General features: G+C 41.4%; 4 protein-coding genes and 1 long non-coding RNA gene across 6 annotated transcripts; 4 read left to right on the forward strand and 1 right to left on the reverse strand.

The window, feature by feature from the left end:
• Positions 1 to 13,476: 13,476 nt before the first annotated feature.
• dmac2 (distal membrane arm assembly component 2) lies at positions 13,477 to 17,409 on the forward strand. Of its 2 annotated transcripts, none has more exons than XM_062385974.1 (7): positions 13,477 to 13,543; positions 14,048 to 14,238; positions 14,941 to 15,021; positions 15,774 to 15,913; positions 16,066 to 16,228; positions 16,321 to 16,482; positions 16,572 to 17,409. In XM_062385974.1, exons 1-7 carry the CDS (start codon positions 13,526 to 13,528, stop codon positions 16,585 to 16,587), a joined length of 771 nt encoding a protein of 256 aa, XP_062241958.1. In that variant the 5' UTR covers positions 13,477 to 13,525; the 3' UTR covers positions 16,588 to 17,409. The 2 variants fall into 2 exon arrangements, with proteins under 2 accessions (XP_062241958.1, XP_062241959.1); XM_062385975.1 differs by lacking the exon at positions 13,477 to 13,543 and adding an exon at positions 13,573 to 13,894.
• Positions 17,410 to 17,904: 495 nt separating this feature from the next.
• sirt2 (sirtuin 2 (silent mating type information regulation 2, homolog) 2 (S. cerevisiae)) lies at positions 17,905 to 23,716 on the forward strand. Its single transcript, XM_062385973.1, has 16 exons — positions 17,905 to 18,066; positions 18,235 to 18,281; positions 18,482 to 18,530; positions 18,812 to 18,922; positions 19,042 to 19,083; positions 19,267 to 19,373; positions 19,670 to 19,726; positions 19,823 to 19,891; positions 19,972 to 20,101; positions 20,197 to 20,256; positions 20,461 to 20,516; positions 20,611 to 20,687; positions 20,849 to 20,900; positions 20,991 to 21,058; positions 21,842 to 21,908; positions 22,447 to 23,716. The coding sequence occupies exons 1-16, from the start codon at positions 18,051 to 18,053 to the stop codon at positions 22,588 to 22,590; spliced, it is 1,152 nt and encodes a 383-aa protein (XP_062241957.1). The 5' UTR covers positions 17,905 to 18,050; the 3' UTR covers positions 22,591 to 23,716.
• A 2,314-nt stretch (positions 23,717 to 26,030) lies between these two features.
• rinl (Ras and Rab interactor-like) lies at positions 26,031 to 35,635 on the forward strand. The gene is made up of 11 exons (XM_062386747.1): positions 26,031 to 26,284; positions 26,481 to 26,646; positions 28,945 to 29,056; positions 29,703 to 29,775; positions 30,039 to 30,127; positions 30,580 to 30,662; positions 30,876 to 31,107; positions 32,102 to 32,797; positions 32,960 to 33,277; positions 33,399 to 33,530; positions 34,487 to 35,635. Coding segments are annotated over exons 1-11 (2,373 nt in total). The 5' UTR covers positions 26,031 to 26,282; the 3' UTR covers positions 34,957 to 35,635.
• A 7,718-nt stretch (positions 35,636 to 43,353) lies between these two features.
• On the reverse strand, positions 43,354 to 54,630 carry meis3 (myeloid ecotropic viral integration site 3). The gene is made up of 12 exons (XM_062385220.1): positions 54,417 to 54,630; positions 50,281 to 50,420; positions 49,812 to 49,986; positions 49,676 to 49,726; positions 49,537 to 49,587; positions 48,983 to 49,132; positions 48,688 to 48,796; positions 48,269 to 48,414; positions 47,542 to 47,618; positions 46,566 to 46,624; positions 46,376 to 46,462; positions 43,354 to 44,716 (listed from the first exon to the last, which is right to left on the reverse strand). The coding sequence occupies exons 1-12, from the start codon at positions 54,576 to 54,578 to the stop codon at positions 44,517 to 44,519; spliced, it is 1,407 nt and encodes a 468-aa protein (XP_062241204.1). The 5' UTR covers positions 54,579 to 54,630; the 3' UTR covers positions 43,354 to 44,516.
• A 10,189-nt stretch (positions 54,631 to 64,819) lies between these two features.
• On the forward strand, positions 64,820 to 65,634 carry LOC133952414 (uncharacterized). Its single transcript, XR_009920547.1, has 3 exons — positions 64,820 to 64,910; positions 64,986 to 65,167; positions 65,248 to 65,634. It is a non-coding gene; the product is annotated as an uncharacterized LOC133952414 (long non-coding RNA).
• Positions 65,635 to 71,467: the final 5,833 nt, after the last annotated feature.

Here is a 71,467-nt window from a genome sequence, read left to right on the forward strand (position 1 = left end):
ATGTGAGGGTTCCACAGATGATAAATGGGAGAGTAATGAAGAAAAATCACCATAAATCACACTTCTGGTTTATGGTGAGATGTTGAGCAGTTTGAAAGTTTAGAGGGAGAAATCATTATTTCTTGGAATTGTTAACTGCTCTTTGTATTGATTGTAAGAATCCACTGATGTAATCTTTGACAATGTGCCGTATTTATAAAGGTGTATTTTATCAATTGCAATAGTAACCAGCTACTAATGATGTCAGATAAATGGATTCAATTCAAATATCTCAAACGTACTTGAGTACTAAATGTTATGTATTGTTTCATTTAAGTATGTAAGTAATGTGCAGCTGAAATAAGTGACTGACTTTCATGTTGCAGTCCGTTCCAGCATATGTCCGCCTTCTAGTCGCCTCTGAATCACTGGGACACACTGTTGGCCATCAGCAAGGACGCTGCAGCACCACAGTCTGACTCTGCTGTCAGTCACTGTGTGCACCTTCAGCCTGCGGACGCTCACACGTTTGTGTGTGTATGTGTGTGTGAACATAATTATTACAAAACTCCATGGTCTTGTTTGCTTTCACATTCATAATCTTGTTTGTTCATGAATATTTTACACATTCACATTACATTTCAACTTCAAGTTTCCCCTTTTCATGCATAATGAACAGAGGCGAGACTTGTAGGACTGAGCCGGGTTCATTTTGAAGTCACTGTATTTTGAGCAGGCTCTTGTTTGACACCAGAAGATACACAAACAGATGAGGGGGAAGTTAATCATCTGTGGGGTGAAAGGGTTGCCCAGATCCTCTTGGCGTCACTTGTTCTAATTGTGCACACTGCAGTGAAAGTTGTCAGGGTCAAGAAGAGGTGAGAGAAGGAGACTTCCACATCATTAAATCTGCAATCTTCTTCTTTTTTAATAGATTTTCATCTTAAAATAGATTACTTGTGATACAGCATTAGCCATTGGCTGTTTGGAATTAGTGAGAAGGGCAGGACTTTTTATTTATTTGTGTTTTCAGCCCTGTCCGTTTGTTTTTTCGGGCTATTTCTATGCAGGTTATGAAAGAACTGCTGTATTAGCATGAAACTTGGTGGAAGGATGTGGTATGTGTCAAGGAAGAACACATTAAATGCAGATCTGGATCAGGGGGTGGATCCGAGATCACTTTTTCTTTTCAATCAGAGAATAATTCACTGAGGTTGTTGAAAAAAATCTGGCATGTTTGAGATGATGATACTTATGTGTCTGCAGTTTGGTGCAGATCCAAATACAAATCTGGATCTAGTGAATTTAAATGGACTGGTTTCATAAAGGGACTATTAACTGCCATTCTTGCTACTATTGTTGATTATTTCTGACACAAATTTGGATTCACAACTGTACTTTGACAGATAGCTATACACACCTGCAAGCTTCACACTTTTTTTACATATTTCTATTGTCTTTGTCTTTATCCCTCTGGAACATTTACATAAGTTGCATGCACAAGGTGTATTATTTGCCATTGGATGTGTTGTATACATCTATTTGCATATAACAAAGTCTTTTTAAAAACTAGGTTATTTTTTAATACGTGTATAATTAAAACGATACACCTGACCAGACTACCAGTCTAAAACACAGGTGGGTGAATTCAACTAATGTTTCATTCAGTTTCATGTAGAACTGTGGAGGATAGGAGAAAGACGGGGAGGACGTCTGGAGTAGACAGAAGATCACGATCCGCAGTAGATGAAGATGAGATAGATGAGTAGAGGAGCTGATGGCTGCAATATGTGCTCCCTCAACTCCGCTGTCCAACTCCCGGCCGGTGCTCGCATGACATGAAAATCATTTCTGAGCTAGTATTGAGTTTGAGCCTCGTTAATTAGCTTTCAACCTCTGCGGTTCAACATGATAAAGGAGGCTCTGATAGCATGCATGGATGGAGCATCCAAGGGGTGGGATGATGAGAGGGGGGGAGAAGGGAGAGAGAGAAAGAAAAGCTGACAAGCTAAGTTGAACGAGAGAGCACAGGCCGTTCTTTGTGTGATTACTTAAATTTAAATTCCCAATGAACCTGACTTCAATGAGAATAGAGCAGGGCAGAATGATGGAGAGTAAGGGCAAGCAGATGAGGGAGGCTGAGCTGCGAGGATGGATGGGTGCATGGCTGGGTGAAGGGTGAAAGAGGAAATTGAAGAGACATTATGGGTGCGTTAGAAGGAACAAATGAGCAGGAGGAAGAGGGAGGAGAGGACACTGATAGAAATTTGAGGCAGGGTGTGAAGGATGAAGAAAGATGGACAGATAACAATACTGGGAAATGTGATGAGGATTGACTTTGTGTATGCTGCTATCTGTTGGCTCGAGCCCAATCATATCCTGCAACCATCATAATTAGTAATGTTGGTAGGAAGAGTTGTGTCTGCATGTCAGTGTCTGAGATACACCGTGCGAGATGAAAACATTAATTTGATGTATTGTGTTTTGTGTGGAATTCAGCTCGAGGAATCAGTGAATCATAAAATGACATATAACGCTTCATGAAGAGTAAGAATAACAAATTGCTCTCCTCTTGATTAGGGTTTTCCGTTTCTCCTCACTTCTCTTTCTCTCTGCATTAAGCAGCTTCTCTGTCCTTCATTTTACGCTCTGATATGTTTAGTGATTAGTGTACATACCCTTCAGCATTGCCTCCTGGATTTAAGCACTGATTGATCCACTTTACTGATTTTATGGCTTTTGAGACTGAAAATCAGAATGGAGATGTTCATCCTGCACACAGGCAATGAATTATTTTGTAACTATACCATTTCATAATGACACCATCATGATGTCACTTGCACCATATGATTGCAAAGGATTGGTTAATCTTTGGTCCGGCTCAGGGTTCGGGAAGAAAATTTCCCGAACCCTGAAAAAATATATTCATATAAATTCATAGGTATGGGCACAGGCATACATAAACTAGTCATAAGGATACATTTTATTGTGAAAGCCTATAATTCCACCAGTGCCCACCTCACTTCTGCTCACATAACTGTCACAACTAACAGTGAACTAAAAAAATCGAATCAATAAAGACACAAACAACCTGTGGTACATACATTCTAAGTGGCTTTGCTGCTTGTACAAAGTGCCACAATGTAATAGCTTTTGATGGCCGCAGGCAGACACTTTTCACAGCTGAACCACCAAAACAGGAGGACAAGGAGGCAGTAACCCATTCAATGTGGGTGACTGTGTGTTTAATCACGGGTAATGGGTCTGGTCACAGATCACATGGTAATGGGTCCAGGTGGGTCCACATTTGACTTGGAGATAATTGCAGGTGACAGATCAGGTCCAAGCAGGTAAAGTTTGCAAAAAGCGACCTGTGCAGGACTCTGGTTTAATCTAAATAAGCTGTAGATTTTCTCCCCAATGTATTTGTTGCAAAGCCCACTCGCTCGCAGTTGAATCCTTGGCTGTGTTCTTACGTGCGGTTTTTACCGGAAGAACCCCAGAAAAAAGTCAGAAGCCTCTGGAGTTCAGTGCATGTCTGAAAGCAGATTTAGTTTGACTGAAAATGAGCTGCCACTTTCCATCAGGTGAAGGGATACCTCAGTTTGGGTAACTCTTGATATCTGCAAGACAGAATCACAACTCCGGAGCGATGTGGAGCAGATATTTGCAGCTAAAGTTTGCAACACGACACAAAGGCGGCGGTGTAAGGTTACTCACGCTGACAACTGCTGAGTTAATGGCCTGTGATAATGACAATAATAATGACTTCGAAACGAACGGATTCATTCTCAAACTAACAATTGTTGCTGTACAAACCGCTTCATTTGTTTTTCAGACCAGTCGCTGCAGCTAATTCACCTCATTACTTACTTACTTTGATTTGTGGAAGTTAATGAGGAGAAGAAATTGATAGTCGAAGTCACTGTCAGTGGTTGCTAATCGGAACATTTACAGTGAATTCCACTTAACCCATCATTAATTTGTATGAGCTGCTGCCGCCTGTGTTCAGCTGTGACACCGTGAAAAGGGTCTGTTAGTGTAGAGAGGCAGTCGTGATTTGACAAATCAAGTCAGTGTTGTATAAAAAGCCTGAAATCACACGTTTCCTCTCAGAGGGCTTTTAGTGACGTCACTTCCAGGCCGTGAGAAAAGCATCTCACTGCTTTTTAGTCTGTTTGGGGAATCGTTTAGGGAGCTGATGTCTCACTCACATTATGAGTGATACAAGGTCGTGATGGGAAATGTTCAGACTCACATGGCTCAAGCCTTCTCCCAATCAGACAGCTCCACATGGTGACTGCCACATTAGATCATTTCTATGAATAGCTATTGAGCTACGGCTCTATGATGGACAGAGTTGAGAGTAAGAAATGTACATTGTTACATTTGCCTCAATGTAAGGTTTATTTAGTTCAAATGGGGAAACAAGGGTCATGAATGTGCCACATCATGTACATGTATCAGTAATTCATATTTGTTAATCAGCCTTAAAAGTCTCATAAGGATTTAATGTTCTTAGTGAAAATCTCTGCTGTATGCCAATGTTGGGTTTACTGACACACTAAAAGAAATGTGCTCCCTTAATAAAAATAATTTATGGAAACTGTTGGCGAGGGACAAGATTTTGGGGTTGGAAGCCTTCTGGTCTCTGATCCTAGTTTTACCAATAACGTTTTAGCATTGCCTGCAGGAAATGCATCAGCTATCTGCGTTTTAATTCATCTGCATTCATATACAAATAGCTGTTTTATGTAGTCTGGACCTAAAGACCTATAGTAAAAGAACCTGTGTGGAGAAACATTCGACCTGCGAAGACTCGTTGGACTGAACAGTGTACGTTGAACAGAAGATGAAGTCTTGGCTGATATATCTACCATCTACACTAGAAGCCCCAGAATAGTGTCTGTTGCCTCAAAGTCTAATTCATCATCAGAAAAAACTACTACTGCTACTCTGGTCATCTCTGTTTGGTTCAGCCCTCCCAATGTGTGTCTGTCTGTGACCGGAGGTTGTCATTTCACTAACCAGTTTATAACCGTAATGAGCAAAGAGTCTCAATTTAAGTGAGAGGAGGGAAGATTGGTAAAATATGTAAGAGTTCACATCCATTAGCTGTACTACTTATCTGTTAATGGTCGCAAGGGAGCTGAAGCCTATCCCAGCCGACATTAAGCGAGAGCCGAGGCACACCCCCAACAGGTTTCTAGTGTATCACAGGGCTGTCATATAGAGACACACAACTGTTCACACCTACAGTCTGCGATGAACCCAACCTGGATGAGCATCCGCAAAACCCTCCTGCTGTGAGGCAACAGTGTCAACCTCTGCACCTAAGTGAAACCCACGTAATAGTTCACAGCCAACCCATGGCACTTTTTTGCAATTATTAGTAACAGTTAAATTGTTTTACACTGACACCAATAGCACGTTTCATTTTGGTGTTATTGTATTTGGGATTTTCACATTATTTAAAAAGTCATTACTATGAGTGTGATACGTAATGCTCATAAGCCTTAACAGATACAAAAAAAGTGTTAATATATATAGATATATATTTATATATATATATAAACAAATTGCGAACCATGATATTAGCGTTATTGGTATTGGGGATATGTCTGAAGTCATGCCTGAGAAAAGCTGCAGAGATGCACAGCCAACCCATTCGTAGCAATGAAAGCAATTCATCAGATACAGTGTAAAGGGAAACCCACCTTGGAGTGCGAGCAGCTGCTTGGAGAGGTTATTTAATCATAGTTTGAAGAGAAGCAGATATTGCTTGGTTGACATGCAGCCCAGAGTCTATTATCAGTTTAATGAAGCTATGGCCCAGTAAAGAGACAGGCCTGTGATTGATGACACCAGGAATGAACAGCCAGAATTTGAAAATGCAAGTGATTATGTATGGTTTGCGGCTCAGCCCATTCTTGGAGTCATTTTGAATCTTCTCCCCTTTTTGTCTGATCTGTATTCATGTGCTTGTGTGTGTGCACGTATGTATTTGAATTCCATGTGTGCTCACATACACTCCAGAGGCAAAAAATCTATATTCTGCTGACAAAGACAGACAGAAGGAGTGATTAGCACTGTACGTGAATGGAAATGATAAAACATGAGCTGAATTTATGCACAAAAAAATCTAACTTGCCTGTGCCCTGATTCTTGATTGGGGGGGGGGGGGGGGGGGTCAGGATGGCTTTGGGTGTGAAGAGAAAAAAGAGAAAGGAATTGGTACAAAAGACCAGAATAGAAATTAATGTAAAAAACATGATATAATTTCAAACTCCACTGAATGAATATTATTATAAAGCACTGCATTAATATGAGGCTTTATAAATGATACAAATTGCCGTCTCAGGCCTACAACTCCTACAACAATGGTGCAAAAATACAGGCTTTTTGTTTACTTCCAATCAAGTCAACTGACTCATCAAAACAACGCACGTCGCGCACAATGAGCAGCCTGCACTGTGCATGAATCCAACATGTCATCGTTGGCTGCACGGAGTCGCTCAGAAGTCATACAGAGAAAAGGCAAGTCAAGCAGACGTTTTGAGGTTAGTTTACAACTCAAAGCCCATGTATCATAGCTCATGTCGCTGCCGTGCAGAAAAAAGCCTTTTATTTCCTCTGCATTATTCATCTGCTGCTACGTATCTGACACTTTGAAAACTCTCTCCAACCTAATGGGAATACAGTATGTACAGTCTCTGTCTGACAGAGAGAGAGAGAGAGACGAGAGATGCAGGGATACAAATGTTTTTTTAATTACATTTATAGCATATATTTGTGTGTGTGTGCCCGCGTGTGTGCATGCACACAGAAAGATATATATATATATATCAGTCATATATACATACAGTATGAAGCCATATATGCCAGAGCGCAGTTTAACATTTAAAGGACGCTTCATGAGTCTGGATGAGAGAAAAAGAGTTTGTGTGAATGCATGTGTGTGTCTGCATGTGATATATATACAGTATTTATGTATATATATATACACACACACACATATAAATCCACTAATTAATTAAAGTAAATAAACAGAGAAAGGTTTAAAGTTTACAGGATGCTTCATGCGTCCTGAGTTTTGATGAGTGTGTGTGCATTAGCATGTTCAAAGGCTTTGGAGCAGTAGGGTGCAGCTTTTATCTCTCAGAGGCAAATCCAGGCTCACTTTCCAATTTTTTAAACAGTCAACATCAATTACAGCTCGGCACTCAGGGTCATCCACATGGGAGAGCACTGATCTCCAAACAGCAGCATTTGGTGGTATTTGTGTTCATGTCATCGATGTGCACGAGGCCGAGTCTTATCTTCTTCAATGCAATGACACATACAGATCTGAGTGAATAGCAGTGATTTTTTTGGTTCTATCAGCATTTTCCAGTCAATGCAGTGCCCAACTGATGACACGCTCCACTCAGCTTATGCTATTTTTGGCTGATGTGCTATTCTGAGTGATACCTTGCATCAAGATAATGGTGCTGTATAATTGCACGACGTGTACAGCGATGGGCTGGTGTTCGGCGTGCTGCTCGTCACCATGGTAATTAATTCTGTCGATGGAAATTAGAACAGATGTGTGGAAAAGAGAGATAACAAGATGATGATTATGTGCTCTTGTGCAGACACACACATGGACATGCGGTGTACAAAAGTGTTTGAATAATGAGCAAAACGTACAAAAGATAAGAGGACACACATCAAGTTAATAGTCCAGCGGTGGTATGCACAACTAATTACAGAAGATGCGTGTTTGTGTGTGTATGTGTGTGTGTCTGTGTGTGTGTGTGTGTGTGTGTGTGTGTGTGTGTGTCTGTGTGTGTGTGTGTGTGTGTGTGTGTGTGTGTGTGTGTGTGTATGTGTGTGCCAATTAAGATATATTAGTGTAACATGAGCTTCCGGAGAGAATTTTATTATCATCCATGACAACACTAATAAATTAGATATTGCATTTACTAATACAATAGCAGGTGTATAGAATGTTTGCAGAAACTTTAAGTCCACAAACTCCTAACTTATATATATATATATATATACAATTTAAATACACACACACATATATATATATATATATATATATATATATATATACACATATATATATATATATATATGTATATATATATATATATGTGTATTTTTAAATTTAAATGTGTATTTAAATTTTAATCACTGAATTTGTGGATTTGCTCATTATACCCTTATTGACCTCCATTCGCCCTCTCAAGGATTGTCCCTCAATTTGAGCATTAAGCAACTGGCCCATGTATGACCGCCCACTATCAGCTTGCCTGCCAAGACTGTAGAGATTTACAGACTTCGCTGGCCTTATGGGAGCTGCTTAAAACAAAACAACCCTCACAGTCTCTAACGGCCTCAAGAATGCTACAGTGTGTATGTGTCTCTTAGCTAAATCTCTGCAGAGACAGAGGGTAGAGGTGGGAGAAGGGCCAAAAAGAAGAGAGACAATCAATGGCTGATGGCTTTTCCCACAGAGCCTTCACTTACTGCAGCTTACAGCAAAAAGTGTGGATCCACAGGGGAGCAGCTACTAGGAGACCTCAAACTTCATCTACTAACAAGGCAGTTAAAGCAGCTCTGGCTCGCTTAAGAGAAACAAAATTGTCGTTTCTCTTCAGTGAACATGTGGTGACAGGCATCTGGCAAAGGCAGGCTAAAATTATCTGTCCATAATTGTTGAAGCTTTCCACTCCCAATGGTCTAATGCTGCCAACATGAATGTGGGAAGAAATTTTTTATTTTTATATAAATGTAGCAATACATTTTCAGGTGGATTCAAGGGGCCAGACCAACATAATGAGAAGTATGATGCATCTATACATATTAGGGAATGTAACTGACGGTTGTTTTCATTGTCAATTCATTTATTAATAATTGTTCAGGTTCTGAGCTTGACCCATTATTATTTGTAATACACATAAACTTCTTGTTTTATTTTTTTAAGATGATACAGGCTACATCCACACTTACAAACATATATTTATATATATATATATGCATCAGCAACATATAAATTCTGCTGCATAGATTGTGCATTTTTTAACACCAGCGTCGGCCCTTATCACCAAAAGCCTTCGAATCATATTTTCTTTCCAAGTTGACGTCTTTTTTTGCATCATGTATGGCTCCTCTTTGTCATCCTGAGATATTTGTAACATTTAGTTTTTTTTGCGTCTATTGCTTATTTGAAATTTTATTAACACACCCAACACACACACTGTGAAAGGGTTTTCCTGCCTCATTCTAACATGGGCTCACTTTTGATGTTTTCCAGACATTCTACTGCAGGAAAGGTTCAAGAAAATGTCTGGAGCAACTTACTCAGAACTTTTCCTTCTCTCACACAGCCCCTCCGAAAAAGTTAAGGAACATTTTCAAAGTTCAGTGCATGTCTGAAAGCAGCTTTAGTTATATTGTAAGTGGTAAAGCAGCAGCATTATAACTTTTTGCTCATACATACTTTCTCTTAAAATCATAGAAGAATAGTAAGCAAATCTGGCAGACTCTATGCTTTGATGGCCTCAAACTTTAATCCACCAAGCGATTCTCTTTTCAAAACTCCATTAAGGCTGAATTAAACATTCTTGACTGTAAACTCACATGTGGGGATATGAATGCAGAGCACTAAACCCCATGTAAACACTATGAATGAATATCCCATCAATAATACACTGAGGTGAATTTCAGAGAGAGACACCAAAAGCTCTAGGTCTGAGAACATAAATCCACAATCCATCAATTCCACCATCCATCTACTAATCAATTCATTCACTCATTCATTCCCTCGCCAGTTACTCATTACTTCATTGGTCCACATGCTCTTTCAACCAAGCCTCCACTAATGTGATTTGCTCCGGCTCCATATCCCTTCACTTCCATCTTTGCATTTCTAACAAATAAAAAGGACCTAATACATAGTAATCAACTTTCTGGACATTGTATTTTCTATGTGGCCAGTCAGCTTTTACATGTGACACAGGTTCATACATTTATGGTTCTCTATATGTGTATGGGACTACTCACTGGAAACACATCCAGAGCTCAAACCACTGAACCTTACGGTCAGTATCCCCACTGTTAGCCTCACCATCCACTGCCGCCTCGTCTCTCCACCAATCCTCTGCAAACTCAGGAGAAGCACAAGACGTTATCTCATTTGTTAATTGTTTATAACAGCAGGTGTGAACTGTCAGTCAAACCACCCTGTGAGTGCGTGAGCTCAGGGACATCTGTGTGTGTGTGTGTGTGTGTGTGTGTGTGTGTGTGTGTGTTATAGTGATAGAGCAGGGTGTGGTGCGGCCATGATTGTTGATGAAAAGCAACGCCGCTGTCAGATGGGTGGTGTTTCAAGCTGTTTTTTCTGCTCAGAAAAAAAAAGTTCTGTAACCTGGTGACGTTAAATACTAATGGATGCTGCAGGGTACACCACCTTGAGACTTTTGATTTTGTCTCAAGGTGGTGATAGTCTTTTGCACAAATCAGCAAAAGATAAATTATTAGTAGTTATAAATTACTCCTGTCTGGGTCAGATGTGTTCACAGGACACTGTGCAGAAGGTGATTAGTGGCATCTTGGTAGAGCATGCCACCAGGACTTATAAAATTCTACTGTAAAAAGCCTTATTTACAGCACAAACACATGTGTAAGGCTCCTCTTTTTAATCCTGAGAGAGGCTATTTGTATTCGTCCAGTTTTGTGTCTATTGCGTCTTAGAGACGTCGTCAACACGCCCATTCACTCACTTTGAATTTTTTTCCAGAAAGGTTCCTTCTGTATTCTCATATGGGCTTATTTGGACATTTTCCAGACAATCTACTGGGGAACTGGCACAAAATGTGCAGGAAAATATCTGCAGAAAAGGAAAATGTTTGCGCTCACATTCATGTCTGAAAGCAACTGTTTTTTCAGCCTGACTAGGACCTGTCCAGTGTGAACCCGGCCTCTCACCCAATGGCCGCTGGGATTGGCACCAGCTCCTCCAGGCTTCGGACAAGAGAAATTTCTTCAGTAGTGATACGTTATTTATTTTTTAGCACATATTCTTTACCCCTGACCCCCCTGTGAATTAGTTAAATTATAATTGTGTATTGATTGATCAAGACACGGCATCCTGCTTGAGAGACATGAACCCCCCCCCCCCCACCCCCCCACCCCACCACCACACACACACACAGATTTGATTTGAAGCGCAGGCAAGAAAAGTAATCAGCAGGCAGCAAAATATTAAACCCAAATAACAGCAGGAGTCCTTCTGTGGTTTTTGGCAGAAGTCTTTCAGGCAGGCACTTCTGACAAAATGACAGGCAGATAAACAGAGTTAGTTATTCTATTTGTGAAAATTCTAATTATTTGAGGGAACTGTTAAGAGCCATTGGTAAGTCTGTCACAATTTAATTCTGAACAGGTCAATAATAAAATTGGTGAGGCTTCATGAGGCATACATCTAAATCACATACTTGAGTTTTTGTGATTCTTTTCTTGTATTTATTTACTGTTACTTTCTTTCTTCCCTTCCAATCTACAGCCCCATCAGCATTTCTGTTCTAATAATTACATTGATGTTGGGTGTTTCTTTGTTAATAGAAGCCAACCTCACTGACAATATATTCTTAAAATGATAAGTTTGAGATTAACGAGTTCCAACCATGGAAACAGCAGCATCATACAAAACACAGGTAGCAACTAGCTGTTGAACATAGTGGACCCAGGTGTATTCCTCAAAACATGGTGGAGACCAAAAATAGAGCTGAAAGAGGCTCCAGCTCCCTACATGCAGTTTTTAACTGGTTATGGGACTGTCTAAATTAAATATGTCTGCCTCTTCATTACCTACAGTAGCAAATTAGGCAATGGAGAAAATCTTCTTTTTCTATAAACTATTCTCTATGTATGTGGTTAGGTCAAATTAACGGCAAAGTCAAATGCAAGGATTTACGACAGTCAGGCTGGAAAAGCTGTTTACATTTCCCCAGGCAGTTCAGTTTCAACACTTCTTTTATCCCCAGCAGATCCCACGTACCCCAGAGACCACTGGCAATACCAAACCGGCAGTGAAAAGATGCAGGCACTGGAGGGAGATGGAACAGAAGCAGTGGGAAGCGAGCCAGTAAAGATCAGCCCTTCCGAGTCTGTTCTTCACCAGCTCAAGGGTCTTACAATAAAGATGGATGCAATCAGAATGAGATTTACGCCACATTAGGTGACTATCATCACAGAGACCTGGTGGACCAATAACATCACACTGCGATCAAAGAAGCCGGCTGCAAAGTTTACCGAGTGGACCGAACAAGGGACTGCGGGAAGAGCAGAGGAGGAGGTGTGTGTCTTTACCATAGACTGTATATATAGAGGTCTTTATGTGAACAACAGCAGGTGCACAGCCCTGGAGACAGTATACAAACACTGCTGCCCAGATCTAGAGCTCCTCACAGAATGGTGCAGGCCGTTTTATCTTCCAAGGAAATTCACAATAATAACAATTATGGCACTATACATTCCCCCAAAAGGTAAAGCTCAGGTAGCGCTTGAAAAGCCTCATTATGTCATCATATAACAGCTGACGGCTCACCCAGCCGGCGTGATCGTTGTAGCAGGGGACTCTAATCAGGCAGATCCAAAACTGGTCCTGCCCAATCATCATAAAAACATGAATTTCCCAAACAGACAAATTAACGATACCAATCATACAGCGACAAACAGACAAATAACTTCATCGCTATGCATCCTACTAATAGCTCTGTGCTTTTTTCGAAACAAATGCACATGCTATTAGGGCCAAGGATTTTACGCCAGGAGGCAGTTACCACTTTTGTCCACAGAGGCACCAAAATCAACATAAATGAAAAGGTCCTTGTAGGGGCTTTAAATTATGGAACAGATAGAGGAATATGATATAGAGACACATAGAGACAAACAACCATGCACGCTTGGAAACCCACACATACACAGGGCAAACATGCTAACTCTATACAGTTATGTGCAAACCCGGAAACTTCTTGCTGTGGGGCCACAGTACTATCCACTGCTCCACCGTAACAGAATTCATAGCATGCCTCTCCCTCTGGCACTGTCTCCATCTTTCTTCCTCCATCCATGACCTTTTTCCACAAACACCCCCCCCCCCCCCCCCCATTCACCTCAACTTTCACAGCCTGTTTCTCTGAACTGTCTATCTCCCCTATTCGTCTTTATATCTATTCACATCTGTACCTTGCCGTCTCCTATAACTCCCCCCTTCTCCAAATAAACAGGATTCATATATTTATATATGAAAGAATCCCTTCAGAGTTGTCCCTTCAGAAAAGCTCAATACTAAAGAATATTTCAGTAATAAGTTAATTTACACTACAATAACTTCAGGTAGCGTGTCAGGGTCGTTCAAAAGGTTCATCTGGATCTGCAACAAGACGGACGTGCATGGGGCGCCACCCTGCGGTAGACAGGCTTAAGAACAACCTGCGACAAAAGCGGAAGGACGGGGTTTGTCCCTCACGCCCCGCTGTTGAACAGAACTGTCATGTCGGCTCACTTGATGGTAAGTCACCCTTCAAACACAGACTAACTACTGCACTTAGCACACGAATGACAAAGTGAGCTAAGTTTTAAAATGGAGGACAACAGGTTGTTAGTCGGAGGACCGGCTGTGTGTTGTTGTTAGTGTTTACCTTGAGGACTGATACAACTCACACAAGTTAGCTGCTGTTAGCTACATGTGTAAGTTTATAACGCCATGTTAGTGGTTAGTGTTTACCTTGAGGACTGATACAACTCACACAAGTTAGCTGCTGTTAGCTACATGTGTAAGTTTATAACGTCATGTTAGTGGTTAGTGTTTACCTTGAGGACTGATACAACTCACACAAGTTAGCTGCTGTTAGCTACATGTGTGCGTGTATAACGTTGTGTTAGTGCTCCTAGTCTAACCTTACAGACCTTCTAGCAGCGGTGTAACAGTAATGGCTTCAGTTTGGAGCGGTTTCTTTGACTTGACTCTACCTGAGCACATCTGGAGGACACCACTCACTGTGTCCGTGTTCAGTCTCTGCACAGGTGTTGCCAGCGGTCGGCCCTCCTCCTTGTTGCCAGGCGACCATGGAGCTCGAGCTCGACGTCTCCTCCTCCTCTCCACACGAGGCTGCTCCTCTTCCTCACCCAGAGGTTCTATGATATGGAGATGCTCCTGAGCTGGAGCTCTCAGCTGAAGAGGAGGGTGATCAAAAGGAAGAACGCGTAAGAGATGTCTTGGTTCTTCTTGACTGTAACTGTTGTTCAGTAGAACCCTGAATAAACTGCGTTAATGCAAAGAGTGGGTGCAGCTGTCAGGTGTGAGCTACCTGGCAAACACACATTTGACTAATTGATGGTAGCTCAAGTTAAAAACTGTTCCCTACTGCCCTGAAACCAAAGGTCATCACAACTGAGTGCACCATAAACAATGCATATAACTTGTTTAGTTTAACATCTGTCTAGTGGTGATTTGTCCTCAAAGAATAAAACTCCATATCAAAAAGCCACTAAGGCACCTGAGGTGTGGATTTATTTCTTTGTTTGCAAGCAAACGTATAAACAGACGACAGTGTTGTCTACTGTCTCTACTGCCCTGGCAAAAAGCCATATGCCCACCTACCCATATGTATAAAATCACCTGGCACCTGGTACCTTGAAAACAAAATCGTAAACTCTGATAACTACAAACAAATAACTACGATATTAATTCTAAAGGGCATAATCTGTCATCTTCAAACAAAACAAAATACAAAATAAACAGATGTTTAACTGTTAAACACTAGTCCAACAATCTGAATGTGCATGTATCAGTTAAAATCATGTAGTTTGCTATTTTCATAATTAACAAGTCTTTAGGGTTAATGCTATGATCTAATGGTCGTGACAAGTTAATATTGCTGGTGTGACCATCACTTTCTTCCACAGGTACTACAGCTACGCTCAGAGGTTTCATGGGTCGGACATTGCAGCAGCGTATTATGTCTTAAATCTAAAGGGAGGATTTCGGTAAGTATTATGTCGCTTCTTCTAAACTTAAGATTCATATTTTTTCTTCTGTTTAAATAGCTGTTAATTGTAAATAACTGGGTGACAACAGAGATTATTTTATAAAAAGTATTTGAAAATAATAGGATAAGATCGCTACTGCTGTCTGATCCTGATGATTATGGGCTTAAACTTGTCTTTTTCTCTATTTACTAAATTCATGTAACTTGATTAGGATCAAGCATTTAGTCATGTGGGACTGAAAGGGATGATTGCTATCATTACTGGTCAACCGGCAGATGATTTATTCGGTTAATCATATCTGGAAAATTTAAGAAATAAGCCATCAAATGTTTTCATAGTCCAGACTGTCAGCTTCAGATTTCTTGATTTCCGAGTTCCAATGTTGAAAGCAATATTTCATGCAATGCTAATATTTCACACTATTGAAAAAGAAAACATGTTAACAAATATTTGTAGGGTTTTATATTAAAATCAGACATGCATCATATGAAGAAACTCAAACTGGACTAATGACATGAAATATCACTTGTGGCATACCAGCTAAATTAAAAGTCTTTGTAGCTGTGCAATGGTTCCTTCACCATTATTATACTTTTTTTAACTTTTGGGAACTCAAGCTTCAAGAGATTGAAAGCGAGTAAACAATCTGCTGGCTTTAAATTAGTTCAAATGTGATAACACACTCATTACTTTCATATCTTAATGTTCTGGCCTGATTCAAACTTCATGTGATCGTCTTCTGTGCTCAGGTTTGTTGGGCTGTCAGCCTGGTTTCGTGCTAACCACAGGGGCAAGTTCAATTGGGATTTCTTGAACCACAAAGACACACCGCTAGAGGAAGTCGACATGAGCTACTCTGTCATCAACTACACAGGACTGGTGAACCTGGGTACTGAGCATTCTTTCCTCTCATAATTGCATTTATTCTGACGTAACCTCATTTCCTCTGTCTCTCTCGGTCATGTCCATGTACTGTTAATTCATTTTAATGATTTTCAGCATGTAAGTCCAGTGTTTTTAATCTGATTTGTCTTCCCTTAGAGGGACAGCGATCTTTGAGGACTCTGTCTTTTCGAGGATGTCCTGAAGTGGATGACTGGTTTCTGGCCAAGCTCCACATGTTCCAGGACTCCCTGGAGGAGCTGGACATCTCTCACTGTCCACGCATCACGACAGGCGGCCTGGCTGCACTGAGGAATCTCAAGTAATCATCCAGACACTCACAACAAAGCGTAGTTATTATAACCAACACGCTCCTGTTGTGTTAAACACCTTTTTTTGTGTGCTGTTCTGCAGGGGACTGCAGCGTTTGGACATTTCATCCCTACCTGGGATTTCGAGTCCTGGGTTGATCATCATTCTTCTGGAGGAAATGTTACCACAGTGCCAAATCACAGCGTCTGGCTACAACCTCAGTCTGAGTCAGGAGGAGAAGATGGAGCAAATGCAAGAGCAGAGGTAGAGCATGGACAGGGACCTGACGCGATTGGATGCAGAAAGACTTTTTTTTATCTTCTGAATTCTCAGAGACTGCTCTGCTTTTACAGAAAAGGACAAAGTTAGGTGCAGAGGGAACACCTGACATAAGAAGAAGAGACGGTATGGGTCTGGATAGGTTGGACTGGGCCAGATTTAGTTTGATCTCAGAGAAAGAGTTGAATTTTACAAATCCCGACATAATCCTGCAGAGTCAACCAGGTACAGACTCAAATTTGTTTGGACCTTTACAACACACAATTGGATATATAAAATTTAAAACAGTAAATCGTGGAAAAATAATGGACTACCTCAAGTTTGTTGGGTTATTTGTCAAATGTTGCCTCTCCAAAATGAACAAGGTGGCAGAAGATCCTCTGGTCAGACACGTGGATAACAACACAGAAATGTCTCTAGCGTTCAGGCGAGGGGAAGTGCACCATGCAGGAGGACTGATGTAACATATCAATTCCACCGCGCAGATCACATGTTTTTAGCACATCGACACCAGTGTTGGCTCGTATCACCCAGCACTCCCACAACGTCATCAACGCGCCCACTCGCTCGCACTGAATCCTCCAGATCATTTCCTGCTCAATTCTCACATGGGCTCACGTGGACATTATCCAGAGTTTTTACGGGGGGGCTAGCAGCAGAAAATCTGGAGACTGTCAACAGCAACTGACTCAGACATTTGCGTTCCCACTTATTGTCACTGTTTAATTTCAGGAGATTATCTGGAGTTCAGTGCATGTCTGATCAGCACAGTTTCCTTGGCCAGTAAATTTCAAATAAAGAGTTTGCACTATTGTGAATATGATTTCTCCTTCTCCAGCCAATCAAACTTAGTCTGCATATGTTGTGGTGTAAATATGACTGTAAATGTACAAAATAAATGATTATGTATGATTATGTGGTATTGTTGCAATGATTGTATTGAAACCATTGCCTGTAAATCCATATTGCATGTTTGTCACACAATGGAAACCATGCAGCCGCCCATCACAACGTGTCTGTATGCATTTGGAATCTTCATTGTGAAAGCTTCTGTGAGCAAACCAAAGCCCATAATCCAGTGTGAGCCTTCAGGTGTCGGAGGTCGGAGACACAGTGAGCTGGAGAAGAGAATGAAAGGGGATAAATGAATCACTGATAATTTAAAAATACAGATGCAGTAAACTTACGGTTTGTTCAGCAGGTTTGAGGTGAATACACTTCCCTACTTGTACTTCTCACCTCCTTTGTCTGCCTTAACATTGGACGCAAGTATCTCTATTCATCTGTAGTCTTAGCCATGTTTATGGATCATGAGTCTGTGAATATAAGTTCATTCATGTGACAGTTAACAGCACAGGGGGTGGTTCTCTGCGGTAGGAACTACAAACTCCGTAGGAACTGTGTCACATCATCCCGGACCCTTTTAATTGACGGACAACAACAAGACGGGCCAGCTGAGAGCTAGCGTTACCGGTCACAACTTTGTTAATTAGTGAAAATACATTAGTTGTCATTCGGACCCCTGTGGTTAAAGGGTTTCAGTGGACGGATAAATGTCTGATGCATCAGGTAATATGTCTGTCCGATGTGAAACTGACCTTCTTACTGTTGCCAGCAGGTCCACAGCGCAACCTCAGCTAGCTTTGAAGCTAACACGGACATTTACACGGACAAATACTTGTTGAGAATCTTGTTTGTTTGACGGAGTATTTGATTGTTTGTTTGTTGTTTTGTTAGAACTCCCTGATAGTCAAGAAGAGGAGGAGGTTTCACTGGAACCAGAGGTAAAAACAAACAAACAAGAAAGCTTTTACCTGTAGCTAACTGTAGCAAGTGGATACTAGCTGATGGGCTACTGTCGCCCAGCTTTGACAAAATCCAAACAAAGCAGTGATCTGTGAGCTTCTCATGTCCACAACACACATCAACCGTCTTTACTGTGTCTGAATTAATACTGTCACTCATTATTTTGTATTGTTTATAGGACCAATCCGACGACAGCAGTGGGGAAGAGGCAGCAGGAGACACAGAAAGTATGTAAACACGAACATGGCTCATGTGTAACATGCTGTGAAGCTAACAACACGAAATAATTAATGATAATATTCAGCTTTGCTGCTGTTGAGTCTTTGCATTATTTCATATATTAGTATTAAGAGCTTAGTTTTTTCCATTTACATATTTTGTATGTTTTGTGAACGTTATATTTGGCTGTGGTTTTCTTAGGAGCCATTGCTGGTCTCCACCACTCCCCACATGTTTTGTTAAAAAATCTCCGTCATGTATTGATGATTATCTTCTCTGTTCCTGTCAGTGGACTTTCTACGTAACCTTTTCTCAAGCACTCTGGGCCTCGGCACAACTGAAAAAGTTCTGGATGACTTGACTCTAGAAGGAGTGGCTCAATACATAAAGAGTGGCAAATGTGAGTCTCCTTGCTTCTACTCAGCCTGTCCATGGTGGATTGATTCACGACATAAAAGTCGGCATCCACAGTGCAGTTATTATTTATTTACTTTGACAGTTCCTTTGTATCCATACAAGGTAAGAACATCCTCTGCATGGTTGGAGCAGGAATATCCACATGTGAGTATCTCAGCTTCAATATTATGAAATATGCATTTAACAGTCAATAACTCAGTTCAAATGTAAAGCAATGTGTTTGAGTATGTATACTTTATATATATGTACACACACACGCGCACGTATGTGTCTAAATGAATTTATGTATACTTTATTGTTAATCTGTAACACCTTTTCTCTTCCCAGCCGCTGGAATCCCTGATTTCCGTTCACCAGGAACGGGCCTGTATGCAAACCTGCAGAAATATAACCTTCCTCACCCAGAGGCCATCTTCCAGATCGATTACTTTAAGGTGGGTTAATAAAGTGTGAAGCATGGAACAGCACATGACAGCTGTCTCAGGGCTCTAACAGTCAATGAAACGAAGAAAAACACAATCTTTAATTATGTCCTGATTCAGCTTAAGTTTCATTCTGAAGTTGGAACATTTTGAATCTTGTTTTTGACACATGTGTGTTGGCCTGACCACTATGGCTAGTTGTTCATTATACTCTCTTACAGTCATCCAATGGTAATTACAGGAATTACTTATCCGATCTTTGCTTTCAGTTCATAACATTTTATATTTTTTACCATCTTGTGTCTCAGAAACATCCAGAGCCATTCTTTGCCTTGGCCAAGGAGCTTTACCCAGGACAGTTCAAGGTACACAAAGCACTTCCAAATAACCAGCTCACGATTGTCATGTCATTTAGAAAACTGATTTGCTTCCTGTCTTGTCTGACTTTTTTGTGTGTTCAGCCAACAATCTGTCACTACTTCATGAAGATGCTAAAGGACAAGGGGCTCCTGAAACGCTGCTACACACAGGTAGGTAAACACACATCATTTAACAGAAAAAAAATTAAATAACTTCGTCTATGTTGACATAAATGTGTCTGTTCTGTCAGAATATCGACACACTGGAGCGAGTGGCTGGGCTCGAAGGAGATGATCTAATCGAAGCTCATGGAACGTTTTACACATCCCACTGTGTCAGTTTCTGTTGCCGTCAGGAATACAACCTGGACTGGATGAAAGGTATTTATTACTTCTGTTAGCAGTTACATAAAAAAAGGATATTTGAGACCTTTTTTCCCAATTGGGACGTTTAACTTTTTTGTTGTGCTTTGTAGAAAAGATCTTTTCTGATGACATTCCGAGATGTGACAAGTGCAGCAGTTTGGTCAAACCAGGTTAGTTAATCATTGTCTCTCTGCTTCTTTTTACTTTTGTCCTTTTCAATATTATTTATTTTTAATTCCTCTCCCTAAAAAACCTGACAACCTGTCTGCATACCATTGTACCTCAACAAACATGACTGCAGGGTAACTGGGTCATCACACTGCTTATTTCTGAATGTCTTTGTACCTCGGTGTTCATTGCTTCTCTTCCCTCAGATATCGTCTTCTTTGGAGAGAGTTTGCCTGTCCGGTTCTTCACTTCAATGAAGATGGTGAGCGCATGGTGCTGGTTCAAAAGAATTCAGGCACATAATGTCGCATTTCTGCAGAAATGAACTCTTTTCATTTTGTTTCTTCACCTGTCAGGACTTTCCTCAATGTGATCTTCTCATCGTCATGGGGACCTCTCTGCAAGTCCAGCCATTTGCAGGTCTGGTGGGCAGGTACATCAGATCAAGTTTTCTATTCTTGAATTATAATAGATTGCTCCTGTAAGAATCTTCAGGGGAATTGTCCAAATATAGTCTACTCTAAGCAATTGTTAATGTGTCCGATTTTTCTGTGGTTTCCCCATGTTACTTTCTTTTTTCGGGGGAGCAATTAGGGTCTCAAAAAGTTGTCCCAGACTGCTCATTAACATGGAGAAGGCCGGGCAGGTGAGCAAACACCACTTCCTGTAATCCCTTCTGCCTTTGTCTTTGGTGTTTTTATTCTGTTATAAATGTGATTATTGAAATTCTGTGCAGGCTGACCCTCTGTTTGGGTTGCTTGGTTTTGGAGGCGGGATGGACTTTGACTCAGACAAGGCGTACAGGTGATACACAGACGCTGCTACGTCTTCTCTCGAACAGTTTCACTATATAAGCTTGATTCTTCCATTCTAACATAAATCTTATATTAGATTTCATTTGATGAATCCCAGCCAGGTGACCTAGTCCAATGAGATTATATGTGTTTGATCATTAACAAACAAAATATTTTTCGAATAAAACATGAATATAGTCTTTCTAGTAAAATGATTTTATGCTATATGTTTTCACCACCAGATGGTGCTAAGGGTTAATTTATAATGATTCTTTACTTTTTATTTTTGTTTCAAATTGTTCTCCTAACTGAATGAAATTAAGTCGCTCAGTTATAAGCCAATCATTTGCTCTGTCCTGTCATCTCTGAATGGTAAGTCAGCAAATTCCTTTGAAACGTAAAGTTATTGATTTACCTGCAGCAGTAAAATCAGTGACAAATACCAGTGAGAAGTAGCACCAGTATCACCACTTTGAAGTTTGAATAAAATCTAACTGCACACTACAGCAAATGGTAAATTGGAACTGCTGAAATTTGTCACAACAGTTTCTGGGCAAACAAACACAAACATGGAATCTATTTCCACATCACAGATGAAGAATCTTTAAAAACAATGCATCGTATTTTAAGGGTATGTCTTTAACTTTAAAGTACAAATGTTCAAGACGAAAATTTTAAATGGCATTTGACATTCAGTGTTTCAATAGTGGCATGTGGATCAGTTCTGGAAATGAAAAGAATGTTGTGGAGCCCAGTCCAGGCTCTAATCGTGGCCTTGTTCTCTTCCCTCCAGAGACGTAGCTCACATCAGTACATGTGATGAAGGCTGTTTGGCTCTAGCTGACCTGCTGGGATGGAAGGTAAGTTACCACATCATCTATATACAGGAGAGTCATAGGAAAAATAGCCTTGAACCATAGATTCATTAATACTGACATCAGTTCAGTCTGACCGGTGCCCTAATTCAATCCCTTTGTTGAAGGTTCAGTGTGTAATATTCAGCTGAAAGGGATTTATTGGCAGAAATTGAATATGAAATAATCCTAGTGATGTTTTGAATTGTGTGCTTCATCTAAATTAATTATCTAAATTTTATCACAACCGAAGTATGCCACAGGTTCCCTTTCATGTTGGGAAAGGGAGGGTGAGGTGCACTGTCACCCCAAATTTCTACACACTGAACCTTTAAGTGGTAATAAAAGTTTAACACATGAATGTAACTGAAATTTCAGCATAGTCTTAATCTTCCTTTGTGATGTTGTGGTTGCAAGCCCATGCTGTGGTATCACTTCTTATTCACCGAAAGCAAGAGCTGTTTTCTCTGATCATCACCAGTCACTCCCCTGTGTCTGTTTACTTTACTCCTGGTGAATACCCTCTGGTTTGAACTCTTTCCAGGTGGAGCTGGAAGAAATGGTGAAGCAGGACCACGCCAAGATCGATAGTCAGGACCAAAAGGAAAAGGCCAGCGAGGACAGCAAAGCTGCAGCCAAGACGAGCTCTGCATCAGTGGCTCCAGAACCAGAGAAAAAGGAAGAGTAACTCATTCTGAATCTCCCTTTTTATTCAAAGCTACTGTACTGATGTTGCTGTGTGGAAGTTGCCCTTAGAGGCAGTTTCGGATTGGTTTCTGTTTGACGTTTGAGAATTGATGCTGTATTTTTTTTTATTTGCAAACATTTGATTCCTCTTAACAACGTCACATGACGTCTTTCATCCCTGTGTTTTATGCTTTTGTTTATATCAGTTACTTGCACTTTACTGACATTACTATATATTTGCATCATGCAAAAAAGTATAGTGTAACATGTGAAACCATTAGTCGAGATACTTCTATTTTGCTTTTGTTTAAAATATCATGAACATTTTTGTCACTCTAGCTCTCGTCCCTGATTCCAGTTTATTAACCCTTAAAAGATAAACCAGGCTGTTGTGTATTGAATCGCTCATGCAATTATTACATAGATGAAAGTAATAAATTCCGGAAAGGGGATTTTTGACTAATATTTCTCTTCATGTGGCGCTCTGCTCCTGTTTGAACTGATTTCTGTTATTTTTTTAATACAATGTTTTGAGATGTTTATGGGGGGGTAAATTATGATCTCTTCATATAATAAAACTGCAAACTTCACATGATGCACAAAATATAATCATAGCTTTGCTCCCTCTGTTGTCAGGACTACAGTTGGTTGGGAGTAGATTTTCCTTTTAAATCTTTGGTGATAGACGAAATGCTAGTGAGGATAAATAGACATGTTTTTTTTACAAGAATGTTTAATTTAAAATAAGAAAATTAAACAGTTTCATAGACAAGTGAAGTGGAAACAAATTATAGTGATCATGTCTGCCTGAATCAGCTTCATTGCTATAAGCAGATGGTTATTATAACCCAAGTTTATTTATTTTTTCCTTCTTTCTCATGCAAATCAACAGGAAGCTTGATTATTGTGAGGGACTTATTTAAAGAGCATCTGTATCGAATGATCCTGTCCCAGGCTCTTTGGTCTCTATAGTTGGTTTCCACGGTATTTGGGATATTTGTAAGAGAATGAATTGTTCCAGTGTAGCATATTGAAATACAGGGGTGGGCACAGTAGCATGAACATCTGTACAATATTAAGGAAACCAATACAAAAGTCCTGCAATAAATTTACAATTGTAAACCTGATATTGTTCAGTTTTGTTGAGACTGAGTGAGTTGATTCAACTACGTGTCTGTGGCTATTTAAGGCTTTAATTAGTAGAAAATATCAATGTTTGTAGAATATAGAAATGCAATGGACACTGGGTTATACATAACTATGTGCACCTTTCCTCAACCACATACAACTAGTTGTACACTAGACCTCAGCTACTTAAATTGAAACTTACACCAAAAAAAGGTTCAAGCATTTCAGATACATAAACGGTAACCTATAGCATTTAACAAAATGTATTAATGAGTATTGTGTTGTGCACTTATCACACAGTAGCTGGGAAACTTATGTTAACAACCCCACATTTCTTTCAACACATTTGGATTCACATGCTGCATGTGACCGATGCACAGAAATACATTTTTCCAACTAATCGCAGTAAAGCTGTTCGAAGAAAAAGTCAAACATCGTAATAAAAAAACTGCTGTGACACCGGGAGAAATGTTTGTTTTCGTGAAGAACCAGTAAGATTCAATTAGTGAGAAGCTTTCTAAGAAAATAGGTTTTTATGGCCATTTAAAGATCAATGTTAACATTAATGTTGTTGGGGCCTTTTATCATTTTTCCTTGGGATTCTTCATGGTTAAGGCACTGTTATCAAAAGCAAAGCTGTAATAATTTATGTCCCACATAGCCTGTATAAGAGGGCCGAGGTCATCCTCACCATATATACACTTAATGTAAACGTTATTGCATAGTATTGGCTTTTTACCCTGATTATACTTTGAAATGTGCTCATACAAAGATAATGTTGTTAACTTGCTAAACGTGAACCTTTCGGTGTGGTTTGTGCGTGGTTTCCTTTTTTTTATTATCTTTAATGCCCATATAATTTACATAAACAATAATTATGCCCATATAAGACTGTCATAATTGTATCAGTATTAGAGCTGGATTTAAGCAAACTACTACTTTGATCTAAATGCTAATGTTGGCATGTTAACATGCTCACATTGACAAGCTAGAATAGTGTTCACCTCGTTTACTGTCTTAATTTAGCCTTATCTAAGAAGTGCTTATTAGCACATTATGACCTGATGGTGAGAAATACTTCAGTCAAGTATTTAGTCATTGACCAAATATGGATTTTGGTGGTGACAAGGTGCCTATCAACTGGATTTGAAGAGATTTCGCTAAAAGCCACAATCGGCTTGTAGTGTCTTACAAAGGGAAAACTGGGAGGGCACTCAGAGAACAAACACTGTACAAGGCCCAACAGTCACCTTATGAAACCACATTTCAATTTACTAGATCCATTGTTTGGCTCAATTAAATTGCCACAAACCCCACAGAAGTATGCGAGATTTTTTAATCATGATCCATATATTATTCTCAGAGAAAAGAAAAGAAATGTTGAAAGAAACCCTCTATCCCACAATGTTTAAAGAAGGCAAAAAAAATGTGTTATTATCCACATCTTGATCTGCGTCTGCACCAGGTTCTTCCCTGACCCACACCTTCCACCAAGTTTCATAGAAATCTATCCAGTAGTTTTTGTTTGAACCTGCTAACTAACTGACAGACCAAAAACAAACGGACAGAAACCAAACCTCCTCGGTGGAGGTAATAACAGAGATCAAGGCCTGTGATTAAAACAGCTCGGTATTTTAATGTATTTTGACTGGACAGAAGTGATGGTTCTAACAAACATGAGGTTATTAGTTGGGTTTGGTATCTGTTTTCAGTTTATTGGTGCACACTGAATTGGCCTTAGCCATTGTACAGATGATCGTGCTATATGAGACAATGGTTTGCACAGAAAGTGTGATGACACTGCACGGACACGGGGACCAATCAGCAACACCTCCGGCTGTGGTTTCCTGGAGGACTGTTGGAAAGCCAGCAAACCAACCTCCATGTAGGTGACAATAAAACATGCTTGAAACTCTCTCTCTCCCCCCCCCCCCCCCATGTGTACTGAAAATACTGATGGATTCAAAGATAAGTCTAATGCATGTATTTCCTGTTTCTCCATGTATTCTTAGGTCATCTTAGCGCTTAGTGACTCATTTACAGGTCGAGGCTGCTCTCTGATTGGAAGTTTTGAACCCTTCATCACTTCTGAGCAGAAGACAAGCAGTGCTGCAGAGTGAGAGAGAAAACTGACAGATGTAGCTGTTCCGAAAGGAGACAGTGTCTTCTCAGTGTTCACGCCTTGCACAGACCAGGGTTAACCACATGCAGAATTGTGGGGAGGAGAGGAGCGATTATAAAGAAGCAGCAGCCGTGTGAAATTGGCAGAACAGCTTCATAAGAAAACAGAAAGTGCATCAGATGCCAGTATGAGCAGGATGCAGAAGAAGGCAGCAAACGTGGCAGCAGCCCACCAGTTAGTTGAATTTAAAATACAAAACACTGTGCAGGATGTGTGTTTGAGGAGCGTGTGAGCTTCCTATTTTCTTTTTTGTTTTTGCCTTCTTGAGAAACATTTTGTTCTGTGTAGAAATGAAGAGCCCACGAGAGAAGATTTCAACATGCCGAGTGTGCTAATAGTGTAGAGGAGAGGGGCCACATGAACCAACTGAGCCAGTGTAACACATGTAAGTATTAACCGGAAATCAATATGCTCTTTCTAAAAACTTGTCTGATCATTGAACATTTCTGAATATGAATCCCCTCAGGCCATATGCACACAGTAACTTAAACTTTTTCCCCAAAGGGAATCAGCAGTTTTATTCCAAATTGTTGCCAACTGTTGTTTTCTGTACATAAACACGTGCATATGTTTGTGTCCAGGGCAGTTCGCAGTCAAGTTAACGGTACAACGGCCATCCCGTGGAGGAGCAGCAGGAGTAAGCCGTCGCTCCTGGGGCAGCTCAGAGGCTGTCAGGAGGCCTGGTGTCCCGGGGCACCCTGGGATAGAGAAGGGGCCCACACTGTGATCTGTGGAACACCTGCAGGGGTGAGTGTTCCTCCTATTCTTTTCATACATTCATCAGTCAGTCGAGCAGTCGTCATGTCAGTATGATGCCACATCTTCACCATCAAAAACATTGATATTGTGTTTGTTTCACATACATAGAGTACAAACACTGAATCATTCTGTTCTGGGCCCTCAGCCTCCATGCTGGTACCGTGATTCAATCAGATTTTGTATTTTTTTGTATTTCACAAATTAACTTTGAATTTAGTCGACTTATCTTTACTTTGACTTATTTCTCTGCTCATTTTAAAACTAAGCTAAAATAACAGGGGGATATTCTTTGTGTATCCATTTCTTATTATCTGTCATTCTACCTCCCTATCTTCCCTTTATACCTTCTCCCTGATCCTTGCTTTTTCTTCTTCTCACTCTTTCCCTCGTTTACATATAATCCAGTATCCTCCTGTCACCTCCAGGTTAGTTTGGTGTCCAAATTGTCTCAAACAAGCGACGATGTCATTTTGTGTAACAACAGAAGTGTTCTTAGAACTGGATTCTAAATAAGTCACAAAAGTAGTTCCCTCTTTTATTTTACATCTGAATCAGTAGTTTTGAGCTGAGTGCAGAAGTAGTGTTGGACACAGCAAGTGCATGTCAGGGAAACGACCGTCTGCTGAAAAGAGAGACTGGAGTAGAACAAAAACTTATTTTGCTTTTTGCTTTTTGAAAGAGGGACATGCAAATAATTACAGAGAAAGGGAAAACTTTGTCTATAAATAACACGATGCATGAGTAATTTTTGGGTTTGACACAGAAATGTTTGGTATCCCAACTTGTCCTCAAATTAATTGTTCATTTATTTCTGACTAAACTTAGCTGTTATGAATCAACACAGAAAGATTTAGACGTTTAACATCTCAACTGTCAAACTGCACGTCAGCAAGTTCAAAGTTGGTGATTGCAATGAATATTTCTGTGCATGTCGACATTGAAAGCCACTTCCTCTCTGCGTGTATAAATGTGTGCTGGTGTTCAACAGCACTCCATTCACTTGTGGTGTCTTAAGTTGCACGTGTATTGTTATAACATAGTAAATATGTCTCAAGCATACGGTTAAAAGCAGTGACTGGCTTTATAATGTTCGCTGTTAAAATGTATGTTGTTTTATAAATGTACAATCGAAAATACCACATGAAAAATGTGCTTCTCAAGATATTCACATTTTTAAATCATACAGATGGCATATGGATTTGAACGAAAGTGAGCTTAAAGTTGGTCTCCTGTGAAATAGCAAATGTCACCAAAATATCCCAAAATACATGTGGGCCTTTTTTGGCAGCATGCAGTGTTCTAGGCAAGATGTAATCTGGATTTAAACCTACAGTTGCAGATGTGATAAATGACAAATTCACCTTTCTATGGCCCAGATCTGGCAAACAGAAACAGGCCACCTATGTGCCATCATCCCATGTGGTATGTGGGGTAAATGTTGGGCAAAGCTAGTTTGCTATGTGGGTAAGCTACAAAGTAAAAACCAAACCTGCCCCAGCATGACTTGTGTGAGTGTGGTTGGCTCCTGGCTCTATTCCTCTCCAAGAGGCGTTCTTATTTTTTATTTTGTATTGGCTTTTATGAGATATGATACACAATTGATATACAATAAAAAAGCAGTGAAAAACCTTCAACACATACTGATATTGCAGTAGGTAGAGTCTTTTATATGGCTCGGGCCACAACTTTGAAAACACAATCACCTTAAGCTTGTGTTTTGTGTTTGAACCAAATTATTGGATAAATGAACATCTTTTGCATAGATGAAAAGTGGGTTTAATGTATCACAAGGTTTTTAGTAATCAGAGTGAGCGTATTGAGAGTCAGAGCTGTCATTAACACTGTTGGCAAAAACTCTGACTGTATGAAGAGGCATATGCAGTTTATATCAATAATGCAGTTTTAACTTTATGTATTTAAAATAAGAATACCTATAACACATAAGGATGAGCCGAATCCAGCAAGTTGGTTTATTGAGCAGCCTCCACACAATCACATTAACCCTAACCCTCACCAAACAAATCTGTATCACTTTACTGAACCTGTGTAAAATGACTTCATTACTAATAATCCATATCTTATCAATGCAACCTTGTCATAGAAATACTGGCACAGTGTTGTTTTTCTTCTCCACTCTCTATTTTGTATTGCCAGCATTTTTCTTTTGAATGTCTGTCTTTTTGTCTGCCATTGAACATTTAAGATGTCTTCACACTTGATCAGCTTCTTTATTAAAATGAGTCACTATTTGTGCGTGTGTGTGCGTGTGTGCTTCCTTCCCTCCAGAGTTTCCTAGTTGTGCAGGACTGTGCGACGTCTCTGCCCAGCCTGCTGTGTGTGTCTGCCGGAGGAGACAATGACACCGTCCTCGATTATACTATCAAAAGCACGGGCAAAGGTATGGACCGACCTCATGCTAACATGGAGTTATTTCTGTGTGTAAGTGTCTGTATTAGAGAGTCTGTTTTAGTGTTTGTGTGTGTGTGTGATCTCTAAGTTCCCTTTTCAGTCACTTTCAACGTTTTTATAATGACTCATTACTTCTGCCAAAAAGCGTCGGACTAAACCGATAAAAAGTTGCAGTACGTTAATAATATCTCAGGCTGCTTTTGTAACTGCTGCTTGAATGTGTGTGCCTGGAAAATCTACAGACGAGAGCAGGCAATACCGGTTAATACTCGCACTCCTACACACACCTCCGGGAAACTGCAAATTTGGGTTTCTCAAACTGGTAACTCCCTTTAACTGCTGATACAACTCACACACATCCATGCTGCTTTTATTGGACATGCATGTGGTATGTAAAAAACTGAGGAGACAACTGACACCTCTAGCCTGCAATAACCCTGCTCATAGTATTAGAACCCTATGGCTATTAGAAAATCAAATATTCATTAATAGAACACTGACGTTCCTGTGATTAAAGCAGCTTTGCATTAGAAGTCCCCTGTTATAGTTCCTGGTTTAAGCTTTGTGAGTTTCCAGGAATGTATTTTCAGTATGAGGTTTTTACTACCCACCAATTCTCTGTTTCTTTCTCTTAGCGTTTCAGCTGTCTGAGTCTCGTCTTTCTTTCTCTGACTTGGCTCAGCTGGTGTTCTTCTACTCTGTGACCAGGTGAGGATCTGCTGCATCTCTGATTTTTATTTTCTGATTCTTCACACTTCCTCCACAACTTCCCTTACATTTAATTACTGAAGTAATAAAGCACAGACGTCACAGTGCTTTAAGCATCTGTTCATTATTTAGTCTCTATGGCTATCCATGTTATATGAGGGCTCAGTGAAATATCTTTCTCTAAAATAGTTTTGAATTCAGTTGTCAGGTCTGTTTAAACGTCATGCATCAGTTTTTTTTAATCACTGTAATTTCTCCCTCAGGGATGTGTTGGCCGTTTGTCTGTCAATTCCTCAGTGGATCTACAGCATCACCGGCAGGAACAAAGATCCCTTCTCTCAACTTGAACCCAGTGAGTCATCTCCTGCTCTATCTGACTTTGTCTCGTATCCTTACCCAGAGGAAGTATTATAAAACTATAAATGCTTTAATCTCCAGTAGAATTTACTGCTGCAAAGGACTTCCTAAAAAGACAATCAGGCACTTACGACCAACATTTTGCTGCAAAAGTTTTAACCAAATCTAAAAAGACAGCCCACATCACCCCTGTTGTTGAATCTCTACACTGGTTGCAAGTGAATTAATAGATTGACTTTAAAGTTGTATCCCTAATTGTTTTATCTCTAAATGGAGCTGCTCGTTTATTCTGCTCTTCTAAGTCTTTTATTTTGCTTGAAAATTCTTTTAAACTGTGCTTTCAGATTTTAAGTTGATTTCTTTTAATCTTGTCTCTGTGTTATTTTGAATGTCACTGTAAAGCAGCATGAAAGGTACTGATTTTATTTTGAATCTGTTCCAATGCAGACACTTGGCTCAGCTCACCTCCTGACCAACAGATGGAGGGAATGACCCACAGAGAGCCAAGCACCGCCATGTGCTCCATCCAGGTATATGACCATTAGCCCACCGTACTCCAGCCGGTGAACACGGTGAAACATTTAGTAGCTACGAGTCAACAGTTAACATTACTTCATATCTGCCATGTGCGCAACTGTTCACATACTTGTTTGCATGTCAGCTGTGACTTAAAACTTCTTCCACAGCTAAATTGTGGTGCTCAGTGTGTCACGCCATCTTTGTGTTTGTGTGTTTCCTTTAAGCTGACTTCCTCTAACGGGGCCCTGTGTATCATTAATCCCCTCTACTTACGTGAACACGGAGATGACTGGCTTACACAGAGGGAACGTACTGTAAAGTGCACCACACAGGCATCAAACTTCAGGCGAGAGCGACGCCTCAGCACCACTCGGCCATGGGCGGGGGCTGGGTTACACAATAAACGGGCCATCTCATTGGACCAGGGACCCTCTGCTGCCAGTGTCGAGAGTTCTGGTGAGGATGAGCTACTTTAACATATAAATAAAGTATTTGTTACCTTTGCAGAGGAGGTCAAAGAAGAACCCATTAAATGTTGGTGTATATTCAGGATTTCTTTTTCATTTTCTTTAATATTGCGAGGGTAAGGGTGTTTTTAAATTTTTGTTGATTTCTCAGAGAATCATTCACAGATCTCGATGAAAATCTGGTATATTTTTAAGCAGCTGATACTTATGAGTATTTGTGTAATGTATCGATTGAATTTAAATGTGCATTCATAAGGGGACTGTTTGACCTTGGCGGAGGTATACACTCTAATGAGTAATATCCGTGAGTCATTTCACCCACGTAACAAAATCCTTACATTCTCCATTCCCTGCAGTATTGATTAGCCCTACAAATATACAAATATACAAAAAATTCAAAAAGTTTCTCTGCAATTTAACCAGGGGAATTGACAGACCCATACTGTGATAATTTGACAAAGAAATATAGGGAAGTAGTCTTATTAGCTTTATTGCTAAGAGTTGGTTAAGAATATTGACATCACTGTCAAATCTGTCCTGAAAATATAAAGCTACAGACACAAGTATATTAGCTTAGCTTAGCACAAATAGAACCTGTTTCTCATTCTCTATAACCTCTTTTACACCAACATTAGTGGGTACTGGGTATGTGCAGGTACCCCCTCTAAAATGGTGATGACTCTTTTTCCATCGCCAGTAGACAAGTTTGCCTGAAGCGTTCTCTAACCTCTCTGTCGTGCCAAATTAGCGCGTTCATCTTAGTGTCTTGTTTCAATCACTGCTGATCAAAACTGGAGATATTTATAACCCTCGTCTACTGCAGAGTTTGAGCAGGGAGTGAATGCAGATTGTATCCATTCCCGTTGCAGACAAAATGCAGATGTTAGTGTTTTTTTATAACAATGGAAAAGGGGCATATGTTGTTTTTAGGGGTTAAGCCACAGTCACGTTAACGTGGTTTCATTCTCTGTCTCCTTATGCAGGTCTAACCAGAGCTAAATCAGCTGATTCACCATTCCCATCAACACCAGGTGCCACAGCAGGGGTGGTCCTCAGAAGGCCAAGCCAAAATTCCACCCTGAGCCCTACACACAGAGCAAGCATGGAGAGCCTGCATTCATCTCCTCCCTCCACACCTGAAGGTTTATATGGCTCTGCGTCCGAGCTGCAGCCCCACGACAGCCCAGTCCTTCAGTCCCCTCACAGGGTTTCCTGGATAGAAGATGGAGTCTGGATGCCCCCACCTAGGCCCTCGTCCTCACTCCACCCCCCGTTTCGCGAGCTCGACTCCTTGTCAGTCAGCAGCGTTGAAGAAGAGCAGGAGTACCAAATTCAAACCCCTCCACCGCACCACCAGTCAGCGCATCGTTTGGCCGACAAGGTCATACATCGGCTCTCTGCGGTGGGCCAGGCACTCGGCGGGCTGGTGTGTCAGAAAAAAAGACTAACCAATCGGGTGCAAGAGATGAGCGAGCGGAAAGGCAGTGTATTTGCAGAGGCTGTGAGAGAATTCGTGGATATGACGCAGAGGAGAGGGGCTGATCCCGATGGGGTCATGGGGTCAGACTTCTTACAGGAAGTGAGGTCCTCACTTACATCACTCAGGGAGACACTGTTAGACTTCCCAGAAATCCAGGCGTTGTTGGACAGCATTACTGATCTAAGTGACGCAGAGATAGGTGAGTAAGCAAATAGTGAAAATTGACAGATGACCAATACTAATGCATCTTAGCTGGGAGCTTTATTGACAGAACTTATGTTGTTACAGTAATAATAACTGAGCCGATGGTTGGTTGGTTCTCCTCTGACTTTACCTCACTTACCTTCCGACCCTCCTGCAGACTCATTGGTGGAGCTATCCCTGCACAAAGTGGCTCTGAAGCCCGTCTCCACCCACCTCTACTCCTGCATTCGCACCTCCCGCACTAATGATGGCAGCTTCAAGCGTCTCCACAGCAATCTGTGTGTGCTGGAAAAGAATGAGGTAGAGGAGCTGGGAGGGTCGGCGGGAGTTGGGGTTCCTGACTGTGTCAGCATGGAGCGAATCCAGCAGAGGTGGACGACGATGCATGAAACCTACTCCCCAGACAAGAAGGTCAAGATGCTGCTCAAAGTCTGCAAGAGCATCTATGACGGCATGAGTACAAATTCTAGCTCAGGTAAACTGGTCGTTTTATGATTTTTACCACTCTAGCACTGTCTGTCTTGTGTCTGTGACCGGACTGACTCCATGTTTGTATTTCCTTTTAAATTCATGCTCTCCTCTCCACTCTTCTGCAGGAAAAATATTTGGAGCAGATGATTTTCTGCCCTGCCTGACATGGGTGCTGCTCCGAAGCGATGTGGTCACCATACAGCTGGACACGGACTACATGATGGAGCTGCTGGATCCCACACAGCTACAGGGAGAGGGTACAGATACAGTCACATTCTAATGCTGCACACATACACATTTCTACCACAACCCTGTTCAAAGGCAGGAGGTGAGGCTGTCCACTATCATTGTAGGCGGACACAATGGCTGATTTGTAAGTTTCCATGTTTCCTGGAGCATCTAACATGTGCCGTTAAGTTTCCTTTTCAGACCCATAGTTTGTTTGCTCTCCAAATCAGTTCATGAGTTCGTAAACTTTCATTTTCACTCAAACAAAAAAACGACGTGAAATAAAATGCATGGTTACAAACCATATGAGAAAGTTTGGTGTCCGGGGTGAGAGCAGGAGTGTAAATGTACCCTGTGAGGCCTCTCCAGAAAGACCCCGTCTTTGTAGACCACGTTCGGGCCAAACTAAAATCCAACGGTTTGGTCGACGGAGGCTTTCCGTTATTGGAGTCACCTCTTTGTCCCGCCCTTTTTGCTATTGTCCATCAACAGAGATTCATTTAGGCATGACAAACAAAGTATTGTCTCCCTTGTTGTGTAAAGCTAGCTGCTGCATTTGAAGGGGCCTACCGAATGGGACAGCCTAGCAGTGACCCTGTGACGCATTTAGTCTTTCAATTCATCCCCTGAATTAAGACACAGCTTTGGTCCAAAATCACTTCCTTGTTCATTCCTTCATTACTCCCTTTATAACGGACACTCAATAAAAAGTAAATAATAATAGGATATTTCCCAATGAAGTTCACCTTCTACTCCAAATAACAGATATTCCTCTATTCTTATGATAAAATGTTAAATGGAAACAAAGTCATACATTTCCATGCGGCTATTTTTCCAATCAGACTTGGTGAGTTGCAAGTTTGAAACTGCTAAGTTTTCTTATAACTTAGGAAGGACTTTATGCTCAGTGACTACATTTCTTTGCTGCTAAATTAAAATCCAAGGTCACAGACTGTCTCCTTTCCTTCATTCCCCACATCAACAGGTGGCTACTACCTCACAACTCTGTACGCCTCTCTCTACTACATCAGCAGTTTCCGTCCACGAATAGCAGCTCGTCAGCTCAGTGTGGAGGCCCAGCATTCTCTTAACCAATGGCATCGCAGGCGCACCTTGCACTGCAACCAGTCTCGTCGCAGCAAACATCGACGGACCATCCGCAGACAGACGTTTCAGGAGAGGGGGCCGCAGATCTCTGACACTGACACTGTGAGTAAAGAGGAGAGTGGAGAAGAAAATTTTTGTTTTCATCCTGATGAGTCACAGCAGAAGAGAGACAGCAGTGCAGAGGCTCTGCAACAACTGAGAGAGGAGAAGGAGAGAGAGCAAGGACACAAGGACCAGGCACAGACATCTTGTCCAGGATCAGACTGTCAGCAGCAAGATGTAACAGGAAGCAAACAGGAAGACCGACAGAGTCCATGTGCAGCAGAAGAAGAGAAGAAAGCAGGATGATAAGTGGTAGAAGAAGAACAAGGGAAATAAAAAAGATGTAAACATTCCAAGACGCCAAAGAAAGCTTTTGATTAGTGTCAGTAATATAGTGCTGTCAAATAATGATGAGGATGTTTGACCAAACCAAGGGACATCAATGATTCAATGGATAAATTGATATTTCCTCTGTATATACTTTTTAGCCCAATTACAAAAACTTTTTAAATAAATGTGCAAATATCACTCTTTAATTAATCTGGCTTAAATGACTCCAGATCTCATGTTGCAGGTGATTGTAATGAATCATACAAAACATGAATGTTGAGGCACTGTGTGTAAATACATCACTCCATCAGTTTTCCCCTTCAGTTGATATTTAACTTATTCATATCTGATCCTTTTATTATAGTTGACCAGTTGTAAGCCATCAATCCACCTTTTCCTCAGAAATGTGCTTAAGTTTTCTCAGAAACTACGGCTCAGATGTTGCATATGATACTGAAGTTATGTTACACATCATTGTCTTAATCATTTTGTATTTGTTTGGAGGCTATGACATTTTGTAAGGTGCATCATGAACTGGAATTGTTTTATATTTTGTATGTGTTGTGTTATTTTGGATGCATGAATACATTAATATACAAATAATAATTTGCAAAAAGACTAGAGCAAACGCAATTTAAATAAAAACAGTGTTATATGTCTTGTTCTTTCTTCAGCTGCTTGAGATTTATCTCAAAAGTGCTTCTCAACAAGTTTAAAAAGACATATCATCATATCTACTTCTTCTCCAAACACAAGTATATGTCTTACTTTTCACCACTAGAGAGCAGCATTAACCCTGCTGTGAGGAGTACAGCTTCTTTGTATTTACAGGAGAATAAACCCAGGTCAGATCGGTTTTTGATGTAATGAGATAGAATTTATGGTAGGAAATAAAATACAACTTTAAACAGAAAAATAAATAAATTATGGATTTATTTCTGTAAGTTCTAAATATGCTGAGAAACCGTGTCAGTGAATGCAATGCTCCATTTCTCCCAACTATTTATGCACACACACAGACACACAAATGCATGTCGGCCTAGTATTAGATACAATACCATTATTATGTTTAATACTGTACATGTGTTGTGTGTTCAGGGCTGCCCTGAAGAAGCAGTTGAAATGCAAGCTCTTTCTTTCAAGTGGCTGCATAAGAAAATAAAAATATTTGAGAAAAAAATTGCAAAGCCGAAGAAGCTATTGAAGTTAAGTCCTCAACAAAATGGCATGTGGGAGTGATACAAGGAGTTGAAATGGCAGATAAAATGCATTGGAGGAGATGAAAGTGAATCGTGTTCATATTCATAGCTGAACTGTACAAAGAGAACTGAAAAATGAAAGAACGTGACCTCAGTGGAAGTCACACTTTAAAAGGGGGTACAGTGACACTTTGAATAAGTTGAATCACATGTTTATTAGTTTTACTTTCATTTTATGATTTTAACTGTACAGCTCAGCTGCCTCTTCCAAAAAACTTGAAAAAACATATTTACTTAGATGCTATTTTTTTGTTGCTTTACCTTCTGCACTCTGAATTACATAAACTGCCTGTGTGAAAAGTGTTGTATAACAAAGTTTACAAGGAGTGACTATAAACAACCATATAAGTTGAGATTGGAAAGGCAGTTGAAGTACAGTAACTGAATATACACTTAAAAGTTAATTAAAAAGGACTTACAATGGTTGTGAAAGTGAAAGCATGAGCAGTGAAAGGAGAAACTTTATCGCATTGACTTCACCAGTTAACATTTAAAGATGTCCAGGGAAGCATTTGTAGAACGACAAGAATATAGAAATCTGAATCACTGGCTGCTTAACATCGTTTCTTAACAATTACAGAGCTGTAGAGGGTGGAGCATAAAAATGCAACATTTCATCTTAATCTATTTTACTTATTAGTTATATTATAACTTACTAAACTTTATTTTCCAGTTCTTTGTCCTATTATGTTAATTTTAAACAAAGTTTATCTAGGTATTTTTTGCAATAACTATGTTATTAACTGCATGTTAATACAAAGGTTAGAAAAATAGTTAATGGATGCACATACATGTACACATGTCAATAGTTATACAGGGGGCCTCTTATGTTAATGTACACACACATATGGAAGCGTCTCATCACTGCATTCTAAATGACCAAGCCAATCAAATTTGCCTAATGAGACATCTGGCATTCTGCCTGTATGTGGATGTCAAGCCCAGAAACAGCTGGGCCTTCACACACACACACACACACACACACAAACACACAAACACACACACACACAGAGACGTTCCCTTTCTCCGCACACACTTTATCAGTGCTGTCAGATCTGGTGTAAGACTTTGGAAGAAAGACAGTGCTACACACTGGATCACACATTCACCACACACACAATTGGGATGTGTTGATGAAGGAGTCGTGGTCAAGATGTTGCTGGTCAGTCATCAGTGTCCCACACCCTCCATACCACACACAGCTCTTTCCCACATGTGATATATTATGCATACATGAGTCTGTGTAACGCACTCACCATGGCCATAAATTAGATATGTGGCAGCGGTGGAGGCAGTTGAGGAGGGGAAGAGGGGAGAAAAGAGAGAGAGAGAGAGAGAGAGAGAGAGAGAGTGTGTGTGTGTGTGTGTGTGTGTGTGTGTGTGTGTGTGTGCGTGTGTGTGTGTGTGTGTGTGTGTGTGTGTGTTTGTGTGTGTGTGCGTGTGTAAAATGAGTGAGGGGGGACAGATGGTTGTGGCCTGAGGCATTCGACGTACTGCAGCTAAACATGGAGACTGCAACACACACACACACACACACAGATGGGGGCTGCTCGAGTATACAAACACATAAACATATACTGTATGTAAGAAGGTGACACATGCAGCACAAACAACACACTGACACTGTTTACCTTGATCAGTAAATTATTATTATTTTACAAAACAGTTTGATTTCGATGGAAAAGAGCTCAGTCAAACAGTATGACACTTTAGAAAGAATTTTAATTAATACTGCTGCTGTGCCTTTTCAGGAATATCACTTGATAAATTAATTTACCTTATAACTCAAAATATGAGTTACATGTGTTTATTCAATTTCATTCTAATTCAAGTCTATTTCACTTCTAGTCATTGTTATTATTTGCTCCTCTACATTTAAATGAAACTTGAGTTAATCAATAAAGAAAATAATCATAAGCTACTAGAACTCAATACCACTTTCATGTACTTTTACTTCTGACCATTTTCAGACTGTTCTTGTAAATGCATAAAGCACGGTGATGCTTAAAATGAGGATGATCTATTGTTAGAGACATAGAACATAGAGATGAGAAACGATAAATGTTTCAGCTCTCAGGCGATACATTTAGAAACAGGAAGTCAGTGTAGTTCAAAGTTACTCAGAAATAGCCAGCTATTTATAGAAATCTGTGTGAATTGTACTTATTGTCACTAATGTATCAGTTTCCAAATGTTAAAAGGGAGTTTTTTAATGCTATAAATGTATAATAATATAAGTCTATTTTTATGCAAATAAAAAAACAACTAAAATGGCACTCAGTATAACTCATACCTCCAGCAAGGCCCAACAGTCCATTTAAATTCAATCAAGCTGAACCAAATTACCCACACTCATAAACATCGGTCCCCTAAATCTGCCAGATTCCTGTCAGCAAGATTCATGAATAACCCCCTGAGAAATCAGTGAAAATGTGAAAAACCACCTCCTAGATCTGCTTCCTGGTCCAGATCTGCACCAACATGTCAGGGCTTCTTCCCTCACCCATACCACATCCTTCAGCAAATTTCAAGGAAATGCTTCCAGTACTTTTTGCAGTATCTCGCTTACAAACGGACGAGAGTGAAAACATAACCTCCGCGGCAGAGGTTATCATTTCTGAGCTCTGCTTCCCTTTTAGCTCAGTACTCGTCTTGTGTCAGTTTGGATGAAGCTCAGAGTTTGGCTGCGTCTGTCCTCTCTTGTCCGGCCTTGTGCTCATCTGTCACTTGTCCCTTATAATACATGTACATGTCATTGTCTTAACTGCACCCTTTCAGCGGCTGTCACCATCCGGCAGCTTGCCTCTGTCACAGCGCCTTCACACGCCCACAAGAAAACTTTCTCTCTTTCTCCTTACAGCCATCCTGGTGCTTTCTCATTCCCTCTCTTCGTCATTTAGTTCCTCCCTGCTCTTCCTCTTTCTCCCCTGCTGCATTCCTCCATTACCAGCACCCCCCTCTCTCTCTTTTACCACACCCCTCCCTTCCCCTCCCTCTCTCCCACTTGTCTGAACTCTGACAGGTGTGTAATTGAATGATTAATGACCACCAGAGTAACACCCCCTCCCACACACACAAACACACACACACACACACACACAGACACACACACACACACACACACACACACACACACACACACACACACACAGACACACACACACACACACAAACACACACAGACACACACACACACACACATTATGCTAAAATTGAATTGTACATATTTATGCACACACATATTCATGCGCAGACACACACAGGCGTTCACGTTACACACGTGCATCCATTTTGCTTCAATAGTCCCAAATGGTGAAATTCAAAGCAGTGGGAGTCTTGAAATGATGGAAACATTATAAGGAATGTAGCAATCTAGACTCAAAGCATATGAAACATCCTGCACACAAGGGCCGACGCTGTACCAGCACTGCAGTGCAACTCTTGTGAAATTATTTTTGTCAATTTAAGAAAAGGTCTCATCTTGACCTATATCTAATACATAAATGAAACTTATTCCTCTGTTTTGTGAAGGTTTGAGGTTAAATAACATTCTGCAGCACCCAACACTCCTCTGTGTGCGATAAGCTTCATATTCCTTTCAGTACACAAACAGTGTAACACAAATACACATGCGAGTGTTCTCCTCTCCATTTGTTTGGATCGTATGCAGAGTAGCTCCCACCGTCTAATGGAGTCTGTGTCGGTGAGAGACAGGGCAGCCAATCACAAGCTGAGCCTCTGACCATTAATTATGTTGTGTGAGTGAGGTTTCAACACTGACGTATGAATGAAGCGCAGCATGTTCTGTGGAGCTTTCTGCCAAGATCCCTGCCTGTGATGCTGCAGGATTATACATGTTAGGAGCATTGCTTTTCTAACAGCTGGAGGGGAAAAGGACATTTTGGAGGAAGTTGAAATTCATACATTATAAATGAAGCTCAGTCAACACATTGTGGAGCTGAAAGAAGAGAGAGTACCAACAGTGAGAATTTAATGTGGTGAAATTAATGTTGTTCATCATGTTAGGAAATACACTTATTCACTTTAATACTGAGAATTAGATGAGAAGGTTGATACCACTCTTAAATGTGAACATTAAAAAAAGATCCTAGCGTGGAGGATTTAGGGAGAACTATTGGCAGAATTTAAATATCATTTACTTCATGTTGTTTTCTTTGAATCACTGAATCACCTGAAACCAAGATTCATTATGATTTTGTTACCTTTTAATAAGCCCTTCATATCTACATCTACCTGCATGTTGCGACTGTAGCCAAGAGCTGGTGCACCGAACACTGGTTCTATGGCATTTAAATGTTACATGAAGGTAATGCTTCTGATGCTTGAAAAGAGAGGGTCACAAGAGGGGTTTTCAATTAGATGCCACTCAATCTTGAAGACTGACCTTTTAATATGAAGCCATAGCTGGCAGCTGGTTAGCTTAGCATAAACACTGGAAACAGAGGGAAACAACTAGCCTGGATCTGTTGAAAGATGAAACCAGACGCTAAATTAAACTAAGAAGATAGTAGAAAATACGAGAAATATGACAAAACAATAGATGGAGTAGCTGGAAGTCAAGCTGGCTTTTCGCGACAATAACCCCTTGCCTCCACAAGAGGCAGTAAATACAAAAATATATAGAAAAAAAAGCAATATTAGATCATTCAAAGGTCCAGTGTGAACAATTTAGGTCAGAGAGATCTATTGGCAGAAATTGGCCAATTGACATTGGGAGTGGATCCTCTCGTAGAATACCATGTTTTTTACAGTAATCCAAAATGGACAAACACCTTTTGAGTTCTTATGACAACTGAAGGCTTCCACAGGTTCTCTTTCATGATTGGAAGGGGAGGGTGAGGTGAGAGGGGTTCAGCTGCAATATGCACCTTCACCACTAGGTGTCACTAAATTCTACACAGATGTAAGGTGAGATATTGCTTCCCCCTACGTATCATTGAACAAATGTCTTTTGTTTTTAGATTTAACAGGTTTGAGCACTGCTTGACTTGCTTGCCATTCACGTTAAGTAAGTTTCGAAAAGCTGAAAGCAAAATATACGCTGTGTCAAAAAGGACTTTATGGTAAAGCAGAGGTCAGAGTCAGAACTTCAAAAGATCGCACCGATGTTGTGAAAAGTTAAGTATGAAGCTAAAGTACAGTGATATTCCAGTCAAACATCCTGCGAGGAGGAGAAAGCAGAAATGATGGGCTCGTCCTGGAACACATGGCCGATGAGTCAGTGTAAGAGGGGACAAAGAGAAATGAAAAGCAGAGGGCTACCGAGGTCAGGGCCCTGGTGCCAGGGACAGCAGCCATTTCCTGTTGACCCCTGTCTGAACTCTGGCCCCTGACCCACACCCACCCCTCCTGCCTTAGGCTGAATGGGGGGCAGGGGGGTGGGTATTTAGTGTTTGTTGTGTGTTTGGGTTGCTGGGTGTAGGATGGCAAAATTATGTGCTGAGGTTTGTTGGAGAAAGGGATGTAGAGGAGAAGAGAGGTGAAGGTTATGAATGGAATGTGTTACCGCGAGGGGAAAAGTTAGTGTAGAGGTTGATAAAGTTTAGAGTGTTTGTCCTTGCTGACACGTCATCCTTAATTTAGATGATAAGCAAGTAAATAAGAGGAATGTGAGGACAGGAAAATATCTACTGAGGCCACCAGGCGCTCTGGTCTGAGCTATAAAACATTAAGACACATCTGACTTCTTCCCTCTCTGTGATATTCTGGCCTATGTGACAGATTACTGCGGCTGCAGCTTGAGGCCTCTGTCAGAGCTGAACTGATCGTCAGGGGAGGGAACAGAGTGACGTGACTTATGACTGGAAAGGAGGGGGGAGATTACACTATTTCTCAAGAAAAGATCTCTTGACAGCGAAGGTGGCTTATTTTTTATTAAGTATTAATGCATCTCATGAAGGAGTCAGAATATTCCCGAGTGGTTTTGATTATTGTAAATCAACAACACACAAGCAGTTACTTTGCTCTGTTTTAAAACATTTGTGCTGCCTGATTTCGACTTCGGTCGTGTTCAGGAGGTTGGAAGAGGAGAGGGCCTCAGTTGTGTATCTTTGTACCAAATCAGTTTCATCTATGTCTGTGTTATTGGAATGACCTGAATAATGCTAGGCTAGAGAATGGTGGATGGAAACACATCACATTCTATACGTAGGGTTGTAGACGAGGCTGCTCTGTCTCTATGGAACATGGAAAGGTTGTCTGGTTTGGCAGAAAATTAGAAAATCGAATAAAATAATACCTGCACTGAACTGACTTAATTTCCCTTCAAAAAGAGACAGAGACATCGGCTGCATCCCAACAATAGAGTACAGTATAAAATCTCGGAGTGCATAAGCTTACACATGTTTTTGTCATCAGCGGGGATTGGACCTCCGTCTCCAGAAATGTAGGGTAATTCAGTTTGGAAGGAGACTTGTGAATCTGACTGGGCAGCAGCTCGCTTCAGAAATATCCGTATTAACATTATTATTTTTTACAAACAGGTTAAAGTATTAGGTTCATCATGTATAGGAAAATGTGATGTTTGGTGCTGATCTAAATAACAAAGATGTGTTCTCATGAAAACAGGCATAATGAAGGACTTTGTGTGTAACCAAAAGGAAGCATTTATGTGTCGAAAACTTTGGTGCCTGAATCAAACATGACTGCAGTTGAAACTTCACAATGAGCCGAAAATACATTTTTTGTAAAGTGGTTTAAATAAATTAAGATTTAGTTTATAGCTGCTCATTTTATGATGATTTAAAGATTGTGTTTTTAGTAAAATGTCTTTTTTAGATTTTAGCACTGCAGTATTCTGGTTTCTTAATGGTCCGTGCGAGATAGACACTGGTATTTGCTTGAAAATTGTTTAACTTAACTAAGAAGCTGACAAATTAACCAGCCAACTAATGTTTTTAATTGGTGTATAAGACATGAATGTACCAACCGACCTGCAGTTTCACTTTCTTTACATGAACTATCCAGTGTTAATATTTGTGGGTGTTTTAACTGGCCAGATGTAGAACCACACAACACAAACACACACAAACACAAAGAGAAGACCACGACATTTCTTAGAAAAAAATCATTTTAATACTTTAACCATATTTTCCCATCATCATTCAGAAATGTTGCAGCGCTCCAAGCAGTGCGGAGAGGGAGCTCAATGTTTGAAGAGTCCTTTGGCCGCAGCTCCCCTCACACAACGCTGGCTGCGACAAACAAACCTGTACTAGAAATGCTTACAGAAGTTTGTGTGTGTTTGTATGTCTGTGTGTAGAAATGGCTTTCAGTGTAGCGTGTCTTGCTGTGTGTATGTGTGTATGTTGTGTATGTGAGTGTGTAGGAAAGATCCTAAGGTATCGGACCCCTGTTGGCATTTTAAGGAGCTCAGTGGTACGAGAGCGAGGCAGACTGGAAGTCATTCATAGTGTTTAGCTTCATGCTGAGGAAGAGCACTAACATTTCAACAAGCTCATGTGAGTCTACAACCGCCTGGAGTGGCACACTTAAATAGAAAAATAGAATAAGAAAAAAACAACTCAAATCAGCTTTAAATAAAGTGTGTGTGAAGTTGTGTGTGTGTGTATCTTTGACAGTCAGCGTGCACAGGAAGACAGGGGGTTGTGAAAAAGGCGTGTTCACAGGATCAAGTCCCATCCAGTAACGTCAGTGTGCTGTGGTACAAAAGTCTGAGGATCAATAATCATCTGTGTCTCTGATCCAGTTGAGCATATTCCTGTGGTTTCAGCAGGCATGATGGGGCTGATGGGAAGTGTAGTTTAAAGCATTTGTCTCACCCACAGGACACAGTGGCAACATTTGGAGAGGAGGAAGCACTTCTACTCTGAAAGAGGTATGGCTTAAACCAGACGGTGTGTATGTGTGTGTGTGTGTGTGTGTGTGTGTGTGTGTGTGTGTGTGTGTGTGTGTGTGTGTGTGTGTGTGTGTGTCTGGGTGTGTGTCTGTCTGTGTGTTTGTGTGTAAGCAAGTGGAACAGCTACATTGAGGTCAGTGTCTTTCAGTGGGGAATGTAAACTTTCAGAGCAATGTGTCTTTTTTTCTTTAAATAGTGTACTGTGTGCGTCATTACACAGTCACACGCACACGCACACGCACACGCACACGCACACGCACACACACACACCCACACACACACACACACAGACACACACACACACAAACACACTTACATATCTAGCCAAACACACTCACTCACACTCACATTCATACAGTAATTTTCCTTCACACGCACACCCCCGACTCCGCCTACAGCTAGTGTGCGTGTATGTCCAGTCCCTGCGTGAGGAGTGGCTCTGCAGGGTGTGCGTGTGGTGGCGGGTGGAGCAGCATGGCGGGGTGGGGGTGTGGGCCCGGGTAAGGGTGGAGGGAAGGTCCTGGGTGGGGAGGGTAGCCTTGCTGGGCCAGGAGAGCGCTGGAGTAGTCGCCATGCAGAGAGGACATCCCCTGGAGACCTGGTGAGGCATCAACAGAGGAACAGGCTTTTACTTTATAGAAGGTGAAAGGATATGGCTCCATTAATGTGGAGAAATCTGCTGATTAATTACTGATTACAGCATTTTTAATAATCTGTCTTTGGTAAAAGATATCATCCTTATTTCTCTATGATTTTACTTTGAGTTACTTCGTTATTTATACTTTATTCATTGTTCAATTGTATTTCGTTATTAAATAAATAAATAAAAACTTTAATTTTTTATAAGCTATGATTACTTTTATTTTCCACTGGAAACTAACTGAAAACACTATATTTTTCAACTTTGAGGTGAAAATCTGCATTTTGTCTTTCTGATCATTACTTAAAAATTAGATCAGATTTCCTGCACTTTTCCTTGAAACCCTTGTTGCATAAAACACAGGCTTCTGCTTTTGTTAAAAAAATAATTGTTTTGTTAAAATAATTTTATATTGCTCAGAATGTTTCAGGTTTTATTTAAAGCTACAAGACTTTGACACTGCGATTCCTTTTCTTAACGGCGGCACCAATAAATCAAGCTTGACGAGATGTTTCCCTCAATTTAGGAGTCATGATGGTTAGTAATTTAATTAATACAAGGTTTATAACACACATTAATGTAGTTATTGTAAGTAGAGTTTGCCGTATAAGCAGATAGGGAATGATGCTTAATAAATTATAAATAAAATACAATTTTAAAACTGTTAAAAACTGTTTTACATGCTTTAAACCATTTATCAAATGTTTGCTGTTCTGCTTATATTAATGAAAAATACAGGGACTTTCAGTATCACCTCATATGGACATATATGAATTATTAATCATTCTTCACACATTTTTCTCATCACCACCCTGATGTACTTGATATTCTTGAAGTATTGCAAGACTGTGAGTTTGATTAAACTCTGTCCAGGAGGATTTAACATTATCAGAAAACATTTTTTCTTATGGTTATAACATATATAACAACTGAGAGGTTCCAGCCTTATTGTGTGAAGTGGCCACCATTTGAATCGCTAACATGTGTTGGTTAACATGGTTGTAAATTAATTAATGAAATGATCGTCAAATGTGGGTGTAGAAAGACAGTGGAGTTGTGGTAGGGTGTGTACAAGTGTGTACAGGAGACACCTCACATTGCTAAAAAGATGGTAAGTCACTCTTCACTTAGGCTTATCAATATTTATATTCACAGTATTTAATGAAAAAGCAAATTTTTGCAAGATACTCAGCAGTGATTGTGTTTTGCTGACAATATTCTTACTGTCAACAAATCCTTTGAAAAGAGTTTGGAGTTGTCCTGCCTTTGTGTGGCACTCAGCCCCACTGAATAGTTAAAACATCAGCTTCAATTTTCAAAAGACGCTTTTGAAGAATTTCCAGAAACAGCTGTTACCAAGTTTATAACAATTGTTTCATAACAGAAAAAGTGCATTTGTTTGGGACTATTTCCAGCAGCACAACAATACACATGTGGTTATTCGGTGAGTATTTGGGCCAGCAGGACGATACATGTGGGATTGAGACGAAATAAACTACACTAATTGCGTCTGAGGTAATGAAGGATCATGTCGATCAGTGTGATTTTAGCAGATTTTGGATACAAAAAATTCCATTAGTGCAAAAATAGTTTTCCCTTCATATTTATAAAACATACCTGCTGCTCGTAGACCGAGGTGGGCCTGTCCGTCAAGCCCGTAGCCCCCGAGGGCCGCTCCCTCTGGGCTGTAGGGACCACCCTGACCTGTGAGACAACCCACACTCTATCAGACACAAATACACAACAGACGCACACTCTACATTACACACACGCAGAGAACGAGCAAATGTATTCGGGCAACACTGACCTGAGCGATTTGTCTGGTCAATCATCGGCTGAACTATTCTCCTCCTGGCGTTGATGAACCTTTGCAGGGGAGATAGACATAAAGAAAGAGTGTTCAGAGAGGGAGAGAGAGAGAGAGAGAGAGAGAGGCCACCCGTTAATGGAGAAAAAGGCTGACCAGCAGACTATTAACCTTTTCTATTTTACAGCCCTTAACCCTTTCAGAGGGCAGCGTAAATCAACGTTAGGGCAGAGCAGGTATTGATCGGCCCTGTGATAATTGATTGATCTGCATTGATTGGGTCACTGTGAGTGTGTGTATGTGTGTGTGTGTGTGTGTGTGTGTGTGTGTGTGTGTGTGTGTGTGTGTGTGTGTGTGTGTGTGTATACAAACAAATAAAAACATGTTAGTTAACAGATTACAAAATACACTTTTTAGCACATATATATTTTGTATTTCAAAGTGTGGTTGAATTTATTTTCAGAAAACTGAGAATAATGAAAGAACTAATTGATCAGCATTGTGGAGATGCTCCCTGTGTGTGTTTATACTGTATGCACATGAAGATATATACCTGAGGACTGAACGGGGACTTTGGGAGCTGTATATCATCTGATTTTTGATATTGATTTGCTATTCTCCTTTATGAACATGGAGTAAGTAGATTTTACTGCTCTATAGTTTCAGCAAAAATGCTTACAGGGACATTTCTTCCCCTGTTACAACCTTCTCTCCAATAAATTCGATAACAGTCGTCGGTAAAAAGCGCCACCTTTCATTTTAAAGAGTTACTAAGCAAAAAGTGTGATCGTGGTGAGCTGTAAAATGTAGATACTGTTCATTTATGCATCAGACTATCACGGCAGTATGCTATTGACCTGGTTACGGCCATGTTGTCAAATTGAAACTCGACACTTTCAATTTAAACGAGTCAGTTTAACTCATGATTGATAAGCTGTAAGGTTAGAATTAGTGTATTGATTTTGTGTGCACTGACCAGTTGTTGACCTGTAGGATGGTGAGTCCCGTGTCAAGTGACAGCTGCTTCTTCTGCTCCTCAGATGGGTATGGGTGCTGGGTGGGGACACACAGAGCAGGGGTTAAAGGAAATCAAACACACACAGGGTTTTAGGGTGGAATGTTTGCTGCTGTCTTGCAGAGACGTAACCAAATTCATGTGGATCAACATGAGATTCAAAAAATGTTAATTAATGTATATGAACTCTGTGTTCACAGACGACCTTCCTTTTTTGAATTCAAATCTGAACTGCCATTTTCAACCTCAGAGCAAAACCTCATGCTCTCCAAGTATCTTTCTCTATCACACACGCACAGAGACACACACACACACACACACACACACACACACACAGACACGCACATAGTAATAAATGGAGTAAAGCAACATTTGACCTGCCTCATTTAATAGCTAATTACCAATCTAACCACCTCATCAACAATTACTCTCTCCATTTCTATCACTTCCACGATTATTCAATAGCGAGCATATTCAGATAATCACTTAATCTCCTGATTTTTCATTTAATTTAATTGACCTCCATTATAACACTCGCTCCACCTCTCTGTCTATTCTTGTCACTGACGTTTGGTCTCACACTGAATCCTCACTTTATATAATCATTCCCTCATCCACAGCTACACAAAAGCTTTCTTTGTTTCGTTACCGCTCAGCAGAGTATTTTCTAAAGTCAAAGCTCTCTCACCGACAGGTGCTGGAAGAGCCATGCTCTCATGATGTTTGTGGCCACTTTGGGGAAGATCCCTCTCTTCTTGTTGTTCCTCCGGTCTCTGTCCGACTCATCCTCCTCTCCTGTGCTGGGGGAGCCCACTCCTCCATCCAGACCATCGCCTGCAGGGACACCAGGTAGCACTGTATGTTAGCAACTCAGTGTGCGTGTTGGGGTCCAAATGATAAATACTCTGTATAATAATAATAATAATAATAATAATAATAATAATAATCTTTTGATGCTATTTGTTATTACTATTTATTTTGTGGCTGTGTGTGACTGTTGCTGCAGATGGGACAGTTGAGTACATGCACACCTCTGTTTCTTGGCCTGCATCTGTGCTATGCAGTATTATCTCTCACACATAGTATTTCCAGTACGTGTGTATGTACCTGGGTCGCTACAGTTGTCTGCTGTGCTGTGTGAGGGCAGGCCACAGGTTCCTGGTGTTCCCAGAGGAGTAGAGGCACATTCATCTGGCTCCCGGAGCCATGATGCATTCTGTAGGGAGAGAGGGAGCGGAAGAGAAAGAGAGAGAGTGGATTAATGGAGAGTTGGAGAATTCCCAGCAGGTGGAAAGGGAGCGAGAACGACAGGACAGGAAACACAGTGTCATTATTCAGTCATCCAGTGGATGCAGTGGTACAGGTGAGCAGTGGAGTTCTGTATTGACCCCCAGTGTCTCACCTGCTCTGACAGACTGGTGCAGGATCCATTGAAGTCCTCCATGTCCGACTTGGAACCGCCCTCCCGATCATCCATGACCAGGTCCGTGGGCATTTTGCCCTTCAAACAGGTGATGTAGCGATGGCAGAAGTTGTCACACAGGTCGTGCACCTTAGAACACAGGTTTACATTCATCAATGCGAACCGTTAACCACGAAGTCCATCTTAAAACAATATTCACTTGTTTATGTGTGTATTATTGTGCATGTTGGCAACAAGGAGAGAATTTGTGAATCTATCCTTAAATTTCTTTCAATGCTTGACCATATGTATATATATAAAAAAAAAATCTAAATTAAAAGGCAATAAAAGAAAAAGATTTCCCTAACATTCTCATGGTTTGGCGATCCTTGAATAAATGTGTGGAGTTTGTTAAATTACACGAGAGACAGCATTGTAGTGCTGTAAGTCCTGGATGCTTCTTTCCCACAGGCAAGTCAACAAATACAAATACAAAGTCAGTTGAAATATAAGAATGACCGCAAAGAGGTCAAATAAACTGCTCTTCCACCAACCTTCTCCAGCTCCAGTAGGTGAAAGCGAAGAACCTGTATGGCCTGGATCATCTGTGTTGAAAATAAAGATGATCAATACATAAACCACAATGCATGTGTGAAAATGTGTTATTATTTTAGCGTGACATCTCCCTCATACCAAGTTGTCCAGCTCAGGATTGGACGAAAATATGGGTTTCTCTGAACGAATCTGCAACGCAAAATTCAAACAGTTGTTACAAATCTGAAAACCCACTACCGTGGGCATCTGATTGGCTCTCGAAGCTGCCACTCGCCTGTTTAGCGAAGGCAGCGATGTCATCGTTGAAGGAATCCGAGGAGCAGACGTCGCTGTGGTTGGTCATGCCCGTGAGGTGGGAGGTGGCGGAGAAGGAGGCAGGGTCTCGAGGGGAGCAGGTGGCCAGCTCGCACTTCTCAAACACTAAGGCCAGCAGTGGAAACAGTGGGTGTCTGCGCACGCACAAAAACAGACACACAAAGTGTAAACAGTTAACATTCTATAATGAACATAAACACAGTAACAGTTGACACAGTGATACACTGTGTCACTTGATACATTTATGGTCGGTGAAACTCAAAACGGACAGCTGTAAAACCCTTTACATGTATTATCATATACAGTGTGCAAAGATATACCGCATGTAAATCTGCTGAAAGTGAATGTATAGTTTAAAGTGTGATTTTGAAATGAACAGGCAACGTCGGTGCACATCTAATGTTTCACACACACACACACATGCTCACCCATAGATCAGGTCTTTGTGGTGTTTGAGCGAGTCAGGGATGGGGGCTCCGTACTGTGGGGGAGGAAGCGTCCTGACGTCCTCGCCGTACCCCCCCACTGACATGGCCTCCGACCCTGAGTAGTGCACCAGCTCTTCATACTGAAACACAATTAGATAGAAGGACAGAAAACATGAGACACGTTCGACATCTGCGCCTGTCTGACATCAAACTGTAGTGATTTTATTACGTGGCTGAGCTGTCGGGGGGGCTTCAGAGGAGCGGCTTACTGGACCAACCCTCAGTGACCACATCTGATGTGAGTCTTAACTGCTTACAATTGTGGTCTGCACAGCGCCGTTTATTATAACCAATAATATTATTTTCCTGATTTATCAATTAATCATTTATCTGAATAATATATGATAAAATAATGAAAACTCACAATTACACAACAGCACAAATTGGCATTTTCAATTTGCTTGTTTTTTTAAAAAGATGCTCATTTCACTATCATAAAAGACTGACAGACGAGAAAAGTTGACCTGTTTTAATTTTATAAATGCATATTAGTTTTGTTGATCCAGAACAGATTAATGGACTAATTATGTCAGCTTTTAAGTGTGTGCATGCTGATGCGTTTGTAATGGGAAACAGTAATTCATCACTTCAAACATTCCAGTAATGATTAATTATTCATAATTAATCAGTGGAAACCGAAATAAACACCAATATCGACAAAATAAAGATGCAGAGAGGCATAAAAATATTTTTTACTGAGAGCGAATTCAGACTAATACATTTCCAATAATATACTGTGGTTACAGTATTCAGATCACAGAATTTTTGTGTGTGCATATGGACAAATACTGCAGGTTTGTGTACAGTAAAATCTACTGTTGTGTGTCTCAGTGTCTTCTGAGGGTTATTGTTGTACATTCTAGCGCTGGATAACAAAACCCTGATGAAACTCCTAAAGTGCTCTGATAACCTGAAGAATGCGTAAAGCAGTGAAGAACCAAAAAGCAGCTTCTGGTCCTTGTCTGCTCCTCAAAGGGAGAAGGAGATGAGAAAAGACGAGAGAGAGAGATAGAGAGAGACACAGAGAGACACAGAGAGAGAGAAGAGATCCTTGGAGAAAGACGATGAGTCTGTAGCTGCTAATATCATCTCCTCCCATCCTAAACTCAGACTAGACAGGAGCCGTGCTGAGACGTCCCTCGCAACCTGCTGTGAGAGCCTGCTCACACACACACACACTATTACACAGGACGGATCAGACACACATATGGCACACTCACAGACACGCACAGATACGGAGACAAACAGCAGCACTTACACACAGAGCATCATTAATATACATGTATCACACACAGACACCCCTCTCTCTCTGTGTTATGGAGCTAATTTGTGCCTCGCTGCAGCTCCTGTCTCCGAGGAGACTTTGCTCAGGTCAGCAGATCCCGCCTCTGTTTCTCTTTCTTCTGGATTACAAGGAGACTCTCTCCATGTCAGTCCCTCAGCAGGGCCACCGGGATCACAGACAGACAGCACCTGCTAGGTGGCCCGACCGCAGACACCTTTCACTCCTGTGTTATTTTAACGGTGCCATAAAAGTTATGATCTGCTTATAGCCCATATATTTCTGTGGACACTGTTGCCCCCCCAGGTTGTGATTTACTCCACAGTTGTGTCACTGCAGGAGAGTGATTCCATTACATTTGCTCTGATCAGATTTACGCTTAAACAATCCTGTTTATTTGTTCCACTTGTTTAATCATCAGGACTGCATATAGCACCTGAACACTATTTCAATCCAAAAATCCCAAATTAAAAATAATGTGTGGTTATTTCTGGAATTCTAAGAGTGACACAATAATACAAGTTATCATTCTCACATATTCTCTTTATTTTGACCTCTATTATCCAATATGAGAGATTAAACTAGTCCTCTTCATGCCTTCCTACACAGTGCCCTCTTGGAGACCCCTCTGCAGGAACCCTTGGGGTCTCATGGACTCCGCTTTGGGAACCGCTGTCCTAAATGGCTTATCAAATTATTGTATATGCCAGAGTCCCATGTGGCCACCAGGATCACAGAAAGCACCTGCTCTGAGGCCCTGGCCCGGGACACCTTCTAGTTTTTATGGAGGCTGGCTATTAACACAATCACCGCTATCGGATTGCGCGTCTCCCTCTACGCACGGCCCCCGATCGTGTTTCTGTGCATGGAGCAGATCAAAGCGCACAAGTCGAGATGAGAAATTCCGAGAATTTTCACTTAATTTCTCCCCCCCCAAAAAAGTCACGGAGGTGGTGACCAGGCTTCAGATGCAGCACAGCATCATCACGTGGGATTTTATTTGTTTTATTTCAACAGACGTGTTTTCCTCACTTCTGCTCACGGGGCCAAAATAACTTCGCATGAGCTCTAGTACAGTAATAGCGTAACTCCGCTTTGTAGAATTGGATTTATATCTGACTGAAACATTGAATAAAGCGTAAAATAAATAATACAACAGGAAGACACGGGGCAAGTTTAACAGCGTTGTGTATTTTTACGGACAATTAAAAAGTCTCAACTAACAAATCTGCATTCACAAAATGTACTATTGCGAATGAGAGAAATTAAATAGCAATGCAACAAACAAGCGAAAACAATTAAATCCTTTGTTTTCTCGCTGCGTCAATTCAGTAAGGAGGGGAATTTGTTTGAGGATTATTTCCATCACGCGCTTTGATGGATTCGCCGCAAGTTTCATAGTTTCCCTGCGCTTAAATGAACAAGATATTCAGATTCAAGAGACGCGCAACGTGTGTATTGGAATTATCGAGTTTTTAACGGGTGACTGTAACGGGTTAACAAGTGTCATGCAGATGTTGCGTTTAAAGGACAGAAAACACTAAAAGCAGAAAATAAAACTGAGCCTGTTGCCGATTTATGTTCGAGCTGTAGGACACATAACAACTTTTTAAAACTGCAGGCAAAATCCTGAGTGTGTTCAACAAGCACACTAGACCAGACTTTATTGGATTGTGTTTACATTTTGCAAGAGAGAATGGCTGCAATTAGTGATACAATGTCCTCGCAATAGAAAATAAAAGTAGAGTTTTACTGTAAGTTGAATGGAATCATTAGGAAAAAACATGCATTGGTCTATATTTGGATTGCATGCAGTGAGTACATCCAGAATTCATGTTATGAATTCTCCCATTTGATTTTTGGAGAACTGTGTGTGTATGTGTGTGTCTGTTTTGATACAGCAGTGATTTTCTGTCCACACGTTGTACATCTCTAATTGCTCTCTGTTGCACTCAGGTCTCAGTCCGCCTGCAGCCTCTGCCCTGTCTCTCCACCTCCACCACCACCACCACCATGCCTCTGAATCACTGTAGCAAAAAAACTGACCTACTTACCGAGTTGAAGAGCTGCCTCTCCTCTGCTCTGCCTCTTAATGACTACTTTCTAACCCTCATGTGCCATTATAACGCCTCACTGACACTACACAACAATAAGTCCACATTATTCCGAGGAGAGGGAGAAATATTAGATCCAAATCAACAGCTCCCTGTGGCGTGTTTCAGGGAATGCTGACATCTAGATTGCAAGTTCTGCATAACCTCCATTGAACTGCAATTAGGCACAAGCACTGCAAGTTGTTCCTTTGCAGCAGCGTGAATGTAATTTGAAACAAGCACTTGCTGGTGTATGAAGAACATTTGTGAATAGCTTTTATGTTAGTTTAAATAGGGGTTTCTCTGTGGCTCTGATGCTTTCTGCTGGCAAGCTTTTCTGTTGTTTTTCCCCTAAACATGCAGCCCATGCCAGCACAGTCCAAGAGTCTGTTTCTGGGCCTTCTGTTTTGTGTGTGTTTGTGTGTGTGTGTATGGTACGTGTATGTGTTTGTGTGTGTGTGTGTGTGTGTGTGTGTGTGTGTGTGTGTTTGTGTGTGTGTGTGTGTGTGTGCCTGCTAAACCAGGGACTGAATGTGTGCAGTGCAAAGAGGATTCCCAGCCATATGCTCCCATTATGATGGTTTTCCTAATTACCTCCTCTCCTTGGTAACATAGAGAAATATGTCTACTATAAACCATTATCATTAGAAATTGAAAAAAAAAATATAAAATAAAAAAATATAAACAAGCAGCAGACCTACCCTCTTCTCCATGCGACTCGACAGCCAGTCCTCCACCCGCAGAGGATGATGCGCTGCTCGGCTAGTCCAGTTGGGCTCTGCTGCCTCCTCCTGTGGTCCCCGGAGTCCTGCAGAGAAAAGTGTTTTGATTATGTGCACGAGATATGATGAAGTTGAGGACATGATTAACACCAAGCACAAGCGATCTGCAAGGTTTACTAATAAACACACACACACGGGCTGTGCACAGAAAACACTCAGGACCTGTTCCTCCTGTTTACCCGGAGCCCATCGCATTTTATATTACCACATAATGACGGGACTGCAGATTTTATGGACACCCTGACACCCCCCCACAGCCTGATGGTGATATTACAATACGCTTGGAGCCAATAAACGCTTCTAATAAAGCTCGCAGCCTATTTTATGCTATTGTAAACTCGATTTCCCGTAGATGTTGAGCGCTCCAGTTAATGCTTTCAAAAAAAGATGTCCCACCGAGACGTAAATATTCGTCCAGTCCGGGTGCTGTTCCGGGGTATAGTCCAGGAAAAACCCCTCCTCTCCCGCGGAGGAGTGCAGCGAGCGGCCGGCGGTCCCTGCAGCGCCTCGAGTCCGACTGGTGCGCCCCTCGCTCCGGCTCGCAGAGCCTCGGGATGCTCGGTGTGCGTGCGGAGGTTCAGACGGAGGAGGCGTCCAGGCTTGTCCTTTTTGGCCCCTTGTGCTCGCTGTCCACACGGAGACGGTCGGCTGAGATCACTGTGAACGAGCGATGGTGTTGTTTGGAGTCAGAGGAGAGAGGGGCGAAGAGGAGGAGGAGTGATGGTGGTGATGATGGTGGTGGTTGTGGTGGTGGTGTGTAGGTTTCCGAGGGTCAAAACGCGACGGGGTCTCTTGGCTCCCCTCCCTCTATTCTCCTCCTCCTCCTTTACTCCTCCTCCTCCTCCACATCACAAACAAACGGCGAAGAAGAAGGAGAAGTAGTAGAAGAAGAAGAAGAAGACCCCCTCGGTCGCTGATACCACTCCTCTCATCATCAGCCTCCCATCCTTCCTTCTTTATCTCCCCCATCCTCGCTGCAGCTGCGCTATTATCATCCCGGGATAACTGCAGGGAAGAGCCGTGATAACTCCCTGTCTATCTATGGGATGGAACATGTTCAACAACATGATCTCCAATCACATTAAAGTGATCACAATACGTTGTCAAAGACCAAAACTTCTCATTATAACCTCTATTTGGCTCTAACAACTTAATCACATTATAATGAATGCAGCACATTTAAAACATATTCAATAAGAAACACTGGACACTAACAATACTGACATTAAATGCGTTTTAAATTTGTTGCATATGTTTATTTTCTACGCTTTTTTTAAGGTATGTGCGAGAACAAGAACCCCTTTTCAAAATATGTTTAATGACGTGTGGCTTTGCAAGATAAGATAAGATAAGACAACATCGAATTCGTAAATCCCAAAGTGTGCCAGCTTACTGCATGATTACAATAACACAATATGCATAGAGTAATGCATTAAATCTAATAAGTGAAAATAAAACTATGGAGTTCCATATATGTGATATAGAAAATATAAAGTGTATATGGGGTAAATGTAGAACCAATGCCTCTTAGATGATGATGATGGTTTCATTATTGACATTCAAAGTGCAGATGAAATACAACACAACATAGATTAGAATAGCCAACTATACCATTGCCTCCGTAGCTGGGATTGGCATGTAGTGTTTAACTTAATATTTGATAACACCTTGATGATTTCATTTTCAGAGTCATTGAGTCGGCAGATGATTTCACAGTTCATGAGACATCTTGGGATCGATTGGAGAGTGCTGACTCCTGCAGCCACAAACATTTCACGGGCACAGCACCATCTGGATATCTTCAGTTATCTCTCAAATATAAGCAAATAACGCTGGGAATTAAAATAAAGTAACTAACGTGAGACTGTAGACTAATACTAAGCTTAAGTAACAATAATATGGGAAAAACGTGCACCTTGCTGAATCAGGCCACTTTATGGCCCCCGATTTAGAACATGTGAGCCACTGAGCATGTGGGACAATCAAATGACAAAAAATCAAATCAAAAGAATTTTTTTATCTCTGCAGCAGAGTTCAGTTTAGTTCAGGTAAACATGTTATAGATAAATAATTAAATGCAGTGTTTCCCTCTTGCTGGACCATAAATAAGATTGAAGTGTGCTGGATGACATGAACTTTACTGGCTGATAATCACTCTCAAAGTGTTGTATTGTCTTTGTGGGGACATGTATTGGGGCTCAGTCTTTTGACGCCCAAATGGCCCCTGGAGGCCCCTCGTGGCCCCTCTGGCTGTTTGATGATTGGCAGAAGTGAAAAAACAAAACCATCATCGTGAGAACGTTTTTTCGTTTTAACCGGAGAGAGAAAACAAGCTATTCACATGTAGGTGGAATATCTAAACTGGCCGCGTTGTGTTGTAAATGACACCTGAGTAACATAATAATTATTCGGGACGCTCCTCTTCCCGCGGCCCCGCTGTGAGGGGCCAACAGGCGGCTGAACTTCAATCAGCGGCGGCCTGGCGGGGGAAGAGCCGGCCGGGCCAGGCGGCTCTGTGGGCGGCGCTGGGATTTGACCGTGCGGCCGGGGCCCCCAGCAACCAGCGCCGCGGCCGTAGTGGTCTTTCAACTCCGCAGGGTGCTGGTTCCCTGCAGGAGTGATCAGAGCGCCCGACCCCCTCCTACACTGAGCCGGGTTAACACAGCCGTGCAGCGGTGTCAATGGGCTGGAAACGGCTTGTTTTCACTTTGTTAACAGGTTGAATGAAAAAAGGGATTAACATTTTAAGTGTGCAGCCATCTGACGAATTCATGTTCGCAGGGATCCAGTTTCTTTTTTCATCTCTTTGTGGGGAAGCCCTTTAGTTTACAAGTCACACAGCAGCTTATAATAGGAGGTATAATGAGTGACTTGTTGAGCCGATCTCACCTGAGGACCCTTCAGCTTGCTGCTTGCATTGAACCATACCATCTCCAGCTTGTGTAACATTTATCTAGCAGAGTGTTATCTAAACGTGTAGATTACACTCATTTACATCACAAAGCCCAGAGGAGCTCCCCTTCTTTATCACTTGTGTGTCTGTGGGGCAACACCTACTCTCAGCACAGTTCAGTGCAACATGTTTTAACACAACATATGTTGGTAAGTTTATGCTGAAAGCTAACTCAATTGCAGCGGCTGTTCCCAGAGATGCAGATGCCCTAAAATAGCAGGTCCTAACTACATCCTATGCCTAGCAAACAGGGAAGTGAAATTCAATAAAAAAAAAAAGTTAAAATGGGATAAAAATGAATAGTTCAACAGTTTTTCATCATTTTTTTTTTTTATCAAACCTAAAACCTGCTTAAAACTCAAATTGAAACTTCAGATTATCTGCGTCATACTTCATGACTTTTCCTATTCATTGACTTTTCAGAATTCATGTCATGTTTCTGTAGTTGAGTGCTTAAATGATGAATTATACCATCTTGGGGTCTGAGAGGCCCAGCAGTAAAACATAGTTAAATACAATGGATTTTCACGACGCTCTACATCTGTGATTTGTGTTGACAGCACTACATGCAGCACAACCCTGCTCCAGTCCCTAATCACACGTCTATCTGGATCTCAGTAATTGGTTTTTGTTTAAGTGCTCAAAAAAGGTCAGTCTAATTGAACATAGGTTATGTCACCGTTGGTTAATATAGCCCTACTGCACATTTCTTTGTCTGTGAAATTTCAAACAAAGTTAATTTCTTTCCTTTTTTGGACAAATTGTTCGTGCACAGCCCATAGGAACGCGAAACATGAATTAATTCCTCATTTAGTAAAACAATGCTTTGGAGCCATTTATGTGTTTTTCCACATTTGTCAGATGTGTCAGCCGCTCTTTTCTACATACCACGTTTTAATGGGGTCACAGGAAAAGAAAAAAAAGTGGATGTGCGAGTAAAGCACACAATACTTTATTGGTTCCAGAGTAAAAACATTTCCTTTTGATTACTGTCTGTATTTGTAAACACCCTATACATGGATAATAGATTACTGGTAGCATTACCAGTGATCTAAAACCTTGTGTTATACATTTTAAGCAGGATACCACAGCTCTCGTGTTCACAACCTTCTGTTGTGTTGAACGCAGAAATGTGGTGCTTGATTAAAACATATTCTGAATATAAATTGAATGTTTTAGTGATTTTCTCCCGGTTGCAGCTCTCCTGTAGCAAACAGTCTGCACCACAGAGTCATGCAGGCTCTGCATGTCAAGGCTGCTGCAGTTATTTGTCACAGCCTGTCTGGGCTTAAGTGCTGCCGTCTCTGCAAGCACCAAGGCCTGTGGAGTGTGTGCACCCATACAGCCAACATAGGAGTGTATGTATGTATGTATGTGTGTGTCCTTGGCTTTGTGTGGTTGCATGTACGCATGCCTTCCTGATGGTCAGTGTCAAGGCGTTCTGCTTAATGCAGGCAATGTCCAAAGGCTAGCAAACAGGAAACAACAAGTGAAGAATGGAAATGTGTTGAACCGAACGTATGTGTGGTTTACCGGCAGGATTGAGTTTGTGTTGCAGCTTTGCATTCTTCTGTATGACTTTACAAAAAAGAGCTGGGCGTGCTGACTAAAGTACAAACTTCTGCAAATAGTTTGTGCCCACAGTTTGTGATGGTTGCCGCAAACAGGAATATGACATGTCCAGCTGTTGACATTGTTCAAATAGTAATCCATCATCCGCAAGGTGAAAAACAACAACATAAAGAAACCAGTGTGGCCTCCACCTTGCCACAAATGACGAGTTTACTTTACTTTACCAGAAAGAGAGAGAGAGAGACAGAGAGAGAGAGAGATGGAGGTTAGGCCAGAAGGCCACCCAGCCTTGTTGACTCCATTGACTCCGCCATTAAGAGAATATGGCTGCGGTGACCTCTGGCAACCGCACACTAGCGCCCGGAAAAACATCAGAGAGCTGTGACCCTTTACCGCCTGCACGAGAGCGAGGGAGTGAAGGGATGGAGGGAGGTAAAGGGTGAAAGAGAGGATGAGGAAAAGAAACGGAGGGGGTATGAGTGAGGTGTAGTTGGCGGGGTGGGTGGGGTGCAGAGTGCATTTTTATGAGCCTGTGCCTCTCCAGTTTCTGGGTCGTCTGGCTGCATGGACATAAATTCTATCCCCCTCCCCTCCCCCATCTCTCCTGTTCTTCTTCTAGTACACTCGCCTAACAAATCCACCTTTATCGACCTGCTCATGCAGCCTGTTTGCAAACTTTGCCTCCAGTTTCGCTTGTTCTCCCCCCACCTGGGTCATTCCTCTTCCTCTCATCCCCACCCCTTCTACCCATCTGGGCATTGGCTCACACCTCCACCATCTTTCCCTCTCTCCTTCCATCTGCCTTTCCCTCTCCATCTCTTTTTGTTTACGGTATAGGCCAACACTACCTTTCTCCATTCTGTTATTTTCCTCTTCCCCTTCCCCTTCTATGCATGCCCTGCCCCCCGCCCCCCCTCCCCGTATAGATGGAGATTAACTGGGGAGTGCAGCGCCATCCGTCCTGGTGACTGTTTGTTGTTAAGGAGATGGATGGAGGCTCCCTCTGCCAGCCCCACGCAGCCACAATTACACCAGCCGCCATGATGGATGGAGGGGAGGGAAAGGAGGGGAGATGGAGAGAGGGAGATACAGAGAGGGGCATCTATCACACCCCTTAATCTACCTGTCACGGCAGAGGTTCGGATGGAGGAAGGGGGCGGGTGGGGTGGGGTTTGTCGGCTTTACCTTGACTGCTGGTCAAAGGTTTATTTTCTTTAACCAAATTTGTTTCTTGGTTGTTGTTTTTTTACAGAGAGTTTGGCCTGTGAGTACTGGACTCATTAAATGTCCTGATCTGTCCAATTGATTTCCCAGAGCTTATTGGATTGGGTTGAACAAAGTGTGTGTGGGTAAGTGTGCACGTGTGTGTGCGTGCGTGAGAGTGTGTGTGCTCAACAGGTAATATGACGCAGTTCCTGTTGGCCTTCGCAGAAATGTGGACTTTGCATGGGGACGTTTTTGCATAGACCCAAATAATCATGTGAACGCTCGACTTTCATTCACACACTGTCACGCTGAGTTGTTCATCATCTCAGGTTCACCTCCGCTCCACACACACTCACCTATGCAGAATCTTGACTTCATCCTGACACCTGTTGAAGGTATCCAGGCAATGAGCAGTCATTGGGTAAATCTGCATACATTACCAGCAATACCTCTACATTTTTACCCACAATGCTACAGAAATATTATGGAAAGTAATCTTCAGTAGTCTACCCTCTACCCCTCCTCTTCCTCCTCCTTTCCCCAGTCCCTCCTCCACCCCCTCATCTGTCCAGAGCAGTGAGAGATGGGATGGAGGGATTAATACTCTTCCGCCCAAGCCAACCCTGGGAATGATGGATGGACAGATGCAGGAAGGCGAGTGGAGAAGGAGAGAGGGAGAGATTAAAGGAGAGAACTCTGAGGGTTCATAAATCCAAAGTGGGAGACCTGGTCCACATCACCCACTAATAAGATCTGCAAGAAATCCATGATGAGGGAGAGAGAGAGAGAGAGAGAGAGAGAGAGAGAGAGAGAGAGAGAGAGAGAGAGAGAAAGAGAGAGATAGAGAGAGAGGTGGAGTGAGGAGGAGAGAGAGAGAGATGGGAGCGGAGTAATAGCATTAGGTGTAATCAAATCATGGCAATAAGATGTGAATGGATGAGAGTGAGCATGGTGATTATGCAGAAGAGGGATGGTAGCGTGTTGATGAAGCTTTGGGATGTGAGGATAGGCCTTGTTATTGGACAACAGATCAACAGGGTTATAGTTCTCGCTGGGGAGTTTACTGCTGCAAAGACTACACAAGTTAGGTTTTTTTAAAACACAATGTCGGCAGGACCCGTCCTTCGACCCTGCAGTTTTGAATGATTGTAAGTGTTGCTGTTTTTATCAAAGATTTTAAAAAGTCTCCAATCAGATGGCTTTTCCTCACATTTTTTTTTTTATTTCCAATCTCTTTCGGCTCTCCAAACGGACTGCTCTAGTCGAGATCACTAATGATTCAATGCTCGCAGCCAACACAAGCCTGTAGTCTATTTCAGATCTCCTTGGCCTCAGCTTGGCCTTCGATACAGTGGACCACAATGTCTTGATCAGTCGTCTGAAGTATGTTGTTGGTTTCAGGGATGTGGCTTTGGATTGGTTCATCTCCCATCTGTCATGTTGGTCCTTCTCAATAATTCCTGCTTCTTCCTCATACCTTTCATTTGCGGGGTTTCCCAGGGGTCTACTTTAGGTTCATGTACAAGCGAACTCTGGGCTAAATCATGCAATTGCATCATTAGCAATATTTATATGCGGTACCATGGAAGTATCACATATTATGTCATGCCTTGCTGAAGTTTATATCTGAATGTCCCAAAGTTTCCTGTGTTTGAAAAACCCTGAAACAGAATATTTTCCGGCCCCTCAGCTGTTGAACCTCCTTCCTGGAGCTCTTAGCCAGGTAATGTCAGTATCTTGAATAAAACCTCTTCTTGAGACTCACTTTTATCATGCAGCTTTAAACAATTGGTATTTGTTGTAACTATTTGAAATATCATTGTATGTCATATGTCATATAATTATCTAAATCTATTCATCATACTTATTAGAATTTGGCAGCTTTAACCAAATCCAAATAAAAGTAATGACAATGTTGCCTCAGTCATGAAACCTACCCCTGTGCACTCATTTGTGTGTGCACGTGTGTGTGTGTGGTCCTCATGATGTTAAGAACAAACATTCAGTGTATAAAGTGTATTTCAGCAGCAGAGCTGTGTTCTGAACATTCTGACTCAGATCAGATTGAGTGCTCCTTCACCTCCCTCCTCTCCTGCATGAACCCTCCACCCCCAAAGTCCCCAACCACCCCTCCATCCAGCAGGCCACATTTCTCACAGTCCAGCTGTCCTACGGCCATGATTGGTTGGCCCAGCAGACAGATAGCCGATAGGTTCTGATTAATAGTTGAGGCTCAAGAACTTCCTCATTGATCAACAGGACAGACTGCAGGAGGAGGAGGGGAGGGTGGAGGGGGGGACGGGGGGTGGAGAGAAGGAGGAAGGGTGGAAAGAGAAAAAGCATGCCCTGTCGCTCTCCAAATGCTGGCTGATAACCCTGATAGTGGTAGTGTCTGTGGCTTGGTGTGAGTGTCTATTTGAGGGTGTGCTTGTTTTCAAAGGCAGGGAGTTGAGGAGTTGAATGAAATGGAAGCACTGTGTTGAGAAAAGGGCCAAAGCTTTACTTGCTGTCCTTCCATTTGTCCAACTCTCTCTCTCTGTGCTGAAGTGTTTGATAGCATCAGTGAGATTACCATGAATAAGACATCATGTATGTTATCAAACAAATACACACACCTATTTGGCCAACAGCAAATGTCTTGGAGGCTTTTCTGCTTGTAAGTGTGTGTATGTGTGTGTGTCTGTGTGTGTGTGTGTGTGTGCAGTCCGGGGGGAGTCTTATGGGTTAGGGTGACATCATTATTGTAAGTCGCTTTGGATAAAAGTGTCAGCTAAATGAAATGTAATGTAATGTAATCATCGCCTATCCACGAGAGAAATACTTTTTGATGGAAATTGTCCTTTAATACATTCTATACTAAATATACATGACTTCTATATATTATATACTTTTTTACCAGGTGCATTTGCAGAGTGAAAAGTGTTACAGTATCTTGTTGTGTGGTTGTGTTTGTGTGTGTGTGTGTGTGTGTGTGTTTGTGTGTGTGTGTGTGTGTGTGTGCCCCCTCCCGCTGCTCTGTCCAGCCTCTAGCTGATTGATGATCTCCCACTCCCACAGGGTCAGTGGGGTCATGACCTCCCACTTTTGACCCCCCTACTGGGAGGGTCACATACACACAGAGAGAGGGAGAGGAAGGGAGAGAGAGAGAGAGAGAAGGAGAAAGAGAGAGAGAGAGAAAGAGAGCAGTCCATACAGAAACAGATGGCCTGAGGACAACTGGTGCTTCCACCACTTTTCTCCAACTCTTCATCATTTACTCTCACTGTTTCAAACATAACAATCAAACAGTCTCACATTCATTTGATATAAATCACATTACCTTTCTGTTTTAACCGCCGAACAAACACTTCATAATGAAAAATAGAAATATGTTCGAAATAATCGCATTAAACATATCTGTTTGAGAACCTTTTATTTACATCAACAGATCAAAATCAGTTTTGATTTATTTTGTTTACAGAGTTTGAGGGTAAAAAAATCACAATGTGTAACAATAACCCGCCCTAGTGGTATGACAAGGTTACGACCATAGACTGTATATAAAACATATATAGTGTTTGAATCCAACAACAAATAAACCACAGCCAAGTCCTATATTATTATTTTCAGTGATAAGAACGGATCAGGTTTACAATATGACCAAACCAGACTTTTGTCTCTTCTCCTGGGCATCAGCCTTCAGCCACCATGCCACACGTATCTCAATCTCCTGAGAGATGGGAAAGTTATTTGTGATGTTTATGCGCATTAGAAGATCTGACCAATTTTAAGGAGAGAGAATATAAAGGATTTAGATCTGGTACAGTTTGCCCAGGCACCTATGTGGTCATTTGAAGCAAGCAATTTGTGTAAACAACACTTATATTATAAACAATTTGTCGTACAATTAACCCTGATTCTGCATTGATAGAGTGGCCCCCTATTCATAGGAATGTCCAACCTCTAATTATCTTTGATTGTGGAAGCACGACTATGATGTACACTGAGTGAACCAGACTGATACCTGAATGTTTCCCCCCCTCTGCTGTTACTCTCTCCCATAGGTGGACCTTGTGCTAACCCTTTGAGGCAAATACATCCAGACTTTGTGATCCTGGTGTTTGTTGTGCATATGAATGAGCTGTAACCTCTCTCGCCATCATATCAGCTCAGTGATCAATCCTGCTCCGGACCACTGACACTTCTTGCCATGGGTCAATGTGTCAATATCGTGTGTGTCTCTGTGTGTAGGGGTGTGTGTGTGTGTGTGCGTGCTTGTGTGTGAGCCTAGTGTCAATGATGAGACCTCCACACAATACAGTGCAATAGTGACATCTTGTGGTTTTGACTGTGCATGACCAGTGAACGAGGTCTGCAAGCAGGGGATCCGCTGATGTGTTCACACATCAAATTCTCCTGAATTTGTGTCTACTTCCCTCCCACAGTTCAAAGACATGCAGAAATGTGTTAGGTTAATTGGAGACTCAGAATTGACCGTAAGTGTATGTAGCAGGATGGGCCTTTAATTAGTGCTGCAGTACCGGCCTATCACGGTTGGTTGCGCTGCCTATAAAGGTGAGTGGTTGTGCACTGGGAGCCCTCTTGCCTTGGAGCTACAGACTGCCCCGCCTCCTGTTATCACCGCACCTGGCCGCCTCACCTGATAGCCTTTTCAGCTGGGTCGTGCAGCTCGCCGTTGTTTGGTATGTAGTAGTTGGTTGCGTCTGTGTACCTTCTAAACTTTGCACAAGTCCTCAACATTGGCTTCCATCCCTCAGGCAGTTCATTGGCCGGGTCTTCCTTCTCCCGTATCGGCCCCAATTGTAGGGCATGCAAGTGTTTTCCTCCTCTGCCGGTTGCAGCGGGGAGCGATCAGCTGATCGATCGAGTTGCACGTAATTGTGCTGCTCGACGCAAGTGATCCCCTTCCTCCCCTTTGATGTTCATTCAACTCCTGACGGTATGTGGATAAGATGACGCTAACTCAAGTTACCACAGTTGTTGTTCAGCTTCTAGAACAAATGTATTTTTCTATGGCAGGGTTGACGTGTGTGTGGGCGGTTTCTGCCAGCACGTTTCCCCCCCCCCTCTTCACGCTGCTGTTGGCCGGCTGCTGTTTTGCCCACTGGCTTATATAGCCAACACATCCACATCCATCCTCTGCATCTCCTACTGTGCTGTACCTGCCACCGAGTATGGTGACTGCTGCCTCATCCTCAGTCTCATCTTAATCTATTCAGTGAACCGACTTCTAACTGATCTTATTGATGATATTATTTGTGTTTTGTGGTTTGCTTTGCATGTTTTTGGTTTAATTCGTTTTCTTAGTTATTTTGGTTTGGCTTAATTGCTTTACCTATTTATTTGGATTTATCAGTTTGGATAAATCTCCATTACTTTTGATTTAATTTCTCTGTTAGTTTTCTTTTGTTTGCATTTATTGAGTTTGTTTAAGTTGAACATATTTTATTGCAAAGTCATGTTTAAAGATTATATATATTAATTAAAAGGAATTGAAATTGTATGCTGGACCCAGTCTCAAGCTTTCATTAGTAATGAACTTGTGTGCTTTAACTTTAAGGTTACTCTAACTCTCCAGGTGAAATTCCTGGGGTGGCGTTACTGGCAACTTGTCACTAGTTCAACTAAAACTTCATCTTATTGGTCCCTCGAATGCCACATGTAAATGTAAAAGACTTCCAACGCTGGGATTGGCTCCAGCTCCCCCTCTAAAGGACAGGCAATAAAGACAATGGATGGATGAATTCGATAGGAAGGTAATGGTTCTTCTAAAAAGGGTTGAAAACAGCCCTCTTACAATGCACATGTGGCTGCTTATGAGAGACTGACTGCTCTCTACTGAGCAAACTTGATCAATACCAAGGGTCCTTGGGGATCTGACAGCAGTTTAAGTCTATTGCCCCCTAGCTGGCATTACCACCCATCAAGGTTACTTCCACAGCTTGTCACACAACAGCCAGACACTGCATGAGGAGGATGAGTGCGAGTCTCAGACTGGAATTGTGATGCATCACATGTATGTGGCTGTCTTTACACCTTTTCTGAGGCACGGACTGCTTCATTCAAGAGAATCAAGACATTGCCCTGAAACAGAGAGTGAGTCAGTCCATCAGTCCGTCAGTCAGACGGTCAGTCAGTGTTTCAAGGTCCAACCTGGAAACATTGTCAATGATGAACCCAGGGTCATCGGGTGTTTTGGGTCTTGACTGGGTTGCCTGGGTGAGGGTCACTCAGGCATGATCAGCCCCTGTAATTTGTCCAGGTAGACGCTAAGCCACTCCTCCCCCCTCTTCAACCAGAGCCAGCAGTAAGACCTCTTTGCAGCTTCCAAGATGTTCTTGATGGACCTCCACCTTTGCAGGTCACATGTGCTGAGGAGCCCCCAGGACCTGATGTTTGGACTGACCTGCAAAGCCCAAACATCCCACTTCCACTGCTTCACAGCAAGCTTTACACCAATTCTTCTAGCACTCAGCTACCAGGTCAGCATACCAAAACAAAAACACTCCCTGTCAGCTCCAGCAACACCACATGCTTAGTTAACCCTTAGTGACTGCAATGATGTCCAGAACGCATACATAAGGGAGAGCTATTTGCCTTGAGTGAGTAAACAATGGTGGGTAAGTGACAATTTGTAATGAATTCCAATGCCCTAAGATAAAGACTTTGGCGCATATGAAGACAATGAGCTGAGGCATTCATATACAAAACATCTCCATAGTCAAGAACAGGTTAGAAGGTTGACTCCACCAATGTCCATTTCACACGGAAAGGAAAAGCAGGATTTTGTAAAATCCTAATAAGAGTGTCAACTTTTTGGGAGCATACTGAATGTGTGCATTAAAAGACAAATGATTGTCAGTTAAGAACCTGAGGTATTTAAAAGTAGATACCAACTCACTCAAATTATCAAAGGATCAAAGAACATAGTGACTGTGCCATACTACCATCATACAGCATAAAGGGCGGTTGATTTGATCAAGAGGAACGTGCTATGTGAAGGGATTGGGATAATGTCTCCAAACATGGTCCTGTCCCACTACTGAACAAATCTGTGGAATTAATTTTGCTATCCTGGAAATTTTTGCTATGCATCCTTGGAGGGTTTTAGAAGATATGCCACTGAAAATGAGTTATTCAGAGAAGAGCGTGAAGGCAGTTCCATATGCTCCACTGCATAATATGGAACTGGATGCCCACTTTGCTGATGAATTGCGAGGAAAGAAGGCGTCTAAGAAAACTAAAAGGGAGACGTCTACCTCTGTGCCGGCAGACAGTGGATGTCCGGCCTCTGAGGAGACCTGCAGTCTTACTTTCATGAAAACATCACACCCATTGGACGGGGACAAATTTAACGTGTGTTCCAAGTTGGTAAATGAACGAGGCGCAGACAAGACATCAATTTGGAATTCCTTAAAAGAAAATAAGACGTTCAATGGTGGCTCTCCCTCGAACATCTTTTCAAAGAAAAGGTCTGAAAAGAATCCAGCAATTCCTTGGTGGCTGCGGGTTTTCTGTGTTTCAGTGCCTTTCGAATGCGAGGGCGAGCCTGACTGTCCCTGCGGCAGCCCCAGTTGCTGCAGCTACACTCAACAGCAACGGCTAAATCTTCAACTTTAGTGGTACCTCTGCCCCCAATGTACGCATGTAACAAACCCTTGTGTTTTCCTCTCCCATGTGTGCTTTTCTCTCCATCTGTGACGACCCTCTCAAAGCAGGCCTCTCCCTGCAGGGGCCTGGTGGGAGGAGCCTGGTCTGGCTGCAGCTGGTGACATTCAGCCAGTCTCTCTCCCCCATGGCTTCCACAGTATTTGGTTTTACTTTGATTTCTGGATTTAAATTTCCTGTTCATTTCATTAAAAAACGTATTTATAGGTTAGGTTCATGTGTGGCCTCGCTTCTTTCTCAAGCCAGGTTGTGACATTTGGGGGCTCCTCTGGGATCAAATCCCTAATTTTGATTAGATTTAGACTGATATTTGTAGAAATTTGACCAGGTTTGATTTGTGTTAAGGAGCGGGTGCTCTGGTATGCTTTCAAAAACTACTTGGCTTACCTGTTTTTTTTACCTTTTTTTTAAAAAAAATACTTTTAGGAAGTCACACACACAAGTTGCTTTTTACTTTCATGGAGAAAGGCGGCCATTTACAGTTACCCCAATTATTTCAAAGTGTCAGCTCTCTGCAGGAACCAGATAGGAGGAGCCTGGGCATCAGGGAGATTCATCACTGCAGCCTGGTCTGGCTGCAGTATATAAGCTGGTGACATTCAGCCAGGCTTACACCCCCTCTACATTTGGATTTGGTTGTACTTTTCTACATTTTTGTTCAATTCTATAAATAAACTTAATTTATTTTAAGCTCATGTGTTGCCTGCCAGGTTGTGTCCCTCATTCTGAAGAATGTAATTTGTATTGTTAAGTGGTGCTGTGTATGATGATACTTTTCTAACTTTATGTAGCCTGTTCCACCTCTCCTTTCTTCTACATTTCTCTTTTCTCTCCCCTTGCGGTGAAAACAATTTATAAAAATACATTTAAATAAAATCGAGTTGTGTTTAGAATAACTGTTTTAGAATATTTTTAGAAAGGGGTTCATGAACAGCCAAAGACTTGCATTCAGTTCACAATTAAATCTTTATTCAATAATGGGAGTACTAGAAAGGAAAAGAGACAATTATAAATAAATGCCAAATACTTTAATTTCTTCATTCTATAATAACATAAAATAACAAACTGACCAGAGATATAACACACTTTAACCTAAACAGCTGAGACCATTATGTAGGCAGCATACCACGGGGAGATTATATCACAACTATAATAGCTGTTTTTATGTTGCCTACATTGGCTTGTGGTCAGTTGAAGTTTTCTAACTTTACTCTGCACCTTAGACTGTTGATAAACGCTCTGCACACAACATCCCATGACAAACAGGCAAGTGTAGAATGGCCACTGCACTAGTATATCAAATGAAACACTAATCTAGGTGTAAACCTTCGTATTCAGTGGAACAATAATAAATTCAACACTTTTAACATGGCTAGAGATGTAGAAGGATGAGAAAGTGGGCTGATGACAGAGGCATCTTTCAGCAGGACTCAGGAGGATCTCCGCAGTAAACTGCTCCCTACATAGTAAACACAGTGAGTGATGCGCCTGCTGCAGTGACAAAGTGGTCCCTGAAAAGTGACTGTGAAAACCATGACATGACATGTGCGTTATATCGTGAGAACAGAGTGGGACGGTAAGTGTGTGAGAGTGTAGTTTTCATATACAAACTGCTCAGTAAAACAGAGAATCTAATGAGATCCCTCGGCCTTGTAATGGCTTTTTGTTTTGTTGGAGTGGTTACGTTAGATTGACTTTTTCCTATTCTTGTGCTGCATCATTGTAGCAATTAGATTCCCTTCTTGTAACCATACATCACTCACTGTGTTGCTGCACAGGAAGACTCAAATATGATGAGGGTCAAATTTTATTTCGGAGATGAAAATCATTAATATATCGAAGGCAAACAGCAATGATCCACTATCCCTCCAGTCCACGTCCTGACCTAAGATAAATGATAGCTACTCTCAGTCCCCTTGTAATACCAGGAAATCAAGGTAAGTTAATGTAATGTCCTCTGAAGCAATAGACTGAGTCACAGTAAAGGCAAAATAATTTTTTATTCAGATCATGACTTTGAGGTTTTTCAGGAAAGTGACTCTTATTATTTGGATCAGCTCATGACACAAGCTTACATTTAGATTTAAAGTGGCAATGGTGAATAATTTGAACCCACAGAGAATTTGACTCCACAGTTTGTTTTAGTTGTAATAACATATTTTTTCTCACTGTTTAAGACTTTGTTGATGTGTAAGATGGCTAGTGCTCACAAGTTTGCCATTTTATCCTACACACCAGTGTTATGAAGGTCTCCACTGCCACTATGGTCACAAAATACCAGCAGGTTTAAAGTCCATCACTTTATAAAATGTGTTTGAGAACAGCTGCCTATTTCACGTCTAGACACATACCAACATAGATTCTTCTTAAATTATCTACTATTAATCTAGTATTGAAGGTTCAGTGTGTAGAATTTAGTGTCACAAAGTTCTAAAGGTGAATGCTGCAGCTGAACACAGGTCAAGAGCCAGAGCTGGTTAGCTATTCAGTAATATAGAGAGACAAGTAGCTTGCTGTCTGACTGGTGGTTAAACCACAGCATAAGAACACTTTGGGATACATTTTATTGTCTTTCTTACCCAAAGATGATGAATAAAAGTTAAAGTTACTTGTCCAAGTCACTGTGCGTTACTATTTTGTCAATAATAGTAAAATATATATTTGATTTCTTCTTGCGTCTCTGGGAGTGAAGCCATGTAGCCCAGTGATTTTCAGCTTGCCGTGGCACACTAGGCTTCAAGTTGCTGTGTTGAGTTCGGAGGAAACTTTGTATTTGTGACTCTTGCAGATTAAGTCATATGGGCCGCCGTCATGGGCCAACCAATTTAACGGCAAGTCTACATGAAACCTCCAACATTTTAGTTTATTTAGTCCAAACATTTTATTAAATATATTATCTCAAATCAAATTGGACCCAATCAGTCATTGCTATTTTTAGCATATTTATTTAACTGCTATGGAGCCAGAGGGCCTTAATCCCATCTCAGAATCCTCAAGTATTTTAAAGGGCATTTGTTTTCAACTGCCTCATTATTAGAATGACGTGGTTGTTGGTAACTTTGCATGTTGCAATATTAAGGATTTAATCTAGATAAATATTCAGATAAAATTTTAATTTACACATATTACAGGAGTCACTAACTCAAAAAAAGTCTGAATTAATGCAGACTCATCTCATAGTCAAGGATTAATTCAGATAACAATTCAGACTATTATTGTAATCGCGTGTCATGTCAGTCGTCTTTTGTTTTTTAAGCTACATAAAAGAGAGAAAAGTAAATTAGGAGAAATCCCTTAAAAGTCTTAATCTAAATCCAGCAATGATAGGAGACAAATTAATTTCCTTTTGCAAACAAAGGAAGCAACTTTATCCTTGAAAAAACAAAGAAATGCGGTTAAGACAATCTATTTCTGTGTTTACATTTATGTTACACGATGACCTGTTATGGGGGGTTAATCAGTCTCGCCCTAGAATTCACTGCTCCTGTGCTGTGTCCTGTGCCCTTTCCAATACCCAAGGTCACCAGGAACTCCAAACGTATTGTTTCTCCTTGCGCATCAAGCATCACGT

The sequence above is a fragment of the Platichthys flesus genome, chromosome 4 (assembly GCF_949316205.1).
Source record: "Platichthys flesus chromosome 4, fPlaFle2.1, whole genome shotgun sequence".
Lineage (NCBI taxonomy): Eukaryota > Metazoa > Chordata > Actinopteri > Pleuronectiformes > Pleuronectidae > Platichthys > Platichthys flesus.

Excerpts from the sequence above, each read along its gene's own strand:
- sirt2 (XM_062385973.1), top strand. Across the intron at positions 18,531-18,811 it reads GGCAGCAGGAGACACAGAAA|TGGACTTTCTACGTAACCTT; the intron begins GTATGTAAACAC and ends TGTTCCTGTCAG. Across the intron at positions 18,923-19,041 it reads ATACATAAAGAGTGGCAAAT|GTAAGAACATCCTCTGCATG; the intron begins GTGAGTCTCCTT and ends TATCCATACAAG.
- rinl (XM_062386747.1), top strand. Across the intron at positions 30,663-30,875 it reads CCGCCATGTGCTCCATCCAG|CTGACTTCCTCTAACGGGGC; the intron begins GTATATGACCAT and ends GTTTCCTTTAAG. Across the intron at positions 33,278-33,398 it reads GAGTACAAATTCTAGCTCAG|GAAAAATATTTGGAGCAGAT; the intron begins GTAAACTGGTCG and ends ACTCTTCTGCAG.
- dmac2 (XM_062385974.1), top strand. Across the intron at positions 15,914-16,065 it reads CACAGGACTGGTGAACCTGG|AGGGACAGCGATCTTTGAGG; the intron begins GTACTGAGCATT and ends GTCTTCCCTTAG. Across the intron at positions 16,229-16,320 it reads GCTGCACTGAGGAATCTCAA|GGGACTGCAGCGTTTGGACA; the intron begins GTAATCATCCAG and ends GCTGTTCTGCAG.
- meis3 (XM_062385220.1), bottom strand. The coding sequence starts at position 54,578 with ATGTCCTCAACTTCATCATATCTCGTGCACATAATCAAAACACTTTTC. Across the intron at positions 46,625-47,541 it reads ATCCTACAGGTCAACAACTG|GTTCATCAACGCCAGGAGGA; the intron begins GTCAGTGCACAC and ends TCCCCTGCAAAG. Across the intron at positions 44,717-46,375 it reads CCTCGGTCTACGAGCAGCAG|GTCTCCAGGGGATGTCCTCT; the intron begins GTATGTTTTATA and ends ATGCCTCACCAG.